Raw genomic sequence first — 60,948 nt, 5'->3', positions numbered from 1 at the left:
TCAAACTCTAAAAATACTTTACTGTGTTAATGACAAGATGTCAAATACCACAGGCTGAAAGGCAGCCCCAAACCATGACAGAGCCTCCACTTAAAAAAAAAAAAAGGCTATAGACACCCACTGTTGTACCTCCTCCATACATTTCCACAATGGTTTGAATGAAAAATTTTACATTTGGATTTATCACACCATAAGACCCTTTGCCACCGATTTTCAGGAGTTCTTGTGTAACTTGTCACACCTCAGCCTTTTCACTTCATTTTCCTTCCTTAAGAATGGCTTCTTGCCAGCAACCCTTCCACTGAGACTATTTTTAAAGGTCTTGGTGAGCAGTAGATGAACAAAACTGAAGGTTTAAATGCATCTCACAGGTCCTGCGTCACGTCATTTGTTGTTTTTTTCCCCCCGTTTTGCATGAACATGATTAAAAATTACTAGATTTCTGATTCCTTGCAAGCAAAATATGAAGACGTGTAGGGGTGGCCCAAGACTTTGGGACAGTACTCTACATAAAAATATGAACAAAAATCTTAGATGTCTTATTTTGATACATATGTCCTTAGTTTTATACTAAAGGAAACAATGTCAAGAATTCCACCTGCAAACAAAGCATAGCTTAACATAAGTTATGCTTCCATCCACATGCTCTTCCTTCTTTGTGACTTCCCAATATAAGGACAATTAATACGCACAAAACCAGAAGTACCAATTATTTTTAAAGATACAATTTAAAATTAGTCTTTTGTCAAGTTGTTTGTTATGTTTAGACAACACTAGTTTATCATTAAGTGAATTTTCTTTATACTTGAATGATTCATAGGTCAGAATTAGGTGGCTTAACAAAAGATATTCCTATAAAAATATCAGGTACAAGGACTGGACTGAAAATGAATAATAAAGCAGCAAATTTCAAAATAAAAAACGGTGATTGAAGACACACACACACACACACACACACTTGCAGGCACACTTGAGGTTAATGAGTTTAAAATAACGTTCAAATTGACAACAGATTTGTAAATCAACATTTTATGACAAGACGGTTTTACAAAAGTTTACAAAATATTTTAAGTCTATTTACAGGAAATAAATGCAGCTGAACAGAAGTATGTGACGTCTCATTTGGTCTATTTTAAAGAACACATTAAGTGTTCACATATAATTTATATATTCAACTCTTCATGGTGATGATGTCATTACAGATGGCTCTTATGTCTACTTTCTTTTGGGATGATTTCACTTTCTTGCACTTGGCTCCGGTCACCAAACTGACATGAGACAGGAAGAGATCAGCCGATGTGGCTCCACTCCACACCTCATGGATGTACAGTGACAGCAGAGACAACCCTGCTTCTGGAAACAAGAAAACAAGACATCAAACTCATTTACAAAACAACCTATTAAAACTTATTGTCACTTTGGGACTTTAAAGATACTGAAAAAGAAAATGTAAACATGTATTTACTATTTTCTTCTATATTTAAATGTATATTTTTACGTACGATGGATTCTACATCACGATTAAAATATGTTTGACAATATATATTATTACTGTAGGCTTTCTTTTTTTAGTTCATGCTTTGACAAATGTGGCAAATACAGAGTATCTAATCAATGTAGAGAATATACAGTTGAATTCATAACTTCATTTTGTTAAAAAACACCAAATATAGAATATTCAACCATTTCTTAGACCACCTGTCAAAAAAAAGAAAAGAATATTTAAGAAATCTCTAAAACGTGTTTAAAACTAAATATTATGCCATTTATTAGGCAAAATCCTTTGATCCTAACAGGAGTTGTCATTCTTGCTGGCATTGCAATCTCTTTTGTTACTAAATTAATAGTTTCCAGCTGTTCTCTTTGTTTGTGCAAACTATCTCTGAAGGATTCAAGTCTGGACTTTGACATGATCAGACCATCAGTCTGAATTCCTTTTTCTTAGTCAAATAGTTTCTGCACAGCTTTCAAGTATGCTTGGGGTCATTGTCCTGTTGGTATATGAGCCAAACAGTTTCTGTGCAAGAGTTTAAACTTAGATTCGTCTCTCCAAAGTACCTCTTTCCAGTTATCTACAGTCTACCATCTGTGTTCTTTGGCAAATCCGAGATGTTTCTGGATGTTTACAGGCCCCAATAATGTCTTTATACCAGCAGCTACTCTTCCTTTTAAGTCTTCTTTATTCAGTTGTCTGAATAAATTGTGGAGGTAATTGTGGAGACCTTCTCAGACTGATCTAGAAGCATTTATCTCTACTTGAAGATCAACACTGGTTTCCTTCTGTCTCTAGTACTTAAAATCTTAAGTTGATTCACATCCACTTCTGTAAGTTTTCATTTTCTGCTTCATTTTCTTCCTCTGGGCCTTTTCGTGAATACCAGTTCAGCAGTTGACTTCAGGGCATGCTCGACCTCACTGTGACAATAATTTCTGTATTTCCCTGTTTGTCTCAAAGACCATGCAGCACCACGAAGTGCAAACTTTTTCCTTTTCCTTTTCAGCGAGTTCTCAACATTTCACCGTTTTGAGCATGAGTGAGGAATTTCAAACATTTTTATTCCCACATTTGAGCTTCTCTGAGGAGTCAGAAATTAATCATTTAACCAGTAAAACTATTTTTTCTCTTCTGGAATGCAAGTAAGCAACTCTAATTTATCATCTTAATAAAAATATAAAAATGTGCTTTACTATTGTTCCTTCCCTTTTATAAACCAGTAATTTTGAAAAGCCATGGCTAATAACAATAATTGTATTTAAGTCCTAAAAATATCATTTCAGTTAAAGATATTTTGCATACTGGCAGATTAAAAATGACAAAATAAACGATTCTGGTAATTACCAAAAGTGTAAAAGCAGTATGCTTTTGCCAGGGCTTCCATCTTTTGTAAGTAATTATGTTTGTTAATGTAACTTTCCTGCAGCAGCAGCAGCAGCATTGTGACATCTAGGGACCGGGACAATAATCTCAATTTTAAATCCTTTCATACTATATATGTTAACACTACATCCCACTTGTTTAACTGAGATAACTCATCAGTTACAATTTCAGAATGAGGGCTTGGAAAAAGTAGCAGGCTCTTACCAAGTCTAGTCTGATCATGTGTGGCCTCTGGGATGCAAGCAGAGACAACTGCCTGATGCAGCTCTGGAAGGTTGCCTTGGATCTCTAGCAAGGAGATCATAATCTTGGTGAAAAGCTGTAAGGTTTCTGCTCTTGCTGAAATGCTGGAGTGACAGTGAGCTTCAAAGGCCTGATGGTAGAGCCGAAGGAGGTCCGCTTTCAAGCCAAGATCAAGCAGTACAACATCCACAATTTTTGTGTGTTTGATCACAGCCTTTTCAAGCCAGAGCAAGAATTCTTTTGCCCTGTTTTCATCATACGCGTCCTCCACCAAGCACCTCAGGGACCACTTTGTAACCAGGTGCGCAGTAATCCTGGCCAGCCAGCTGGGATCCAGCTTGTCTGTTGGCAGAGCTGGCTGGGGTTCACAGAGTTGGAAAGCAGGCTCCCAGTGAACAAAGATATTGGTGAGGTAAAGTTTACACTCTGTCAGAAGACTCTTATCTTCATTTTCGGTCTCTGTGTCTTCTGCCAACTTTTCTTTTCGCACATAAAGGGAGCTCTTAACTCGGGCCTTATCCTTTCTCATCCCTAAAGAGGAATATGGACAAAACGATATACAATGTGACAATGCAAAATAACAAAACTCTAAATTTTCCACTTCTTTATAAACATGACACTTGTTAAGCCTGATTTTTATTGCTGTTCTTTCGTCAGCCGTTCCTTTGCATTTACTTTTAACTCTAAGGCCAAGTTTCTGAGTTTGGCTGCAAATCAGGCACATTCATAAAACCATATAAATATCAAATATGAAGTATCTACTATTTAGAGATAGCAAGTAGTTATCAAAGCTACACAAAGTAAAGATATTACAAAGTATCTTAATCACAACTGCAAACATGGGTACAAAGTGGGTCATACCACATTTTTATACCAGTTAGTTTCATTCAAACACCTCATATATGTTTATCATGTTCATGCTGTTAAGTTTCAACTGGTAGTTTTTTTAATTAGCTGTTTAAATAAGGCTTGTTTAGGGTTGAAAAATGATCAGTATCTCCTTTTCCATTATGGGCTTGGAGGGTGTCCATCAAAGACTACCGTGGCAACTGTACAAGATTCTCTGTATGTTAGAATTTGTTAAAAGCACTCACCCATCACCTCCTTCACTTTGTGCTTTTCTGACAAGGCTTGTATTTGGGTAAGAAGTTCTGTATTGTGGGACGAGGAGGCCCAGCAGTGAAGCAGAGCGAGGGCTTCGGTGCAGGACAGAGGCTGTGGCTGGAGCGTGAGCCGGTCTGCCTGTTTGCTTACATGGAGAGCAGTCGCACGATGCTTCAGCACAGAGCAAAGAGTCTGTAGAAACAAGCTGAGCTGAGCAGCCTTCAAACCCAACCTGTCAGAAGGAGATGAAACAATGACATCTTTCATCAAAAGACAGTTAACATTTACTGGACATCTTAGGTTTCATCACTGCACGTGTGAATAAAAGTTTTGGGTAAAGTGCCCGAGGTGTGGACTTTCTAACAGCCCTGAATGATGGATGAGACACGTTACCCGAGATGTCTCGTGATAGTTGACGCCACACATAAGAATTCACTGATGAGTGGCGGAGGAAGACATTTCACAAAGCTCTGAGGTTTCTCCTCAGCAGATAAGGAGGTCTTTGCTTCATCCACCTGCTTCTCCTTCTGCCCGAGGGCCGTAAACCACAGCACATGAAACAGATCGATGATGGCGCACAGCAGCTGCCAATCCAGATTCCTGTCAATTAAAAACAGACATATGTAACAAATATGTAACTGATGAAAATCATCATTAAAATATCAAAATAAAAATTTAAATATCAAAATAAAGAACCAAAATTTAACAGCAAACCTTAATTTAAGGCTCACCTTTTTTCAACTATTTGCATTATCCAGGTTAGGAGCCCAGAGGTCTTGGTGAGGTTATGCGCCGCTTTGGTCACACGAGCAGCCTGACACAACACCCTGATGATCTGTGCCTAAAAAGTGAGAAATACATGTACGTGATATTCTTATTTTTCCTGTTTGTGTACATTTCAGAGAATCACGCACCTTATCCTCAAAAATGTGTTCGTTTTCAGAACTTTACGGTGGTACTTTCTGATCTCTTTCTTCATTATGTGAAGGATTTGGCTCTATAACCTACTAGTGTAATGAATAACTATCTTATTATTGGTGTTTTTCATTATACGCAGTAATAGCTGAGTAATGTGTAGTCCATTCTGCACAGAGTTGTTATAGTTTTTCTATTTTCTAGTGAGTTTTTATCTTGTTTTAAATTTTTTTTAAATTCATTTTAGCTTCAATAGGTTTCCAGAGTGGGTTTGCTTGTTTCAGGTTAGTTTTCAGTCCTCAGACGTCAAATGCTGATGGGGTATTGTCGTCACCTCACCCGGGACGAATAAGTGTGAATGCGATAACTTGAGAATGAGGTGAAGTATGAGTTCAAATCTCAGTGACCTCGACCTCAAATTCAGAGGTCAAGTTTTCTAAAAATTCTGTGAATGCGTTAACTCAAGAAGAAAGTCACCTAGGATTTTCATATTCATACAATAGGTGCATCTACTAGGAGGCTGAGGGGCAGCACTGGTAACCGCTAGTATTTTTATTATTTGAAAATGTTTAGTTTTACTTTAATTTTTATCAATTGTATCAGTTTCAGCGTTAGTTTAAGTCCTTTTCTTTATTAATATCACAGCAGTTATATGCTAACGGTAGCATTTAGTATGGCTATTACAATAAAAACAACTTTTTCACATCCATAGTCACAAAAATTGATCGAGGGCTCATGAGACAACTTAATTATATTAAGTAAATAACAAATTGTGCCAAACTAACATTAATACTAAAACTAAGGATATTTCTTCTATATTTTTATTTTAGTTTCAAACATTTCAAGTTCAAAAAGATTATTTCAGTAGTTTTTGTTTTTTAAATAATCTGGTTTTTATTTTTACTTTAGTAAACTATAATTGTGTGGATGCCTTAATAGGCATCCACACTATTGAGTTCCTGTTTCTCTTTATTCTTTATTATTCCGGGTGTTTCCGTACACTTTTCGCCGTGGATCTACTTCCACAATTTTTGTGCTATTTTCACCGTTCAAACTCTAAACTGTTCTGCTCTTTCTGCTAATGCCGGCTATGACTTTTGGTGTTTATTACTATTATACTTTTTAAAATATTACACTTTTTTCCTTTAATTTGTCCCATTGAAATGAATGGGAAACTTCCACAATTCTGCTAAAACTTTCTTGTCTTTGAAACTTAACTACTGCCTCATACTTTCACCTAGAAACTCCATTCAAACTTTAAAACGTTCTCAAATGATTGGGCTATTCCTGTGTGATTCAGCTTTTTCAGATCTTCTACCGTTTTCATCTTATCTCTCTTTAAGTCTTCAGTTGCAAAATTGTGATTTTTCAGAAAATACATGCGTTGCTATGGTTGCTATGCAATTAACTCAGAGGGGACAGTGAAACTGTTTGAATTTTCTCTTCATGTCCAAACAACTTCTTGCTACTCGCTCAATTTCCACTCAAGCCGCACAAATTATACATCAAAACGTAGGTATTTTTGCTGGCTTTCAGAAAATGTCACTATCATTGTTGTGGGACTCATAGATATTTTGCAAATCTCCTCAGAGTAACACAAAGTGTGAAAACTCTCCATATAAACTCAATGGAGAGTTTGTTCAAAATCACCGCTGGATTTCTGTAATGAGAGGCATTTTCAAATTGTCATATCTCCTTAACGAAGCAAAGTTAAGACATAAGGCTTGTCCCTGTATATCTTCAGACACTCCTGATGCTCACAATTCAAGAATTATTTTCTCACCTATTACCGTTCTGAGATGAGGTAGACTTGATTGAGGGGTGGAAATTTGTCCCTCTCTCAGATTTCATCAGATTTCAAATTCTGGAAATGAGGCACTTTTTTCTCTCATCATATCTTTTTAATGGATTTCCACAGAGCCCTGAAAATTTCCATGACTGTTCACCAAAGCCTGCTGTTTCTTACGGTGAAAGAATGATTTTGATGCTCCATATAGATTTAGAGTTACCAAAGGTTGTTTGAGAGCAAGTCAAGGCAGTTTTTGCTTCGCCTCTACTCAGTTACAGTGTATTACAAGTCATATATCTTTAACAATTTATATTTTATCTCTGAATTATGAAGACCTGAAGATTTCCCCATCTCTTCTGAATAAAACGATGCCTGAATGACCGTTCTAGCCTCTACGGTTAGGAAATTATGGCCATTTGTTCGAGGGGAATCCTGAATGTCAGAAATACACTGAAGAAAACTCACACCTCTCTCTGTGTCTGTGTGTGTAAGGGCTGACTACAGCAGGTGCAGCTAATTTAACTGACCTACATATACCAAGCCCAGACTCTCCACAGCTCCTGTTCCCTTTACTCTCTGTGTATGTGTGTCTGTGTATCAATATTTCTCCTATGTTTAAGTATTACTCCTCAATCATAGTATTTCTGCTAAAGCAAAGTACTTCTGCTACATCTTAGTACTTCTGCTAATTCATAGTATTTCTGCTAATTCATAGTATTTTTGCAAAATCATGGTATTTGTGCAAAATCATTGTTTTGAGGCCAAATCATAATTTTTCTGTTATTTTATAATATATGTGCTGAATATATTATATGTGCCAAATCATAGTATTTATCCCAAATTATAGTATTTATGCCAAATTACAGTATTTCTGCTAAAAAGCAGAAATAGTCCTTTTTAGCAGGAATTTCTGCCAAAGTGTTTATGTTAAAACATAGTCCATCCATCCATCCATTCGCTTCCGCTTATCCTTTTCAGGGTCGCGGGGGGCGCTGGAGCCTATCCCAGCTGTCATAGGGCGAGAGGCGGGGTACACCCTGGACAGGTCGCCAGTCTGTCGCAGGGCCAACACAGAGGGACAGACAACCATTCGTGCTCACATTCACTCACACATTCACACCTAGTGGCAATTTGGATTTTCCAATTAACCTATCCCCTCAAGCTGCATGTCTTTGGACGGTGGGAGGAAGCCGGAGTACCCGGAGAGAACCCACGCAAACACGGGGAGAACATGCAAACTCCACACCGATGTTGGAATTGAACTCAGGACCTTCTTGCTGTGCGGCAACAGTGATAACCACTGTGCCACCGTGCTGGTATTTCTGCTAAATCACAGTATTCCTGCCAAATCATAGTATTTGTACTGAAACATAGTACTTCTGCCCAATCATAGTATTTGTACTAAATTATAGTATTTATGCCAAATTACAGTATTTCTGCTAAAAAGCAGAAATAGTCCTTTTTAGCAGGAATTTCTGCCAAAGTATTTATGTTAAAACATAGTATTTCTGCTAAATCAGAGTATTCCTGCCAAATCATAGTATTTGTACTGAAACATAGTACTTCTGCCCAATCATAGTATTTCTACTAAATGATAGTACTTGTGCCAAATCATAGTATTTGTGCCAAAGCATCGTATTTGTATGGAGTCATAGTATTTCTTCTAAATCATAGTATTTCAATCAAATCTCAGTAGTTGTTGTTAAAACGCAGTATTATTGCCAAATCATAGTATTTGTACCCAATCATAGTATTTCTGCTAAATCATAGCATTTGTGCCAAATCATGGTATTTGTGCAAAAACATAGTATATCTCTTATGTTATAGTATTACTACTAAGGCATAGTATTTCTGCCAAATCATAGTATTTGTACTAAATCGTAGTACTTGTGCCAAATCATAGTATTTGTTGCACATCATAGTATTGGAACCAAAACATAGTATTTGTCCCAAAGCATCGTATTTGTATGGAGTAATAGTATTTCTTCTAAATCATAGTATTTCAATCAAATCTCAGTAGTTGTGTTAAAATGCAGTATTATTGCCAAATCATAGTATTTGTACCCAATCATAGTATTTTTGCCAAATCGTGGTATTTGTGCCCAATTAATAATTCTGTTATGTTATAGTATTACTACTAAGTCGTAGAATATCTGTTATGTTATAGTGTATCTGTGGAATATAGTATGTGTGCCAAATCGTAGTATTTATACCAAATCACAGTATTTGTGCTAAAACATAGTATTTCTGCCATATTGTGGTATTTGTGCAAGAACATTGAACTGTTATGTTATAGTATTACTACTAAGTCATAGTATTTCTGCGTTATTATAGTATTTGTGCTAAAACGTAGTATCTCTGCCAAGTCATAGAATTACTGCAATTTCATAGTTTTTTTAGGAAATCTGTTATGTTATAGTATTACTACTCAGTCATAGTATTTCTGCCAAATCATAGTATTTGTGTGAATTTGTATACTGTAATATCACTGTATTATGTAGTGGCTAAGTAGGGGCTGTTTACAGTGTAAATAGGTCATCTCTTGCTTTGGAGTGCCCTCTTGTGGCACCTTTTGGGTAGTGCCTTAGTAAACGTGAACCCTGTAAGAAGTGGTTTCAGACTGATTTGTAGTGGAGGAATTTGTTGCCAGTTTTCTTAATCTTTAATCTGTATGCATGTTGTAATGCATACCCTGTTCTTAATCATAGAAACCACACCATATCACCTCTCCACATCCTCCTACTGTATGCCATACCTCCCTGTACCATCCGTCTGACCGCCAATAAACTCCACCTGTGGTAATCTAATCCCTGGATGTCAGCCTCTCCTTCTGACCGAGGATAGTTACTATTGCAGCACCACCCAGCATTAAACTGACGTACACCATTCTGTACAATAGTATTTGTGCTAAAAAGTAGTATTTCTGCCAAATCATAGTATTACTGCTATTTCATACTATTTAAGCGAAATTACAGTGTTTCTGCAAAAACACTGCATTTCTGCTAAATCATAGTATTTCTGTAAACTTATAGTACTTGTACTCAATTATAGTATTTGTGACAAAGTGTAGTATTTGTACCAAAACATAGTATTACTGGTAAATCATAGTATTGAGCCAAATCATAGTATTTGTGCTAAAACATAGTATTTCTTCCAAATCATAGTATTTGTGCCAAAGCATAGTATTTCTTCCAAATCATAGTATAACTGCACAATAAAGGTTCTTGAGCCACATCAGTGTTTGTGCCAAATCTTAGTATTTCTTCTAAATCCTAGTAATTCTGCTCAATGATAGAATTTCTGCTATGCTGTAGTAATTTTTTCCTAGATTGTAGTACTTCTGCTAAGTCAAAGTATTTCATGTAAATCATAGTATTTCTACCAAGTCCCAGTGTTTCTGCTAAATCATAAATAATGTTTTAGCACAAATTGTAGGATTTGGCAGAATATTCTGTGTTCCAGCACAAATGCTATGATTTGGCAGGAAAAAAATATTATTTAGTATAAATACTAAGTTTTAGCAGAAATACTATGTTTAAACTTTAAAATATTCTGCTATTTCTGCTGATGTTTGTTATGACTTTTGACCATTGAAATGAATGGAACACATTATCAATGGCCTCACTGATTTTGCATGCTGGAATGAGCTGTGTTTTAGCTCAGTGAGATAAGCGTCCGTTCTCAGACTGGGAGACCTGGGTTCAAATCCCGCTTATGGCAACACTTCTTTCAGTCAACAGTTAAACTTTGTTAACTCTTTTCAACACAAATGTAAGCTTTTTCACCCCTTTTCAACACAATTTTCGTTTTTTTCACCACTTTTCAGCTCAAATACCAGCTTTTTCAGCTGTTTTCAGCAAAAACCTCTTTTCAGCAGAATTCTGCTCATTGAACTCTTTTCAGCACAAATTCTGCTCATTCAACTCTTTTCAGCAACATTTTCAGTTTTTTCTGCTGTTTTCAGAAAAAAACTCTTTTCAGCAAAATTCTTCTGATTGAACTCTTTTCAGAAGAAATTCTGCTGATTGAACTCTTTTCAGCAAAATTTTCAGAGTTTTCACCTCTTTTCTGCCCAAATTCTGCTTATTCACCTCTTCTGAAACATTTTCAGCCTTTCCACCTCTTATCAGCACAATTCTCAGCAGCTTCTGCTCATTTCAGCACAATTGTCAATCTCTCCACCTCTTTGTGAGTAGGACTTTGGCTCAGTGAGCTAAATAGCTGCCCTTAGACCAGGAGGGCCAGGTTCGAATCCTGCTCAGGGCACTGTTTTTTGCTTTTTCAGCTTTTTTAAGCCGACGTCTTCAACGTTAAGGCATCCACACAGCATTTTCGCAGGAAATGCAAATTTTTTCTAGTTTGTTTTCATTTCCAGTTTTACATTTTATGTTTAGCTGTAGTTAACTATAATAACTTTTGTTCTGCATGCAAACTAATTTTCTAATCTTTTCGAGCCCCAAAAACAACAGTTTCCTGAATCCACCGGGTACAGCATGATGTTTTCTTTCCTTCTCATCACACAAAATAAGTTCCTGGGTGTGCAGAGAGGCAAAAGCAACTGCATTAAGTTGGCCCCAGAGATCCACCTGAATAGTGAACTCCCCCAAAGCTGGCAGCAAAGGGGTCAGATTTTAAGTTTGCTAGAAATGACTGAAATCACAGCAGCTCATTTGCCCCCGATCTCACCATATTCTTAGCATCCTCCTCTATCACACCAACCCTGTACATGTCCTACTTTAGTACATCCATAAACCTTCTATTACAGAAGTAACTATGAAATAGATTCAAGGAGAAAGCACATGTCCTAAAGACACAGGATGTTTGACATCTAGAACATAGTGGGCAAACAGATGGATAAATTACTGTTTGAACGACGTGGTAATGTGGAAACATTTGAGTGTACCATGAGTCGTCTGAAATGGTTTTCAACCAAGAACCAATTAACCAGCAAATCCTAATCTTATTCTACGTAGAATCATATTATACACGTGTGAAACTGGTTGCTGTAGGGGTTGAATTTAAGAACACAGACATCAAGTCTTGCTTAGAAAGAAATTGATAGCATGGTAAATATTTTGACACAAATCTAAGCCCTTGGAGGAAACTATATCAGTGAGAGCATATTCACATAAATCAGCAAGAAAGACAAGCTCGCTGTCATGCCAAACCTTGAACAGTCACATATACAAAAATGCTGTCAGGAGAGAGATTAGTGAGACAAAACAAACCATAAAGGCCCTGGTTGGTCTGAAAATGTCAATATATCACCCAATAGTAATACAAAAGTTTGAAAGGCTCAATCTTCCTTTAGATTTAACTTTTTTAGGACATATTGTCTTGATCTAAAATGAACCTGCTTGCTGCTACTACTGCACATTCACCCAGTGTATATACTATATGTCTGTGTATATATATATATATATATATATATATATATATATATATATATATATATATATATATATATAATGTTCTTCCTCTACACCCCCCCCCCCAATTTTTGCACATGTCGAGGAGCGTGTCAGGCTACATTTCACTGTGTGTTATACTTGTATAACTATGCATGTGACAAATAAAGAACCTTGAACTTGAACTTGAAGGTTTCTTCAAAACTCAACTAGAAAAAATGGTGACAACTACAGACAGACAAGCGTGTACCTGGAAGTGTTCATCACACAGAGGGCTGCTGCTGAAGCCTAAAAGGATCTGAAAGATGCCTTGCTGGTTGCACAGGTCATAGCAGTGTCCATCTTTCATCCCTTGCTCCAGCACGCTTAGAATCCACTCACGTTCCACCTTGTGCTGCAGAAAGAAAGAAAACACAAACAGTCACGACTCCCACGTCTTTCAACCCTTCACAAAAACGGATAACAGTCTAAAAAAAGGCCTGAGCTAAGCAAACAAACCGATAAAGGTTGCTCATCCAAGAGGAGTTTATTTGGATAGTCATTTAAGTTCAAGGAAGCGTCACCAATCATGTTTAACACCAGACGGCACCAGAATACAAAAACAGTGTTTTCACCAGTTTCTTTACCTCCAAGTCAAAACTGTAGAAAAGCTTAAAAAACTCAGGGACTCTTCTGAAGTCCAAACTCTGGTGGGATAGCAGAAATCTGTTCAGCACCACGTACATGTGGTCCTCTGGGAAAAGCGAACAAACATGTGAAGGTCAAGGATTCTTTTGTTATTACAGGAAACGGTAGATAGAAAAACAAGTGCAAACCATGACTGTGATTCTTATTCAGGATAGATTAGCCTAAAACCTACTTTCAACCTAAAAAGCATCTCTTAGTAAATAATAAGAGTTATGTCAGCAGAAAGATATTCAAGTTTTCAGGGTTACACACCAGGTTTGAGCATCTGCTGAGCCACTTTGGTGATGTAAGTGGTCATGACAAATGGGAGTCTTTGATTCTGTTGCTGAATTCCATTTTTTACCATGTCCATCAAGTAGAGCAGCTGTGAGACAAAAACAAGCCCGTCAGTGTTTCCAAACACACAACATTTACACACACACACACACACACACATAAGATGTCTCTAATATTTACCTGTCTCTTTTCTCTGAACTGAGCACCCTCCAGATGTTGGTAGAAGCAGCTAAGCACGTGGTACGCTGCCGCCCTCACCTTTGGATCATAGCTACTCAGAGCCATTACAGTTACTCCAAGAGCGTGGCTGGATACAAACTTCAGGCAGTCAATAACACATTCTGTCAAAGAGGAGGAAATACGCAACAGATATAAGAAGTGATAATTAAAACTAATTATACTGAGTGACGACAACCAGTGAAATATGATACCTGGCCGCAATATGGCGCTGAACAGAGGCAACAGAAAACACGGATCATACAAATTCCCAAGGTCTTTCACTTTATTATTATTGTAGAGTGGCTCCGTGCTTTCCTGAGAGAGGGTAAGAACATGTACATTACACAAACATATAATGCAGTGTGTCATTTACCACTAATTGACGCTGATCAGGCATAACCTTATCTTTTGCTGCCAGCGCAGCCCTGACCCGTCTGGGCATGGACTCCACCAGACCCCTGAAGAATCTGGTGGAGTCCATGTTAGCAACAGATCATTTAAGCCCTGTAAGTTGCAAGGCGGGGCCCCATGAATCAGACTAGTTTGCCCAGCACATCTTACAGATGCTTGACTGGATTGAGATCTGGAGAATTCAGAGGACAAGTCAAGTTTCAATCTTGTTGTTGTGCTCCTCAAACTACTCCTGAACCAAAGCATTTGTGGTGCATTATCTTGCTGAAAGAGGCCTTTTTCCATGAAAAACTGTACATGGTCTGGAACAATACTTAGGTAGGTGCTACGTGCCAAAATAACATCTAAATGGATGGCAGGACCCAGGGTTTCCCAGCTACAGATTTCCCAAAGCATCAGGCTGCCTCCGGTGGCTTGCTTTTTTCCCCATAAGGCATCCTGGTGCTAGGTGTTCCCCAGGTAAGTGATGCAGCTAGCCATCCGAGGTCCAGTTGTGATGCTCATGTGCCCATTGTTGGTGCCCCCGACAGCATGCAGGGTCAACGTGGGCACTTTGACTGGTCTGCAGCTGTGCAGCCCAATACACACCAATCTATGATAAACTGGGCATTCTGATACCTTTCTATCAGAACCAGCATGAACTTTTTCAGGAGTTTGACCTATAGACGTTTATCTGCTGGAACGGAGAACAGGGACCAGGGATCAGAATTTGGCCCTTGCTAAAATCCTCAACTGCCAATTTTTCCTCTTTCCACCAAATCAACTCTAAGGACAAAATGTTCACTTATTCCCTCATTGATCCCACCCACTAACATACGGCATGATAAAAACATAATAAGTTTTATTCACTTCATCAGTCAGTGGTCATAATATTATGCCTGATCGGTGTAAATCTGAAAAGTAAATATGATGTTAAACATTAACCTGCGGGATGATTTTGCGCTGCTGTGGAAAGTGTGCAATAGTTTGCAACATCTTGTCAGGTTTGAGGAGAGCCAACAGGTCATCTGAGCTGGTCTGCTTCCACAGAGAAGCTCCCAGGCTTTTACTGGTCTTGTGGTGCTCCACTGCTGTTGGGCCCCACAACAATGACCTGCAGTTGAAAACTCACACTGAGTTTTTGTATTAAACAAGCACACTTCTAGCATTTAGAACATAAAAAGATGAATTCAACCTACTGGAACTTCAGCAGGCTGACTTGGTTTCTTTCATATTCCTGAAGAAGCAGCAACAATTTTTGATCTGCAAAACAGAAGAAGATATAAGAGGATAAGACAATAAAAACGCAAAAAAAGAAAAAAGAAAACAGGTTTTCTTGTTTTACCTGAAGTACTCAGCGTAGCTCCGTATGCTCCCAAAAGTACAACAAAATGATTGATGTTGCAGACACTCGGGCTTTTCTTCACCAGACAGAGTAGGAGGAATACCAACTCTTCTAAATTGACAACAAATGTGTGTTTTTGTGATTAAATTGTGATTTGGAATCTTTAAAAAAAAAAAATCTTTATTGCATTGTACCTTTAATCTGGCAGCTGATAGCCTCTTCAGAGTCCAGCATGGTGGGCAGGAACAGAGAATGGCTGGAGATCATTGTGTAAAGAGTGGGTAAAGGTATCAGGTCCTTTTGAACCTCAGTGCCACAATACATCACTTCCAACAGGCTGCTCAGAGTGTTCAGGAAGTGGTGATCTCTGTAGCGATATCTGAAAGATTTAAGAATATTTTACAGTCACTCAGCAAAAGTTATGAAACATTAAATAGCAAAATGGATTTAAATAGATAACCTACTTTAGTCCATTTTTGACAAAATTGTTCCACTCAGATGCAGTGATGTCTTCTTTGGATATCTGTATAAAGAAAGTAAGTTAGGAAATGCAAAAAGTTTAAAACTTACAAAATGTATGCGTGAAGTAAACCCACTAGCACTCGCTGTAGTCTTTTTAAGATGCTGTGCTCCTGCTCTAATGGGGAAGTAGCCTGATCTTTCGAGTGACTGTAAGAGGCAATGAGACACTTGATAGCTGCAGTGGCGACAGACTTCCTCCATTTTTCCTGTTCTTCTGGGCAATCAGCCAGCTTGTCACTGATAACATCTACTAGTTGCCATCTGAAAGAGCAAAGAATATTCATCAAGTAAGTTTTGACAGGATCATTTATTTATTTTTTGTAGTTTTGTAGTGCGACTATAAATTTCACCTTTCAAAACTGTCCACATTTTGAAGAGCACTGGGAAGACTGTTGATCAAATCCCCGATGTCCTTGCTGTTTGCAGAGAGCTTTATCAAACTGCCTAGAGTTTCCGTAAGCTGGGCTCCGGACTCTTCTGTCAGGTTTCCCAGAACACACTGGGAGAACTTGGCGAGTAACCCTTGCTTCAAGGCTTTCAAAATGTCTTTTTGCACTATGAAACAGCAGCAACCAAGCATACCTCAATTAGTATATATAGCAATACGAGATAAAAGAGTAACAATTATTTGTTTCAGTACGTACCATCTTTGGGTCTGGCTGGGTCCTCTCTGCTTGCCACACGTAAGTACATATTAATCAGTGGAAGGAAGGCTTCCGATTGGTCAGAAAGCTTCTCCATGTTTTCAGGTTCAAGACACCACATCTCAAACCGGAGCCGGTGAGTGGAGCAGTTCTGCAGCAGGAGAGAGCTGATAGCCAGAGAGTCTGAGAGTGGTCTTTGGAGACAGTGCAACAGCACATCTGTGTGGAGGAGTTTTGCACTGCTTGGCTCACTGGATAGAAACTGGAGCAAGAATGCCTCCAGTGCAGGCTTGGAACAGGACAGCAGCAGGGTGCCCAGACCAAAGAGGTGTGCCTGTGTCAGAAATGTGCCATGGTCCTGGGAGGCCGTATATTTACACTCTGTGAGGATCTGTAGAGCTGCCTGACCGTAAATGCTGAGCTCAAAATTTGCCCCCTTACTGCTACTGGGGGAGATGAGGCTGTTGTGTGGGAGGAGAAGCAACTTGGAGACAACTTCCCTCAAATTACCGGAATCCATGTAGTTGTGCAGAGACAGGAGGCCCTGGAAAGTTCTGGAGTGTTTCTTTGCCGGTTTAGAGCCCTTCTCCACCAATTCCTGAAGAGCAGCTCTTTCTAAAGCTCCCATGTAGCTCCTCAGAAGCTCTAGATGATTTAGTTCTTGAAGAACAGGGGCACAGAGCTTCAGGAGGACCAGAATATTATCTGTCATCAGTGAACACAAGTGCTTAAGTCTGACAGGGTTTAGAGAGTGAGGAGGCATGGCAGATAGCTCCAGAGCCAGAAACCACTGCTCCAGATATGGATGCTTGAAGACGGAGCCAAGAGCTGAAAGAAGGATCTAAAGAGAGAGAGTTTCATTAAAAAAAATCCTTCCCTCCAAAAAAGGAGAATATTGCAAAGTCTGAAAAAACACAGTAAACGCATTATTTTTCTAACCTGCTGAATATTAACTTCAACCGTGGAGGACTGGTTAAGTTCCAGAAAGAGGTCTGGTCCTTCTTGGCATTTCTCTACAGCTAGTTCAGAGTTTTTTGCCTCCTGAAAGCCTTGGAGCTTGATCACCATCTTTTCGAGTATTTCCATGAAGGTCCTCAACACGGAAGCTCCTACGTCTTTAGAGAACTGTGAAGAGGGAAATGATGCACTGTTTGCATATTCAACAATGTGAGGAGGACGGGGCTTGTTTTGCGCACCTACCAGTCCAAAGTTTTCCACAGTTGATCTGATGTAGAGTAATATCTGCTTGATTGCAACTGGAAACTCTGCCAGAGAAAGGGAAGCTAAAGCTTCTTCTGCACTTTTCCTAAAGGTATCCTTAAGCAAAGTGTCTGGACCTTGGATGTAGGCAGCTTTCATCAGTGCAGTGTATGATGTTTGATCTGATAATCCTTTTGCATGGCATTCAGAAGACCGGAACTAACAAAATAAACAAGAGTATTAGTCCAAGTACTATGTCTAACCATGTCTGATTAGGCAATCTCGTTGTATCACTAAAAACCCACCAATTCTTCACGGCACTGCTGTGGTAGCCACTTGGAGTAATACTGATGAAAACATACAATGGCTGAATGAGGAGAGGTAAAGCATTCAGAGGAGACAAACTCTTTATCATACTGCAGCAGAGCCAGACAGAGAGGGAGCGGCTCTCTCTGACAGTGCAGCACATCTGAGAGCACTGCAGCCAAGTATTCATATACCATCCCTAAGAGACACAAAGACAGATGGTTACAAACATCATAGATCACAGTACATTTACTTTTCAATCAAAGTGTCCATGAACAGAATGGGTAAATGTCTTTTTAAACATTAATTACAGGCTATGGGCCAGATTCACTAAACTGGGTTTTGGCATTAAAAACAACAACAACAAAAACCCACAATGTATTTACAAAGAGAGCGCAGTGATTGCCAATATTACTACAAGAGATGGGAACTCAGAGATTTTGTTGCAAATGTGTTTGTTGGAGATTCTTTCACAAAGTGCAAAATACAGGAATAGAATATTTAAATCAAGCAAATTAAGTTCCTAAAGTTTGCGACACACAGTTTAGTACTAATTACAGCGATATTTAATGCGGAGAAAACGTATTATTTTCCGAGCTTGATATTGAAATGAACTGACTGTGTCTGTGATTGCACTCACATGCAATTTTGTCCCGTTTAGTAAATCTGGCCCTATATTTAAAGTTGTACTTCTTATACTGCATAACAAATTTCATGCTTTAAAAGTTTTTTTGCAAATTTGTGATTTCACTCTTTGTCACAAGTGAGGCAGAAACCATTTACCACTATCTGCTGGCAGCTTGTTTCGGGCCTCCAGGGCAGCGGGTACCAGGGCACTGAAGGGGAAGGTTTGCATGATGAGATCTTCACTTACAGCTGGGCCGAACTCCTCCAACTCACCATCACTGGCCTCCATAATGATATCGAGCATGTCTATGACATCTGAGATGAAAAAGTAAAAAGCATAAACATTCACGGACATACTTGAGCCCTAAAGAATTCAGCGTTGATTCCACATTTAAATGCTGACCATCTATGTGAGAAACTGGGACACTGGCTGTGTCACCCTCCTGGCTACTCAGATTCGCTTGCAGATAACCTGCTTCCTGGACCAGGCTGGCCACTTTATCTGTGTATTCATAGGAGCTGCACACCAGTTTAACCAACACCTAGAGCAAGAGACAGATTTTAAGAGTTTATTATCAGGCATAAGGATTAAAACCTTTATTTTTTCCAACCTCCAATATGACGGTTATGTAGAAAAGTAGGAAGAAATAAAAACTGGAAGACTTACCCGCTCCAAGAACTGAATAACAGTTTCTTGCTGGTTTGGCTCTAGTCTGGCCAGCTGTTCAAGCCAGAGCTCAAGCTCAGTCCAGGTGTGCTCGAACACACCAGTGTCCTTTAGTACCTAAATACAACACAGGACACCAATTGCTTTAGCAGTGCTGCAGGAGGAAATTTGTCCACACGAATATAAACCTCTTAAAATAAAATCCTTAAAAGACTTTAGCTTAAGCTGCTCTGATTTCATTAACTTAAAAAAGTTCAATGGAGGATTGAACTGTACCCTACAAAAGATAAATATCTGCTAACATACATATAATCCCTCCAGGAATGATGCCCTCGTATATAAAAATATAACATGCTTACAGTTTGTTTGCCTAAGTGGACCAATCTTGAATAAATAAGCACTAATTCAAATATCTAAATATATACAGTATGTCTCATACAATGCAGACTGGAAGCACAGAGGAAAAGGCAAAATGCTCCTTACTTTTAGAACAAGCATCTGTGTGGAGGCTTTCAGGTGGCTGCTGCTGCTGCTCACAAACATCTTGAGAAGCAGGTAAAATACAGATTTCTCTCCAGATGATGAATCTTTATCTGCAGCACCCTGTAAACACAGAAAAACTATTTAGAATAGATGTGTTTTAAACCAAAAATAAAAATAAATCAGAGAATTTAACTTCCTTACCTGCATACGGAACCAGGAGAATTTGCTTGCGGGAAGATCCAAGGCCAACTGCAGTACGTGGTGCTGCAAAACTGGGGGGACTTCATCCTTTATTCCTTTCTCTGACACAATGCCTGGACAGATAAAAAAAACAGTGTCAAAAGCCATTTATTGGAAAAAATAAGCTTTAAAAAAGCAAAAGTTGGAGCTTAATAATGCCAAAAACATTACCCTTTAAAAGCTTGCTGAAGTCAAATTTGCACTGGCTAACCAGATGCGGCACCACTTTCTGGTAAAGGCATAGGACCTGAAGAATCAGAGCCTTCAGCAAAATGACCTCAGCTGTATCTTCAGCTGTTTCAAAATAAAGCACACAAGACAATCAACTCAGATCCTTTTGGGTTTTTAAAAAAAAATAGGATTACTTGGAATAAACAATAATCATGTACTGTGAATGCTACTACCAGGCACTTTGCATTTAGTCAGTTTAGCATCCCCTTCGCTTTTATCCTTTTTTTCTTCAGAGCCAGCTTTTTCCTTCTTGCTAAGTGACTGCCACTTTTCAATTATGCTTGTCATGTCAGGCAAAATCTGGAACAGAGCATGAACAATGATTCGAGCCTTTAAAGGTGGATCATTTGCTTTTATTAAGGCACTTTCCTGAACCTACCTTGCCGAGCATCTCCCTGTACTGCTGCACTAAATCCTCCATCATCTCAGCAGTGTATAGGTCTGAGCTGCACCACACAGACTTATCCAAAAGATACTCTATGTTCTTACTAGCTCTTTTCAAGATAAAATTGACCACCGACAGGGTTGTAAGGTGTGCTCCTGTATTGGCAAGCTGTCAAATCAGAGAAGACACATTTAAGTAAAAAAAAAAGTTTTCAGTCTTTACTGCAGTAATAAGTTTATTTTATGAGGCTCAGTCACTTACAATAAGGCCCTGTGTGAAGAAGCTCTTGTTGCAGACTGGAGGAAGAGATATCACCATCACCATGGAGAGCAAGCGAGGCAGAGGGATGACCTCCTGAGTTTGAAAGACTGTGGATATCTCTGGCTGGGCCTCGTAGATCTGATATAGAAATGTAAAGGTGACTATTACCATCTAAAAACTGATAAGATATTATTTTAACACTTTTACCACCAACAGTTACCTTTTTAAGAAGCTTCACATTGTCTTGCCAAGTAGTTTTGAGGCGCGGAGCATATGCATACTGAGTCTCCTTGAAGTATCTGGACAAAATATCGGGGGTAGCTTTCAGCACATTCACCACCAGATCTGCCACCAGTTCATCCTCAGTCGCCTGTTTCAGCCCCACCAAAAACTGGAGCAAAACAATGTTACCAGGCCTGCAAAGAAGTAAAATCCAGTGATCCACATGAGAAGTTCTCAGAAAAGGACAATGTGAAATTGGAATGTTAATGACTTACCTGCCAGCTGTGCCAAAGCTGACATCATGAAAGCTGATACCATGCTTACGGGAGCAACACAGATCAAGAAGGAAACTGTGAGCGAGTTCCCGGATGACTGTCATCCCAGAAAGCTCAGTGTTTTCCGACATCTTAAAAATATCATGTAATTAAATAAAAACGTTACTTGGACATGTTAAAGTAAACTGACCTGACACAATCTTTGTTTCTTTTGACACAAAACAGCAAAACAACAAGCGACCTACTCTGTCATCATCCACGGTTGCATCTGCAATCCCATTCCATTTATACAGCGACGCGATGCTGGCCAACACAGCAGGTGTGAAGAAACGTACTTTCTGTGTTTTACTGATGGCTTTGTTTAGAACAACCTACAGAAAGGAATACATCTTATTACTAAATCCATGATCTGATCTCAAATGTCCTGGACTAGTACTTACTTTAGTTTTCAATGTGGACAAAATCAGGTTGACTGTGGACATCCGGTCCTCCTTCAGACCTGTATTCAGGATCACTGGCAGGAGTTCTAACACACCAAATGAACATGTTACTCACAGACAGTCCACTGCATAAATTATAATTTATATCTAAATATTACCTTTGATTTCTAATATTTGTCCGACTGTTGCGTTATCACCAGACACCACGAAAGAGAGCACAAACTGGATAAAAGCCTGGTGGACATCAGGTCTACCCTGTAAAATTATAATATCCAGAAAAGATTTATCTACAGAATACGACTAATCTGATGCACATCATAAACCCTGTGGACAAATACTGCATCGCACCTGCTTATCCTTCATCTTTGCCAATCCAGACAGAAATTTGTTAATGTGAAGGTGACTTAAGACCTCTCTGGCAGCTTCTGGACCCTGGGTGACCAAGGCGCACAGAAGACCGAGACACTGGCGGATAAACCTGTGTTCAAAGGGAAACAACATTGGTTTTGAGGCCAGAATGGTTTTAAACTGAGTGTCATTGTGCTCTACTGAAATCCACAAATCAACCTGTGGTTTGCTGAACGGAAAGACCCCTGCAGGAGTTTCATGTAGCTGAAAACGGTCTTCTTCACAATGGCATTGCCAACCATGTTGAAATGGGAGAGGTCACTGGCTGTCCTTAGAAGGATCGCCTCCAGGCTCCCAAAAATCAGCATCATCTGTACAGAAACACGATCAGAGTTTAACTCAGAAACCTCAGAAAGAGTGAGCCGGGCCAGAGCCGTCCGCTGAGAAACTAAAGCTTACCTCACTCTCTACGTGTTTTTCTCCTTCGAGCAATTTGAAGATCTCTGCACACTCCATGGAGATTTTAATATAACCTTCAACCACATCGTACAGGTCGGACCGTGGCAACTTCTTAGCGGTCAATATAAACTTCTCCAGTCCTGCAGACGAAAAAAGGAGGGGGGCAAAGGCGGGATGCCGATAAAACAATGCATAGTTGACTGAATGCATAACACAATATTATTACTTCAAGCTGATGATTTGTACATACTATCACTCACCCTTCATGGCTGTGGTCGGGTCCTTCAGCATGGCTTTAAAAACTGTCCCATTGAACTCCGGAATCGTTTCTTTTTTCCGCGGAGTGTCTGACTCAGCAGACTCGTCGTTGCGCCGCTTTTTACCCATTTTGTTATATACAAACAACAATTACCACTGACGTGAGTTTTTTTATGCACTATCCTGCCATGTAAGTGTTGTCACCCACGTTGCTCTGTAAACAGAACGCGGTACAACGGAATTGTCATCCGACCAGAAACGTTCGCTATTGAAATTTAGTTCCGCATTATCATGTAAGTTAAATAAAATGTATTTTGTCTCCTCCGTCTTTTACATAAAGCACATGCACATTTCATAAAATTTGCGACATTTTACATCCCTTAAACATGTAAAAAAAACCAGTTAGCTTATTCTTTTATACTGTCTGCCTTTAGCTTGACGGCTAGGTGTGAAAACTCTCTTAGAAGTATTTTTTAATATTCAGGATTTTAATATTCAAGAAGAGGGCGCCGGTCTACAACACTTTTGATCCAAATCTTTCACTTTTGCCTTAAGTCTCTCTCTCTCTCTCTCTCTCTCTCTCTCTCTCTCACACACACACACACACACACACACACACACACACACACACACACACAGAGAGAGATGGGGGGGGGGGGGGGGTGCTTAAATATTAAAGAATTTAAGAAAGCTAGAAAACTCTTCATACCACCAGGCACCTATTTAATCATGTAATTCACATTTTCTTACAGGCTACAAGTTTTAATCCGATCTGCAGAATTTTGCTCAAGCTTGAATTATTGAATGTTACAATAATGAAGCCTGTCACCAATCAATGATTAATCCCTCCCCAGATGTCATCTTGCACTGGGATCACACCAGCAATAGTTCTTAGACTACATCCATTTTTCAGACTTGGTCAAAAAACCACCTTCCAGGATGGTTCTGACTACAGTGGGTGTATTCAGGATGAGATTTCGTCATTGCACGAGAAACACAAACTCAAGATAGGCAGAAAGATAGAAACCCCTTTTTTTCTGCTCCGTTTAGTGCTCGCACATTCCACCATCCACATGTGTTTGTGGTTGTCAACACATAGCATTGCTAGCATGCAAAATCCAGTCATGAAAGTGGGCCGGTTGAATTCAAATAGTTGAAATGAAAGATTTGTGTAGTCTGGACTACAAAGAAGAAGTAGAGAGACCTACGAGGGATTGGCCCTCATGCTGTGTATGAGTTTTACATCCTTTTCATTTATGCATGTTTGCAAATCCCCATGCAGACTAGCTCTACCTGCTGCTTAAACTTGTGGGGTCCAAGAACTCTCCGGCTTTGCAAATGCTGCAAATCCCATGCAAGATACACAGTTTCCAACAGCCTTTATTCTAGTTTTTTATATTTAACTAAAGCATAATAAGTTAGGGAAAACACACATTTTGCTGAGCCATGCAGACATAGTTGTGGCTTAGATTTGTATCCTATTTAAAGTGTATCTGGTTTTTAACCACAGTGGTGCCTTTTCTCAGTTATTCTCTCAGCAAACTTTTGCAGACGCTGCCTAAACAGATCTAAAAGCTGACTTTGATGTGATAAGTAACCAGTGCTATAGGTTAAAATGAGCTATGTGGTCTGAATATCCTATTTTGTCACATGGTGTTTGGTTTGCAGCCTTCCCCTCTTGTTCAGCGTCTATTCTTCTTGATTTGCAAAGAGAACATCCAGCAGTTCAACTGGTGGTTGAGCTCAATTCTTTCTCAGAATATCTGACATCCTCATAACACAGGCAGCATTATACATCACACATGATATGTTTTACAACACTAGTCTGCATTTCCAAAACCACACATCTGTTTTTGATGATTGTTGAGAAAGACAGCTATTATTTTTTTGTGGAATGAATTTGAATGGGATAGTAATATTTCACAAACTGGAATTTCAGCATAACATCTTGTGTAACTTGTGTTCCCACGAATATGTTTAAGCTTAATTTTTTTATTCAATTGCATGGCCAACAGGGGTCACCTTTGCCTGGTTTAAGAATTTGAATTTATTTGCACCGAATAATGACTTGCAGAATGACTTGCAGCCTGTTATTTTCTGCAGTGTTACTCCATCTGATTTGATTCCAACTCACTGATGTACTCAAGTGAGACACCACAAAGATGGCACAGATGCTTTGTGATGAATGTGATATGACGTGTTACAGTACACTGTTTATTTTTTTAAACTGAATTATAGAGCTCTTACTTACTTGTGCCCTCAGTCAAGGAAACAGGCCCATTATTTTAAACTCAAATTGAACACCATTTAATTTTCAGTATTTACGAAACACCAGAAGTTGCTGGATCATCTTCCATCTTGCGCAAAACCTCGACCAAACCTCTCTTTTATAATTTGTTTATTTATTTTTTATGTATAAAGTAATGCTTACAGGCTGATGCAACTTGTCAAAAAAGTGATTGTCAGCTTTTTTGGAGCTACAGACTGAACAGAATGTTTAGTCAACAAATGCCTTCAAGACATTGCAAAAGAAATCAAAACATAACCTTAATAATTGAGCAAACATATTAAATAGTGACAGGTAATACAAACAGAATTAAAATGAAAAATGAGCTAAGTATTCTGCTGACACTGTTTTACAAAAAAACAAATTAATAAAAAACAATCAAACAAATCAAAAAAGAACTCTGAAACTTTTCCCACTGAGCATAAATTATGCAGCAAGATAAAGGTAACCCACCGGCCTCGGCAGTCAAAAAGAGTCTTTGAAATGTTGTTTTTTTTTTTCATGTGCAAATAAAGTTTGCATTAGTTTACAGCAGGGACTCGTAAGGAAGCACATAATGGTGAATGTCTCATTATAAAGTAAAGAGAATGTTGATGTTAGAAACAATATTTTAAAAATTAAATGTCAGAATAATGACATAAACTCTAAACATATTTAATTGCAGCCTCCATGGAAATGATCTTAATCACTTTGTGTTTTCTTAGATTTTTTTCCCTTCTCATTGCTCAGTCACATACTGGAACCTGTGGAAATGAGAAATCTTGTGGTTGCTGAGACTTTTTTAGGGTCAAAACAAACCTTTGTTGGCAGTAATTCTATTTCCTGTAAGTTTGAAGTAGCTTAAAGAAATATTTTAATAAGTTTTCCGGGATTATGGCACACTGTTGATAGATAGCAACCTAAAATTTGATAATATTATTCACACAGTACCATGTAGTGCTTAGTTTTTGCTCCACTGCCACCAGGACTGCTGTCCATTGATGGAGAGGCTTTGGAAAAGGGCATCTACGTAAGACATTAATGAAGAGAGAACTTAAAACTGATCCCAAGTGTTGGATTTCTTTTTGCTCTTGTTGAATATCAGTGTTAATATTCACAAAAAGTTTAGAATATGATGACAGTAAGAAAATACAGATGCTTTTTACATCAAAAAGGGTACATATGTGGACCTCATGGGATGGTGTATGATGCACAATTTGTTGTTCCGTTCTGTTGAGATCTGTTGCTAAAGTGCTCTTATAGTGGAACCAGGCTATAGTGGAGGGAGGAAGCAGGAGTGGCACAGCTTCCCTCTCCACAAATGTTCTGTTTATTTTTGAATTTTTGGCCTGAGTGCACCGTTTCCTAAAATACTATCTCTGTGAATCCAAATGGTGGGTGTACAAAGCCTGACATGACTTTGACAGGGATAGTTGGGCCTTTATAGCCTTGGGATGTTAGAGCAGGATGTTTTAGCCATGTGTGATCATGTCAGGACAGACGCCTTCTTAAAAGAGGAAAAAGGGGTAATTTACGATATTGGTCTTTTGCCACCATGTGTTGCACCACTCAGTAGTGATAGAAAAAAAACATGCAGAAACTGAGCAAAGCACAACTTTGCTGAAAATAATATCAGAGATGGTTTCGTAGGGTTTTAAGCTTTATTATGAAGTTTCAGAGATTTCCATTTCTTTCACATAAAAGCTCACTTAAAGACTACTTTACTCCTCCAAGGTTATAGACTATACTTGTGTTGATTTCCTCTATTACGATGCCAGTAGCACAATTGGATCTGGATAGAGATACTGGGTGGTTTCCAAAGAGCTCTTTTCCACAGCTGAAGCCACTTTACCATGCCTGTTTTCACCACAGCGAACCACAGGCCTTTCTGTGAGGTTGCAGCACTTCCGCTGTGTGCCTCGCAGAGCTTCTCGGGCCCTCCTCACAATAACACTGCAGCCAACGCAGTTAAAGGATCAAAGATCACCTCACGCTTAACAAACAGCTAGACACTCAGCCTATCAGAAACATCTGGGAGTGGTTGGCTGCAGCTGCTGGTGCATGCCCACACCTCTGAAACAATCAGGACGGGTGCCAGATGTGGAGAGCATCTCACGTAAGGTTCAGATGTTTCTGTTCCTCGGAGTCACTCACCACAGGGAGAAACAGGATGCTTTCTGATGTCCTATTAAATTTAGACTGTGCTGCACCCAGATTGGGTTTGGTGCCTTGGGATATGCCACCGGCTTGTGGGTTGTCACTGTTCAGCAAGCTGATTGAAAACAGTGCTGTGTGCATAAAGCTTATAGAAAACACTGGGGAAAATGTTGTTTTTTCCAAATGGGTGAGTGTGAACCACTAAATATCACATATTCTGTCCCTGCTGGTGATAGAGAGGCAAGAATGTTGGAATCTTCTTCATATATTTTACATAATAAGCACCTATAAATATGTTCTATAAATATGTTGCCTCAATGTGGTGCTTGTTCAAGCACTTTTACATTTACCATCACACTTCATAACCTATAACCTCCCATCCCTGCACCTGTTGCACTGGGCTTTTTACTGTGATAATGCTGTGGGAAAGAAATATTTAGAAGACCAAACAAAAACATGAAGAGTCTTATATTTGTTAAGATGTAAAGTAGAAAACAAGCTGGAAAAAATGAATATTGAATGTCTACTTTACTGCAGAAAAGATGCCTTGTTATATAATAAATGTGCCAGCTAATGAAGCCCACAAATTGTGTTTATTTCTGCAGAGATTTTAGACTTTGGAAGCTGGTGTTCATCTTTCATATTTATGTTCATATTTTGTGGCAATGTTTGACTGAGCTAATCACTGAGATTATTGCTCAAACCAGTGATATTGCCAAACTTGATATTGCTTTTGAAAACTCATCTGAACAAACTTTTCACACAGACTGCAAAATCTAATGAGAAACAATATTAAGGCAAGAAGCTTTCTGTCAGGGCTTATGCATAATGCACCAGACTCCAGTGCGTGCACGTAAAGTTAATGCTAGATGGACATGAAGATATCCATAGAGTGACTGCAGTGGATATAGCAGATATGATGTTAATACCAGATCTGAGCTGGTGTGGAGAGAGTCTTCCTCTCCTGGAGGTTCCCTGTGGTGATTAGGAAAACACTTTGGTAGATATTATACACTGTTATTTTCCCCTCTTCTGTCTGTGCCTGATCTTTCACTGAAGCAAAGTTCAGTAAAGTACCCTCACGGTGACCCTTTTATCTTCCATTTTAATGAATGAAATTATTTTGTCCTGAACATCAAAGTAAAAAAGTTTTTTTTTTTTTTTTTTTACTGCCTTCTGTTTTCTGTATAGCACTACTTTGTAAGACTCATCAGCATTTATCAGTACTCTTGATATGCAATTGTTTTAGCCCCCCTATTTTTAATTTCTGCATTGCTTTTGCTGTTATTCCGCTATTGGTCTGTTCTCCTGCTTAGTGGTCTTAAAGGTGGCTTAATGTTAAAGTCTTGCCTTTACCTAAACACATCAAATAACAGAAGATGTCAGTGTAAAGTTTCAGCCTTGTTAAATTCTGCCTTCATGTTCAAGGACATCCTTATTCCAGCTCTAAGGGAGTAGAATAGTGCATTACAGTGCGAGCAGGTACCTGAGGAGAGTTAATAGGGGTTTCTTGCACATCAGTAAGTAGATGTGCCATAACAGTTCTGCCTGATAGAAATAAATCTCTCAGAGGTTTTTTTTCTGTGAGCACAAGATATTTTAATTATTAATCAATCTTTTGGCACAGCAGAGATCACAGGGAAAGTTATCATTTGAATGTAAGCCGTGCTTACAAAAACATTACTTCAGAGTTGTTCCTTCTTGCCGTGTTAATTAAAATTTCAGGCTTGAGGTTAAATGTCATTAATGATATGATCAAGTTTTTATAATAGCTTGTGGTAAGTTTTAAATGGCAAAGTTAGTATAATTCTGGAATTATACTAACTATATATATATATAAAAAAAAACACCCAGCACGCCCCTGCGGGCGGTTTATCCTTCAAGCTCGGGTCCTCTACCAGAGGCCTGGGAGCTTGAGGGTCCTGCGCAGTATCTTAGCTGTTCCCAGGACTGCGCTCTTCTGGACAGAGATCTCCGATGTTGTTCCCGGGATCTGCTGGAGCCACTCGCCTAGCTTGGGAGTCACCGCAGCTAGTGCTCCGATTACCACGGGGACCACCGTTACCTTCACCCTCCACATCCTCTCGAGCTCTTCTCTGAGCCCTTGGTATTTCTCCAGCTTCTCGTGTTCCTTCTTCCTGATATTGCTGTCATTCGGAACCGCTACATCGATCACTACGGCCGTCTTCTTCTGTTTGTCTACCACCACTATGTCCGGTTGGTTAGCCATATATATATATATATATATATGTATATATATATCTCTTGCCCACCGATGCCTTCTTGTTCCAGTAGCCCACTTTTCGTCAGGGTGCCCTGGTTCCTCAACACCTGACGCGGACCTTGTTGATCCAAAGGCGTGTAGTCTAACCACTACACTATCCAGCTGCTATCCAGAACAAGATCCGGGCCATCAACACGTACGCCCTGCCCGTGATCAGGTACCCTGCTGGGGTAATAGGCTGGCCAAAGGAGGAGATAGAAGCCACAGACATAAAGACAAGAAAGCTCCTTACCATGCATGGAGGGTTTCACCCCAAATCCAGCACCCTGAGGCTGTACGCTAAGCGGAAGGAAGGGGGCCGGGGACTGGTGAGTGTCAGCACCACAGTCCAGGATGAGACAACGAACATCCAAGAATACATTGGGAAGATGGCCCCAACTGACCGAGTGCTCAGTGAATACCTCAGGCAGCAGAAACCCAAGAAAGAGGAGGGAGACGAGGAACCATCATGGAAGGACAGGCCCCTGCACGGTATGTACCACCGGCAGATAGAGGAGGTGGCTGATATCCAGAAATCCTACCAGTGGCTGGACAAAGCTGGACTGAAAGACAGCACAGAGGCACTAATCATGGCAGCACAAGAACAAGCTCTGAGTACAAGATCCATAGAGGCTGGGGTCTATCACACCAGGCAAGACCCCAGGTGCAGGCTGTGTAAAGATGCCCCAGAGACAATCCAGCACATAACAGCAGGGTGCAAGATGCTAGCAGGCAAGGCATACATGGAACGCCATAACCAAGTGGCCGGCATAGTGTACAGGAACATCTGTGCCGAGTATAACCTGGAAGTCCCGAGGTCAAAATGGGAGATGCCCCCAAGGGTGGTGGAGAATGACCCAGCTAAGATCCTGTGGGACTTCCAGATACAGACGGACAAAATGGTGGTGGCTAACCAACCGGACATAGTGGTGGTAGACAAACAGAAGAAGACGGCCGTAGTGATCGATGTAGCGGTTCCGAATGACAGCAATATCAGGAAGAAGGAACACGAGAAGCTGGAGAAATACCAAGGGCTCAGAGAAGAGCTCGAGAGGATGTGGAGGGTGAAGGTAGCGGTGGTCCCCGTGGTAATCGGAGCACTAGCTGCGGTGACTCCCAAGCTAGGCGAGTGGCTCCAGCAGATCCCGGGAACAACATCGGAGATCTCTGTCCAGAAGAGCGCAGTCCTGGGAACAGCTAAGATACTGCGCAGGACCCTCAAGCTCCCAGGCCTCTGGTAGAGGACCCGAGCTTGAAGGATAAACCGCCCGCAGGGGCGTGCTGGGTGGTTTTTTTGTTGTTTTTTTTATATATATATACTTTCAGCTTAATTTAAAGAAAACAGCATTAAAAAGTAACTATTCGCTGGGACCTGGTCTATGACCTTAACTCCTCAACATGCAGAAGATATGGGCTGTCTCTCACTTCTTTCATACCACTGTGATCACACCCCTGGTTTATCTGTTGCGACAGTGCTACCATTCGTTATAAGGCTGTAGGCTTTGGCTGTAGTTTCCTGAACTGATGAGTTTGAGAATAACACGTTTCCCTGAGCTTCGTGAAAACGATTTGGGTTTAAAACCTCAGCGAATCATCAAAGCACAAAAACAGGATGTGGTTATATTCGATATCTGAGGTTATAAAATCATTTCGTTCAGTATTAAAGTGATTATACTGGTATAAATTCTGATTTGCAACCTTGACTGTGTATTTTTAGTTGTGGGCTCTGCAGCTGCTTTATAAAGTGCTACTGATTATAGTGTTTGTACAGACCAAAGCACATATGGCTTTGACAGTAACATAGCAGCTCTCTTCTTAAACATCTGTGCATGACTAACGCTAAAACATGGCATACTGATGTATCCTCCCATGGGCTGTTTAAATATAAGATTTACTCCACGCCACCTTTGTACATTTGTCCATTCCTCTTCTTGAGCGTGCCATGGATTTCTATAGCTTTACTATTTAGCATTGTTCCTAAACTCATGTCAGGCATATATTATGTTTCCCAAGATGATCTTATTTTACACTGCAGGCTATGCTGCATGCTATTGCAGTTTGCAGGATGATTTAAAGTCATAGATTATAGCTGACCAGTTACCCGGACCTTCGAAAATGGATGTACTGTACATGGTCGCAGCTGTGTTATTGCTCTTTGATGTCACTTTATTTCTGACATTCTCAAAGTCTAAAATTAAGGTAAAATTCCTACATTTGGCAGCTGAACCTGCCCATGGCAAAATATAATGCTTGAGTTCAAGGATTTCCCCCCGTGACAAATACTCTAGAGAAACTGATATCCCCAGAGAGTAATTTGTTTTATGTTACATATCAAACATATGCATTGATTACTACAGATCATTAAAGATAAAATTCCAGCATAAGGTTTTGGCACATAATTTTCAATCACGCCATAAATATTTATATTTGGAGGATATTTGCTTTTCTAAATGTTAAGGAAAGTAACCAGAGAAGCATTTTTGCAAAGTTGCAGACAAATACTTCCCTGCAAACAAACATGAAAAAAAAAAAAACTTTATTCAGCTGGAATCCAGAAGCCTATCAGAAGCCTAAAATACTACATCTGAAACAAGGCAAACATGAGGCAGAACCACCAAGACTACAAACAATCAGACAAGGAACACTGACCAACTAGGTCTTTAAATATACAAAAGGTAACAAGGGAAGAAAATACACACAACTGAAACTAATTAAGGCAACGACACACAAGCAAAACTAGAAGACACAAGAGAACGTAAAAATTAAATAAAAACGGAATATAACAGGAAGTTAATAACAGGCAGAGTAACAGCAAGATAAAAGAAGACACAGGCGTTGCAGCATAAATTGAATCTCAAGGGATTGAATATAAAACCACAACTCTAACCAGCTAGTTTTCAAAAAGTTGAAAACAAAAAAATTAGCTGCAAATATTATAATAAAGAAGTCAAACAGGGAATATCGGCTACATAAAAAAAAATCAAAATATTCATGTGTAAACTTAAAACTCAGGCGAAAAAACCCATAAGCACCCATAAGAGGATAAATATAGTTCACCGTGATGGATTTCAAACAGAATCAGATGCTTTCCATTATAGTTGCTAATAGCTAATGTGAAATGTCCATTTCTTAATTATCCAGAGAGCTGCGTAATTCCAGTGCACTTATGCAGACAAATGGCCAGTTACACTCGACTGTCTATTTCGTAGTCCTATTGGGGTTTCTCCTCATAGCCTAATGGTGATGATAATAGGTCTCCCATCTTTGGCTCTGCACCTGGCAGTGAGTCTACGGATGCCAAGATCTTCATAAGCATCTATTTTAATTATGCAGGAAAACAGCCACTGTCATTACAAAAATAAAGGAAATGACCACGGACATTACCGCACGGCAACCGTGCTTTCTTATTTGCAACCCCACAAAATTACAAGAACACCTAAAATATCCATATTACTGTTGGCAAGATTAATCTCTAGTTTTTCAAACATAAAGAGCCAGGAAAAAAATCTCAATCTTTAGTTTTATGTTTCGAATTGGTTGATGCACTACTTTCAGAAAGCTGTTTTGTATTTGCATCTCCATGAGTAACTGTTTACAATTTGCAACCATCCAGCTCTGTTTCTTGTTATGTAAATGTTTGCTCATGAGCATGACCATATGGATCATGTGACCCTTAGACAAATTGTTGGTGAAGCTGCCAGCCTCGAGGGCTGATGCCTTAACCCCGACTGCATAACCGGGAAAAACAACATTCTTTACACATATGTCCTTTTTGAAAGCGTAACCACTGATTATATCTTTAATGAGAAAAATCGTGCTCAAGCCATCAGGAACATAGCATTTTTCAGAGGTACTTTGGCAAGTTGTGAAATGAGATGACTTTTGCCCCAGCTGCCATAAAAATAGGAATATATTTAGTATTGATAGGAGGGTGTGGGTCATTCATGTTTCCTGTGGAACCAACCGAAAGCCTCGCATGTGCCAAAGTAAATGATTACATCCACTGACTCATGGAAAAGGAAAATAGTTTCCACGGTTATATATTATTTGAGTTTATCCTGTCACTCCATCTATTTGATGGTTTTAATGAACACTCTTTTTTTAAGTAATGTTCTGACAATATTGTGAAAACATGCAGTTATAGCAGAGTTGAGTAAGGCTGCCATGGTGAAACGATGAAGGAATTTGCCCAGGTTGCTCTGTGCTGACCCTGACAGCGATTGTTCACTTCAGTGCCACTCATTGCAATGGCGTCCTTCAAAATGACAAACCAAGTAGAGTCAACAACATTACTTTCTCAACTGACAGCATTGTGAAGTGCAGAGTAATGGGATTAGAGGCTTTTTTCCCTCACTAGGACTTTTTTTTTTTGCCTCAAAGAAATTTTTGCTTGAGCAATTTAATTGTTTCGAGAATTCCAGGGCATCTCTCTCAAAGCTGTGCATTCCTTTCCTCCACAACACAATGCATTCCTGGATAATAAAAGTGATCTCCATCAGAATCAGTTAGACTCCCTACAATGTCTCAGGAATTTTGTCCTGCAGGAGAACGACATGTTGGACTCTGTGATGGATAGTGTATTAATTAGAAAGCATTCATTACCGAATTGGGTGGCACTGTTATAAGCCAGACTGCTGTTAAGAAGACTGAAAATAAGTCCTCACACTATATATACAGCATGTAAAGTGTAATTTCCAAATGCCATTACAGCTGCATCCTCCTTTTTTGCAGACATGCTGAATTAATGCTTAATTAATTAATTAGAACTAATGCCTGGCAGAGCTTTTTAAAATTGTTAAGATTCACTGTTGCAGTTACAAGAAGATATCATTTCTGCATTGCCTGAGGGAAAATGCCAGTTTTATCAATTTACCCTCTAATTCAGTATATTTCTCCTCACCCTGAGGCTGTTTTCAAAGACTTCAAATAGAAATTAATTCTCATTAGCTTTATTTCTTTGTACAGTTCATTAAACCGGTTATTTGTCAAGAACCAGGACAACAGAGACAAGTCTATTTACCATGTTTAACAGTGATTAAACTCACCAGATTAAACCAAAGGAGTAAAATACCATGACATGAATAAATGATATTTTGTAAGAGTCATTACACACCATAGTCACAAATATTCAAGACCATAGGAATACTTAAAACACATTAAAAAGGATCTGAAACACTGGAAATTATTTACTGTCAGACCTCATTTTTCTTTGAGAGTTAAGATAGCCTCTTGGCCTCAAAACCTTCACTTTATCTTAAATTAGATTTTTGTCTTAACAAGAAACAAAGATAATCTGAGTTCAATCAGTTAGGATTGGCGACAGGTATAAACAACAATACTAAACCAGAAGCATAGGTGGGTTTTTTTGTAGCAGTGGTAAGGTTTTTAAAAGTTTGTCTGCTAGGATAAAATAAGATAACAACAGGCTTTGTTGCAAAAGTTGTTGTGGTTAGTGACTTTTTTCTTAAGCTCTTAAATCCACACATACAATTCAGTCAGGCTCTTTGTCAGCAGAGCTCTGTTTTGTATTTATGTATTCTCACATTCACACCTTGTATTTTCTAAGGAAAATACAACTTTCCTAGAAACAGCACAGACTATTGAGGAACAGGATGACCCCGACAGAATTATACGCTGCCTCCTGGATGAGACTGTACTTTTTTGGAGTTAACACACCAATTATACTATCTTTGCCTTTTTTGTTGGTTACAACGTGGTCAATGAGACTGTAGTTAACAATTCAGAAGGAAAAACTAATTTAACCACTAAGATGGTCGTTTTTATAAACAGCTATGCTCAGACACAAAATAATAAAGTTTTTAAGCTGGCATCACAGGGAGATTTGACCCAGTAACAGCAAAGTGAAAGTAGGATCACCTCTGCAGGCTGCTCTTTCAAATATATACTGTACACAGGGCTATATCAATCCCTTTCATGTTTGCATCTGTTGGGGAAAAAAAGGAACCAGATATTAGTTCTGAGTAAAGCAAACGCAACATTAAGTTTTACAGATGCTTACTCACGTTGTTCAGTAATCACAGTGAAGAACTTGAGAGTAAATCTCTTTCTTTGTAAGCCCTTCATTTCTGTGTCAGAGCATCACAAGGATTTTTGGTTTCATGAACAATTTATTATGGCAATTTGTGGAGACATGAAATCTATAAAATATCTTCACTATTAACCAGAAGATGACAAAGAGGTAGGTATTCCCGGAACTTTATCAACCAAATGAAAACCACATGCTCATTCAATATGCAGTATCCTGTGGAAAGGATCACACAGTGTAAGTCTAGCGTAGAATATGCACTATATCACTAAGGGTAATAAATGCATGCACTATACAAAAAAAGAAAACACACCAAACAGCATGAAACGTTAGATACTCTATGACTTGATCTCGAACTGTGCAGGTTTCATATGAACTTTTCCCATCCGTAACTTAAAAGGTGACATTTAACACGCTAGAGCTCATATTTCCTGAAATGCACAGCAGTCTGGAGGAAATGGTTCACTACTGCTTCTGGTTAGTGTTTCGTCTCAACGTAAGTCATTAGGCCTCTGCTTAAATATGTGCCCAACCCCCCCACCCTCAACATTTTGTACTATTCACCTTGCAGACATAACTTCCATTGTGTTTTGATCCAGATGGGGTTCCGGTAGAGCAGCATTGTGAAGTCTGTGTCCTGGATTTTGTTCTGGATTACAGAATATTTACATTTAAGCATCACAAATGAATCCATTACTTTTAAAGAATGAAATGAACGCGAGCATGCTCAGATAATCCACGCCTCAGTGGCTTAACAAGTTCAGTATTTGATGTGTATATATCTTTTCCTCAGCTTTTTGTTCTGTGGAATGCTACAAAAACTATTAAATTAATCATCTTGTTATTCCCCCTATTTCATTTTTTAACCAAAAACTTCATTAGGTCATCCCCATTTTTGTTATTTTGTTTTCCAAGACTTGACAAACAACAAGAAATTGTTGCTGCAAATTAAACGCATTCAAAGCCTTTTTTGTTACCCAGGGCACACTTGCAAATGCCACGATATAAACTTTATGAGAGCAAATAAATAAATTAAAAAAAATCACAAATCAGCCATCAATGATGTGTGGGGCCAATTGCTACACAAAAGAAACTGAGAATTAAATGAAAAGATCTCACAAAAATCATATTTCATCAAAACACTGAGAATTACAGGGTAGGGAGATACAAGGACATCTGAGTCTTATTATGGTTTTAATGTAGCAGCTGAAAAATTGCTTGTGGTGCAACACCATGATGTTTTATTTCACAAATACATGTATTTTGTTATTTTTTTTACATTTTGTGTATCCGGTTAGAAGCAGTTACTGATATGATTTCCTGAGAAAGAGTGGCATGTCACACACTTACCTTTAATCTTGATTAAACTCAATCTATTTATTATTTCTTTCATGGTCTTTCTGCAAGGGTAAAGGAGCCAAGTTGTGGTACTCCCTCTAATCCACGGTCAAATGTCACTAAAATAAGCAGCACAGAAAAATTACTAAGACCACAACGTCTTGATGTGGACAGCATCTAACCTCAAAGTAGAATTGCAGATTTGTCCACCATTACGGCACCTTGTTTTTTTATTCATGGCCTTATATGACTCATGAGGGCAGTCAAGTCAGTTAAAGCCAAGTAGGAACTGACAATCTCATGCATGTGAACGGACTTGAAAAACTGAAGTGTGAGGTGAGCATAGGTAAAATTAATGCAGACTGAGCCTTTAAAACGACGTAAACTTAGGCTGCACTTTTGTATGGAACTCCAGCACCGACGCTGGATGGAAAACAGATGCTCCGCTCGTGTTTTGATTTATCCACAGTACAATACCTAATCTGCTTATTGTTGTTTGCAAAACCATAAACAAATCCATCAGTTTGACATCTGTGCTCCTAGTTTCTGTACATCTTTTCATCTTTAATAATTTATCAAATTTGGAATAGGCAAGCCAAGTGATGCCAAGTGAACATTTTGTCATTAGTATGCGAACAGGATATTTGACAATCCATTGCTTTGTCACTGGGCAGAAAAGGATACTTGCAATAAAAATGAATCTTGATAAGGTAAAGGATTTTACTTTGTTTAATATAATGCTGCACGAGGAACTGCGAAGATAGTGAGATGGTGTCAGTAACAACTTGAATTGATATGAAACAGCCCTACATGTTATCTACGAAAGGAAATAAAACATAAACAAAACACTTTATTTTCTTTCCAGCTCTGCTAAACATTTATCTACACTGCTATCTAAGAACACCAATACGTATTACGTCTGCTGGATTCTTTTAATGCATACTGCAAATATTATTTTGTGCATACTATTTAACTCCCACTTGTATCTGTCTTTTGATGCTTTGCACTCAAAATTACATCCAGGGCATAAAGAACAGAGCCAAGCTCCATGTCATTTTAAGTTGTTCTGTCTGGCTGGCATTAAAATAGGGACAGGTAGTGTAGATAATATGGATGATTGTCCCTGTGGAAGTAAAACCATCTGAGCATGCCGATTAGTGTGAACATATGCATATCTGTGTGAGTTGCCTCCCTTGCTGTACTGTCACAGTCATAATGAGAAGCTGCCAGCACTGGAACTCATTCCACTGGGTGAAAAAGCAGTTCAGAGAGAGAAAGTGGGGAGACATAACGAGGTTGGCTGGAGGAAAGAAAGTTTTAGCCGCAATAAAAAAATGATCACGGTTAGAGTGATCAAGCTTTTTTTGTTTATTCTTTTTGATAATCTCTCTTTTTCTTTATCAGTGCAAACAGAACAAAGCAACTAGTTCATTACTATTCATAAAGCCTCCTTTATACTGTCACTTCACAGGTATATCATGAATAAAATGTCTTTATTTTGTCTTGCCAGGGGTAATTCAGTTTTCAAATTCATTTCTTTAATGACAAAGAAGAAAAATGAATAAACATTGGGGCATTCATCCCATTTCCATCAGATGTTTCTCAGTAAAACTACAGACACAAAAGGACTCTCTGCCCCTCTCATGTTTATAAGCTCTAAATGCAAAGTGACAAGGGTTTAATAACTTTCAGAGCTTTTAGTGATTGACAAGAAAGTGAAGCAGGGTTATGGCTCCAGCACCATGAGAGATAAAAGTGTAGCTTCCCCTTGGGGGTTGACTGAAGATGTAAGCTATGTTCCTTTAAAGAGTCACAACATATGAGGAAAAGTTACAGGCATTGTATCCTTTTTAGACTTAGATGGAAAATACCCCCAGGAGGTTTCTTGATTTCCAACATCTGAAGGAAAGTGTTGTCTGTATGATGGCTAGATCTCCTTATGATCCAGTGGCTGTGTCGAGGTTGTTTTGTTAGGTAGCTCAGGTGGATATAATTCATAATCACTAAAGCCAGGCCCGATTTACATTATACATTTCAAGCCTCACTGTGCCTGGAAGCACAAGTAAATGAATATGATGAATGTAAGGGTTTATATCTTATACTGATTGAAAGTTTACTTCAGCAGTGGGATGATTAAAATGAGTTTGTATGTTGTATTATTTGGCTAAATTATTCAGCTGTTTTAACAAATATACGTGTAAAAAATCAGTGGATTTATAAAAGTACTGTGCTGACATATACATGTCACCACAGCAGAGATTTCTGTGCGATTTCTTTTACAGTTTAACTCTTCAGAAGAGCAGAGCACAGCGAGCTTTGTATCTGATTTACACTTCCCTTTCGCATAGGATGGTGGCACCAAAGTTCAGCAATAACCTGACCTGCCTCTGCAGTCGGTGTGGCTCCTTGTGGTAATCACAGCAGCAGCAGAAAGAGGAGAGAAGCAGGAGGCTGCACTCCGTCACGTGTTGAAGAAATTCGATTTTGGAGACGGACGTTCACCGCTCGGCCCCCACATCGTTTGGTTTCACTTAGCGTGCTGCAGCAGTGTGTGTGAGCCCAGACAGGCGGGCAGTGGATGCCGATAAGACGAAAGGAAAGTTTTTACAAAGAGACCAAGTTTGCTTCTTTCTTTTTAATCATTTCGTCTGATAAGAAATCGAAGAGACCTGAATAGGAATTTAGCAAAGAAACAAAGTGTGCCGCGGGGATAATGCCTTTTTTCCTGGGATGGATGTAACTCTGTACTTCGTCTTCATAAGGGAACAGTGAGAGGAATTTGTACATCTGGAAGCGCAAGTTATCATCTTTAAACACCGGAAAGGAACAAATGAATGTGAGTATCCATCAAAGCTGGACTGCACAGACCTTCCAGCGCCACAAGTAACCAGCCTGATGTTGAAGTTATTCATCAGTGTTTATCTCTAAGCACACTTTACCCCCTTTCACTTATACATTGTTAACAACGCGTTACTAATCACGTTGCTTTAGAAAAGGATTTTAGTGGAGGGATGTATGCAAAGCAATTGCCTGTTACTTACTGTTTTAGCAGACCAATGCATCAGCGCGCTCCGTTGCATTTATGCAGACTCGCCTCTAGCATTAAAAAGTTTTAATTAATTAAAAACAAATGCTAGAAAGTAAATTTTAAAGCAGCTCGTGTACGTGTCATTTTAATCGAGTATTTCTACAATCAGTCAATATGCAATGTGGCTAATTTAGGCTACTTAATCTTCTTTCATGCAAAGGTTGATCATATGGATGGATCATTTGGCAGTTTTTCAACTCTATAGCAGTAAGTTCAAAAAACAAAATACTACGTAGACTTTGAGCGGGTAGACTTTGAAGAGCTGACAAAACATTTAACAGTTTGTTAAATCGCACCTTGTTAAAGTCCCCCTGAGATCAAGACATTCCTCTGAAATTGGGAAACCTATATGCAGTTATTGTATAGTCCTCCGAGTGCTGCTGTAGCCGCACGGCTGGTCCTATAGCTGCTCAGTGATTACTCACATCATTACCCACAAAAGGTTTTCATATCTTTTAATTATAAAGCCAATTAAGTCACTGGGATCCATCGCCATGCAGTTGTCTGTGTGATGGTTGCCATGGTGCAGCCCAGGTTTTGTTTCTTTTTTCTTTTTTCTATTTTTCCACTACCAGTCATCAGTTTGAAAAACCCTAACACTTGTATGATTTTATGAGGCTCATTCACCAGAGCCGAGTCTGTTTCATTCATTTTTGTGCATGGTTAGTTGTGAGGCTGTTTGTTTGTATGATAGGGTCATTTCTAACACTTTCTCTGTTCCAGCACATCTTTGCAGTGCGTGCCATGAGACAAAATCTAAACTTGCAGAAAAAACAAGCGAAAGATGCACCACTTGTGGATAAAACCACAGCTTGGACCTCTGTGGCGTTTATAGGAGTCCAAGAATTATGTCATATTCCCTTTGGTGCACTGAATGAAGCAATCCTTTCACTAGTCTTGTCTCTGTGGCGTGCGTATGATGTTGCTGATGCTATCTGCACTATAGTGTGCAGATTCCTGAAAAAAGAAAAGAAAAGCACATATGTTTCATGCAATCTAACCATAAAGTTTCTCACTGCCTTGCACATTCTGAAAATTGCCTGACTGTGGTTTTGCTCATCTTTTTGCAGTTCAATCATCGCTCAAACAAGCTGAGTGTAAATCAGCTATTGCGTCTGAGGGCACTTTGCCAGAAAGCTGTCGCCTCCAAAGTTCATTTCAGCATTTATGACCAGTCCCTGTCATTTTAAAAAAAAGTTGCATCAATGCGAAAGCAAGAATGTCAATCTGGACACCCGCAGATTTAAAAACTCCCAATGAGACCTGCCCTTTTTATAATCAGAAAATGTGAGTCAGGAAAACTTTTACCTTAGTTTGTAGTACTGTTGCTGCTCCTTGCACCCTTGCTACTGTAACACGATACACATCTGTTTTTAATGATGCAATCACTAGCACTGCCAGTGCAATGTCAGGCAGTGTCATCTTCAAAGATATTAGGTGTGTGTGTTTTTTATCCTGAATATCTTACACAAACAGCTGAACCAACCCATGCTGCTCTTGTTGTGGGAAAGAGATGATCCCTTTTGTCATGGACCCTCAGAACCTTGAACTGAAGGGTTCACAGTGAAAAAAATGTAGCTTGTGGGTTTTCCCAATGTGATGTTTGTTATTGTCAGGAAGGGCCTGTCATGGTTTTTCAAGGGCTTTTTAAGACTACATGCCCAACGACTGAAGTATCAAAGAGTAATGCAAGGTACAGAAATGTGGCACTTAGTCTGGCAAACATTCAGAGCATTGTAGTTTGCTTTGAGCTAAGCTTGCCATCCTCATGTCCAGTCAATCTGCATTTCTGTCTGTGGTTTCCATTATGGCTCCATCGAGCCCCAAGCAGGCTGGCGTGTTCTTGAAACCACAGACGTTTTCTGTGAGTAACTAGACTCATGACTTGGAATTAGAAGCTCATTTTACGCAGTCTGTCACTATAGCTGTCCCTCTTGGTTTGTTAGTGTTACATAGGTTTTTTGGTTGCGTTAATGAAGTAGAAGCCTGCTTTATTTTGGGGGTAATTTGCTAAACTTTTGTTTGATGGAGGGCGATTTTTAACCAATAATGTATTTCCAGTTAGCACATCATTTACTCACAAGAAGCTATCTCCGATGTTGTCTGTGATTAAGACATTTGCTTGAGGCCAGTGTTTGACAGTTGTTCAGTTAAGATAAGATAAGATAAGATAAGATAGAACTTTATTAATCCCTCGGGTGGGTTCCTCTGGGAAATTCGACTTCCAAAAAAAGCACAGCAACGACCAAAGTTACAGTTACAATTAGTTAGTGGCAATTGAGAGGCATTCTCTATTCAAAACATATGTATAAATTCTCAGATGAAATGATATGACTTGGCAGGATGATCTGTGGTAAATCCACCGTTTTAATTCTCCTTTTTTTAAAGTGTCTTTTACTTTGCATTGCTAAGAATTATATTTTCATGAGAGTGTTGGCATTCTTCTATGTAATGTTGGTTATGGCTCATGGAGGGAGGCAGCAGTAGTGTTTGTTTAGATACTGTTTGTTGTAGTAGTTGCCAAACCAAAGGCCTACTTGTCTTCATAGCAGCAGAGAAAGACAAATAGACCTCATACTTCACCCAAAACTGTAAAGCCAGATATAAATAAGCCCAAGTATTTTCAGCTATTAGACGTTAATATCCAATACATTTTGCCAAACACGATTTAGACTACAGTGGAGGGGGAAAAAGTGCTGCCCTGATGTTCCCAGCATTCAAGGCTGCCAAGGATTTTGATGCAGATTTCAGTCATGCTACCAAAGTGTTCACAATGATATCTAGTTTATTCCAACAGAGATTTTCATTCTCTATGTAAATCCCACGAACCACCGATTCGGTCGTTCGACTTGGTTTAAAGGATTCAAAAGAAACTGGGTCAATGCTACAGTTTCAGCTAACACTGAGGTGTGCGTGATATATTACACACACACGCCAGTTTTAGAGAAAAAAAAATAGTGAAGCTCGTGCAAAGTAAACATTTTAGTGTCTTTGTTCAGAGAACATGGGATTAATCCACCAGCGGTTGCGTCATCTTTGCAAAAGCCATTAACAGTATTTAACTACCAGAAGAAGAGAGTCACGTTCTAAGACAATTATGCAAGAAAAATGCTTGAATCCAAACCACAATCGGATTGGCTTACTTAATGCAACAGCTTTTAACCATCAGCAGCCTCTTTGAAGAGTTTTCTTTCCCAAAGCTTGACACATGTGACTTCTCACTGGCAATTTAGGAACAGGTATGAAACTCAGTGATACCTGCGTGGGTGGGCAACAGCAGTTATATATTAGGCTAACATCTTAGCTTTAGTCTGCATAGATTTCTCTTTAATCTCACACTGAATCTTTTGAAACCACGTGCCCTGCTTTACCTGGTATTGTTCAATTAGCTTACCCAACTGTGTGTATGTTATATCCATTAGGCTGCGCTGCTCTGCAGAGGTCCTCCACTGTAGCTCAACCAGAAACTGCATTATTTCAGTTGTGGTATTTGGTCAGGGAGTCTGGCCTTGAAAAGCTATCCTTTGTGCACTGGAGGGAGCTTTGTAAAAGTTCATCCCCAGTGTTTTAGTAAAGTAAATCAGTACTGAGGCTTTAAAGTTCAAGTGCTGTCAAGATTTTCAGCCTGTCATGGATGTGCTTATGTTTTTTGCCAAGAACAGCACTCAGAAAACAACCCAAACTGTACTATGTAATGGTGAATTTGTAGCGCTCGCCTTTTATGGTTTTGTCATTTGCAATTATTATGGTCTCTGTTAAAGCAATAAGAATTAGAGATTAATGGAGCAAATTGGCTCAGAATTCCTTTTTATGCCTAAACCATTGAATCATCTTGGACCGGTAACACAGCAGATGCAAACAGGACACATTCTCATGCCATATTTCAAAACAAGATGTGATACAAGGTTTCTCGCTACTCACACTAAATTCAAAGCAATTTATGACGTTAAAAGTTAGCATCTTCAGTGTTGTGGGCTCTGAATCACGGCAGACTGAAATTAGCCCTGGAATCTTGTGTGCTCATGGCCAACTTCCAGCAGACCTCAATTACAATGCTGCAGAGCCAGAAAAAGGGAAAGAGGTAGACTGCATGGAGCCCTTCAATTCTGCAGTACTGCTCTGTCACTCAAATACACTGTTACCACTGTGGCTAAGACAGATCGCCACACAGCATTCAGGAAGGCATTTAGTCCACACACACACACACACGCACAGACACATGCTCACACACAGATGCGCAGATGTCTTTGAATGTTTCCTTGCAGGTATCAATTAATCCACTGGGGGGAGCCTTAAAGAGCTTTTTACAGAGAGCCAGCCATTCAAATATTGATGCACTTCTGTATATATTTTCTTTAAATTAAAGCAAAATGTACTTAACCAGGAAGTTAAAGTCATTATGAATTAGACCTATTACACAGAACCACAGACAATTGGAAGCCTGTCTTTTTATGTAATGAAAACGACACAATAATTTTCTTTGAGCCAGACACTTGGTGGTTTTGGATTATTCTGCAGATGGTGACAGTCTTGTTGAAACATTTCCACATTGCTCCACAGTGTCTCTCAGTCTCAATTACATTTCCTCTGCAGTGGTGTGGATCCTTTGCCAGAGTGTGCCTATTGTTTATGCAAGAAATCCTAATACCCTTGCTGCTTTTAAATATCAGTGTTTCAATATTTTTTCCCCTTGATTTAACACTCACACTCTTACTTCTCATAAACTCAATATGTTTGCCTAAGGAGAGTTATTTGAAAGGGTTCTTGGGGGGGATTGTTTTAAAATTCCTCATTCCACGAAAGATAAATGTGGTGGTAAATATTAAATCCAGGACTTCACCTCCCAGACTTATACAAAGGCGAACAGCTATGGCAAACACACGGGGTAGCCTGGCCAAACTGATTCTCGCACCCTTTTAATTAAAGCTGCAGAGCAACAGCTAAAGACTCCCTGTCTGAAGTGGTATGCTGTGGCCTGTGGCTTTGATGTTTCTTTAGCAAAGGGGGGCTCTCTGGTATATGGGAGAAACAAGGTGTCGACTTATTAGGTGAAAAAGAAGTGAAGGAAAATGTTATGTGCTTGGCCAGTTGTATATAGTGTGGGTAGGAGCAAAGTCAATAAAACATATGGGAAAGTGTTTAAGGCATGTAGGCTACCTAGGTGTCTTAAACTACCTTACTATAAAAATATTACACCTTTACTTAGTTTCTGCTGTTCTGACTTTTTTTTAATAATATTTTGATATTGCTCAGCCTTTCCTCTCTGTGTGTCTCTAGGTTTAAAACGAAGGGGCCAAAATGAAGACTGCTGCCAAGGGTTTTGGGAAGTCTGTAATGGATTCTTTGCATCGTGAGGGTTGGTGGAGCCAAAGGATAGTGCTAATGGTATATGTGGTCTTGGAGCTTATAGCAGTCCACTCACCTGTGGTCTTGGGAACCCTTGAGCTACAGCTAGATGAGGAGCAACCAGCAGGTACAATTGTAGGTGACATCAGTGCAGGACTCCCCCCTGGCGTAACAGCATCCTTGTACTTCATTTCAGACCATGAGGGCACAGGAGTAGGGAGTGATTTGGATATAGATGAAAGCACAGGCATTATTAAAACTGCCAAAGTTCTGGATAGAGAATTAAGGGATAGGTACAACTTCATTGCAGTCACCATGACAGGTGTGACAGTAGAGGTGACCATCAAGGTGAATGATATAAATGACCACGCTCCAAAGTTCCCCAGAAAGCAAGCCACTTTTAAAATTCCTGAACAGACAGCTATCGGCACTAGGTTTCCTCTCGAGCCAGCTGTTGATAGTGATAAAGGGCAGCTTACGACACAGGGTTACCTTATCAAGGATGGAAATGTTGGCCAGGCGTTCACCTTGGAAACCAGGAGAGGAAGCAATGAAGTTCTCTATCTGGATTTGGTGGTCAATACCATTCTAGACAGAGAGAAAAGATCCACCTATACTTTATCTTTGGAGGCTTTTGATGGCGGGTCCCCCAAAAGAACTGATCAGATGACGTTAGATATTACTGTGCAAGATATTAATGACAACGCTCCTGTTTTTAACCAGAGCCGCTACCATGCTATAATATCTGAAAACCTTCAACCAGGAAGTAACATCCTGCAGGTGTTTGCCACAGATGTTGATGAGGGCGATAATGGGATGGTGCTATATGAAATTAACAGGAGACAAAGCGACCCAGATCGCTACTTTGTCATAGATTCTCGCACTGGCATCATCACCCTCAACAAACCACTGGACTTCGAGATGAGGAGGGTCCACGAGCTGGTGGTTCAGGCGCAAGACAACGCAACTCACCCAGAAGTGACCAATGCCTTTGTCACCATTCATGTCAGAGACTACAATGACAACCAGCCTACAATGACCATCATCTTTCTCAGTGAGGACGGATCTCCCAGAATCTCAGAAGGGGCACAGCCAGGCCAGTACGTAGCCCGCATCTCAGTCACTGACCCAGACTACGGAGAGTATGCTAATGTCAATGTGTCACTAGAGGGAGGTGATGGAAAGTTTGCCCTGACCACTAAGGATAGCATAATCTATTTGATTTGTGTGGATCAGATTCTGGACCGCGAGGAAAGAGACACCTATGAGCTGAGGGTGATGGCGACAGATTCCGGCATGCCTCCGCTCAGGGCTGAATCCTCCTTCACTATCCAAGTGATTGACATCAATGACAATCCTCCTCTCTTTGACCAACCAGTGTACAGGCAGGTCATTCCTGAAGTGGTGTTTCCAGGTAGCTTTGTGTTACAGGTAACAGCTAGAGATAAAGACCAGGGGCCAAATGGGGACATAAGCTACAGCATCCTACAAGATGGAAGTGCTTATTACAGCTGGTTCAGTATAGACTCCATTACTGGCATTATTACCACTCTCTCCCAGCTGGATTATGAAAAGAACCCTAGTCCCAGTATAACTGTGGTGGCCACTGATGGAGGAAAGCCATCTCTTTCATCCACTGCAGTTGTAAACATCTTTCTTCAGGATATAAATGACAACGAGCCTGTTTTTGAGAGAAACTTCTACAATGTGTCTGTCGAGGAGAACACAGCACCGGGGACCTGCATTCTCGAGGTAGGATTTTTTAATGTTTTAATTCAGTAAAAGGTTATGAATTGATTGATTTGATCAACACTCCCACGCTTTAACACTTTGCTTATGTAAGGGTCTGCATTGGACTTTGGTGCAACTGTGGAGAGCGACAAATGGAAAGTTATTAGATAAATAAAATAGAAGTTTGTCAGAGTAACTCCTTTTTTCCTCATCGAGGGTTATTATTTAATGCTAAAGCTGTTTAAATTGGACAGCCTTAGTGAGGATTTACCTGCAAATTTAGGCCAACATGATCTGCTCCTTGGCTGTCCTCTCCTTCACCTCTCAAAAGGTTTCCAGGGTAACAGAGGCAGTGCAAAGTCCTCCGTCAGCCGAGGCACAAAGGAGTTTTTCACATATTCACAGACAGAGACAAATTCAGGGCTTTATCCAAAGAAATAGATGTCACTTCAGTCTCAAAAGGCACCTTAATTAGGGTTGTTGAGCGTGAGAAAAAAATGGCCATAAGCGACAAGATGAATTAAAGTTCAGACAAATTAGATCACCCCATGTAAATGCAGTGTTTTTTTCTGGTAAAAAATAATTTCCACTAGTCATTTATTAATAAAAAGACTGCAATTACAAAGAGAAAATGAGGCATATCAGGTGTCATTCAAGCCATTTCTCACATCAGCAAGCTGGAGTTTCTTTTTACGAGGATAGAGATTCTGTTTTGCAAGTGTGTACAGCAGTACTGCATGGATCAAGGAGTTGGAAATAGAGTGCAGCCCAGATGGACGGCCTAGCAGATGAGATCTTGGCCCAGGATTTTGCTGTGGATGAGGGAGGGGTGAAAGGAGACACAATGTCATACTGTGGCACTTAAATGTAGTTAAGGCACTACAAGGACTTTTTGTGGGTAGTTTATAAATCAAAAAGACCGCAAGTGTAATGAGAAAGAGGAATGTTCTGAAATTGATTTTGAAAATTGGAAAGTCGACCAAAGAGTAATTAAAAAATGTATGTTTTGGACTGTGAAACTCTAAGATCACTGTTTCCAGTGTGAGCTGGAGTTCATGTTTGATTAAAAAAGTTTAAGGAAAAAACGATTTCATGTTTTCTTTCGAACCAGCGATTTTCAGAGTTCTGTCTTTACTCTCCATTGGCTGCTTACTACCTGCCCTCAGACAGTTCCTAAGAGTATGACATGCTTGATCTGTGGGTCCTACTGAGTCCAAGTATGAAGTAGTTCTTCAAAGCCTCTGCTCTCTGGCCTCTCTTGGGCTTCACTGGTTGTTGCAGACGTGTGTTTGGCGGCCCATGTGAGAACAGACTGCTCTTACTTAGGGTGCCAGTTCTACATCCAAACATCTCAGCAAGACATCTGATGACTGCCTTTTCTCTTTGTAGATAAAATTCTCAGTGTACCCATCTTTCACAGACAAAGCCACCCCCCAAAAAAAACCTATAGTATGGACATTATGATTATCACGTTACCTTTTCGCTCTCCTCTTCCCATCTGTGGGTGTTTCAGGGCTATTCTCATGTGGCGTGATTATTTTTTGTCACTTTCACTATACATCAGATGCTTTTACAGATGGCTTTATAATTAGATGTGTGTGTGTGTGTGGGGGGGGGATAAATAAAAAATAAGGGCTTAATCCTATTAACAGGCATCACTCTTGTAATTCAATATATGAGATCTGCTGCAAAGAAAATAGGTCACCCTGGAGAGGGGAAATCAAATTCGACATGAAAAACAGCACTTGAAAACTATGAGCTGCATTATGGAATGTGTTTCATGAGGCGTTACTAATTCCATTCTCCTTTATTAGTTTTCCAACTGTGTCCAATTTACAAGTTTTCTGGATGGTGTCGAGGTTCAATATAACTCTACAACACATATCCGAATCCATATCCGGAACCACAATACCAACGCAACTTTCTACAGTCCACACTTCATTTTATAAATTATGCTCTCTTGCCTCATATTATATCTCCGTTCCAGATTGCAAGCATGCATTCACTCAAGAGGAACTGTTACATTTCATTGTACAAATGTATTTTTTTAATGCAAATGTGTGAAGACCTTGTTGAATAATAAGAAAGTAATAAGACGAAAAAAGTTATTACTTCTGCGTCATTTTATCACATCTGTTAATCAGAGGCTTTTGATTGAGGAAGAAGAATATAATATAAGTAATATAAGTCGTTGTTAAACATAATGAGGCACATGGTTGTCTTGGCTTTTACATATGTAATAAGTAATGAAAGTTTTCAGTTGATTGTGTCACAATCCTGCACTGGGGAATAATTTACGCCTCATATCATTGCGGCTCTTGGCTCATTTGGAGGGTCTCTGCTAAGAATTGCCCCTCTGTCTGTTTTCGGGTTGTTCTGGCTCCAGCAGAAAGGCGAGAGGGGGTCTCCGAGCAGCTGAGGGGGAAATGAACCCTGACAAGCGCTTGCATGAGTAGCGGAGGTGACATAAGCAGGGGGGCTTCCTTGTCTGTCTGCTTGTCCGGCAGACGCTAAATTCTTATCTGATCTCACTTCATTTCTCATTACCTAGGTGTGAAGATAGGCCAGAACTAATTTTTAAAGCCACCTCCCCCACGTTCATGACTGAATGGACCGCTTTTATTGCTGCAAACCCCTTAGCAACATGAGACGAAGACTGCTTTCTGTGAGACTTTCTTGAAGCTGTATTCAAACTTTTGCATTTATCTGCTGTTTTGGTGCCTAATTTGCTTCCGTTTCTGAAAATCTCTTTCCTTCAAAAAACATTAATCTATGAGTATTATTCTTTGCCTATGATTTCTCGTGGGCAGACCTACTATGAGCCTTTTTTTTAAGTTTAGATACCACATAAAGCAGCATTCAAACATATCTATTATTTCACATTGAATGCTTTAAAGAAAACCTAGTTGAAAGGGGTACCTCAGTGAAGTGGCACTATGAATCAGTACTCCATTCCTGGCAGCATAAAAGAAACCACTCTGTGAGGGAAAAATACCCATAAAACGTATGAATGATTGAGCTTCTTTCTAGTGTTTTTTTCACACTCACAGTTTCCGTAGTTTTCTTTCTACTACAATGACCACCTACCTTCTAATGACTAAGCAGGTTCTAATAACAGTGATACAAATCCAGTGTCCTCAGCTCTTTATTAGCTGTTAAATAAGTGCTTTGTTGTGTAGTGAAGACTCAGGTATTCAGTGATAAACTGTGGATGGTGCTTTTGGTTTAGGTTCCTCCCTGGAACGCCTACATTGATGAATTAGACCTTGCTTTTTATAGTCTTTTTAGTATAGCATACTTTTGACTTCATATTAAAAACTGAATGAAAATTTAATATCTGACAGTAAATCTATGAAGTTGGCTAATGCAAGTGGCACGTGAACCTCAGTATTTCGTATTTTGAAATTGCAGCTCTCTCCTTCTCCATAAAAAGTTTCTCCTCTCACTGTTTCAGCAGCTACCGCTGAACGGCGACCACATTTTCAGCCCATAAAAATTCAAAACATAAAAATGGCTCATTTTGAATTTCACCCAAACTGAACTTTACAAAACGAAAATGCAAAATGTAATGATTTGGTGACTGAACGTTACACCTGCTCAATCACACATTTTTCATAACAACTACCTTGTCAACTAAAGCTCTTCCAAAAACATTCAAATGACACTGCAGCATTTTGAAAATAAGTGAGGTAAACTATGAAAATGAGGGGAACTGCCAGTTTCATATGGATATTTTGGTATACAAACCATGTAATCAGTTTTCACCAGACATTTTCCTGGAGATGGTTTTTGTCAAGCGAAATACTCACTTGTCTGTTTTAATACCAGCCTGGCTTTTTCTTCCTCTGAGACTGGTTTAGCTTGAGGCAAGCTGACTCTGTTTTTGGTCTCCCTTTTCTGTTTCTTTTTCCTCCTGCTAACTACCGAGCTTCATTGTGGCTCTGTGGTATAACAGTATTTTCAGGGAATGGTAAAATTGCAGGAAACTGGATGTGCTACTTAATGTGTTCGTGAATGTAATACTTCCTCGAACACTTACTCCTGGGCCTAGCAGGGGCAATGAAGCGAACATAAACACTGATGTACATCTGGATAGAGTGTGGGTGTTCAGGTCAAAGTTGCTCTGCTCGAGACAGCTGAACGCATTTTATTGTGCTTAGCCGTCCATCATCAAATCTGCCGCCTCTTTCTGTCCAACAGCACAGGAAGAGGAGAAGGTTGTGGTGAAAATTTAATGTTATATGGTTGAATACAGAAGCTGGGAGGAAATACTGTTCATTAGTGTAAAACCAAAGCTGTGGGTGTGCGCATGTCGAACTGTGAAACAACATGAAAGGAACCCTGCATTTAAGGATTAAAGTGCAACTACTACATTTAACTATACTGTAGAGCTGCAAAGATTTAATTTATTATTTATTCATAACTATTAATAATTATTAGGAGAAATTTTCATTGTAAATGCAGGAAAATATGCCCATCATAATATATCATGGTTTCCCAAATGTCTAATGTCCAAACAAACGGGCAGCAGCCAGTGATATTTTGCAAAACACAGTCCAAATTTGTTGCTGGTTGCTGTCCATTATGTGAGTGCTGAGTGGTAAGTGTATGCAATGTTTACAAGACCTCAGTGCTGTGATGCAACCACATGGAGTGCTGGCTGTAAAGCAGAAGTTGTGAGGTATGAAAGTTCACTGGAGGGGTTTCCTGCCCGCATCTGGCAAGGATGGAAGATGGGCTTATATATCCCCCTTGTGGGACACAAAATTTCATTAGTACAGTCTGTCACCCAGACTGTCTGCTGCAGGTGAGACAGACCTCTCAGCACTGCTTCCAAGTTTCTGTGAAAGACTGTGTGAGCACAGTGAAAGTAGAGAGCGCGAGAGACGCAAAGAAAACAGCCGAGAGTCTCCAGAGGGACACTTGGCCTCTGGCAGCTGTAACAAAGCTCATTCTCAGCAGCTGGATTCAGCTGTTGATCCCTTTTCTAACATCTATCCTCTGACTCTGAGGAGTGGGATATCACTCTTCCTGTCTGAGTCTCTGTGTTTGTCTCTGTCCTTGTTCTTTCTGCCATGATCAGACTTCTTATCTCTTCCTTTCTCCCTTTCCCACACTTATGTGTCCTCTTTGTGATCCAATTACACCTCTTCCCTTCCCCTTGTTTCCCTGTGGAGTGGTGACATGTGGATCAGAGCAGGTGAGAGCAGCACATCTGCTTGCCTGGGGATGCTTGAGCACCCCTGGAGTGACACAAACAGGCAGCTTCGTAGGTCTCAGTCTGAGCAGACCCAGGCTTATCTGGTTGGATCGTTCAAGAAAGAATGGTTGGAAATTATCAACAGAGTGAAGTCAGACTGCAGGTGTGTGGCCTTTAAGGGTGTCTACATGGCCACGTTGTTACAGTGTTGTATTCAGGCACAAGAGGAAGACTTTTGTTTAACCTTTGTAAATAGAGACGATTATTCACTTTGCCATTCGTCTCTTTTGAGACGAATGAGTGGGAAGGGGGGTAGACCTCGAGGCTGACTGTGCTAACGGCTGCCAGGCCTTCTGTTCTCACAGTCCGTGGTCCCCCTGCACATGTGCAAGGCAGTTGGCATCGCTAAACAAGCTGGGCATCAGGAAGCATCATCTGCTTGCGATATTCACACTGTTCCAAAGCAAATCTGTGCTAAATCATCCATCCAGTCCCCTGCTGTCCATCAAAAGCCACCAGACCGGAAAGTAGACACTGAGTGACAGTTTGCCAGGTAACAAAAATCAGTAATCAGAAGACTACATTCTATACAAACAGCCACAAATCAATTTTGGCAGGATGATGAGGGTCATGTGTTGTAATGAAAGAAAGCAGCTGCCAACATGTTGAATTTTTCATTCACGACATGCATGCATATACTATATATACACAGCCCTAAAATATCTTAACCGCTGAGCAATGTCTCTAAATCCAGAAGTTAACTGTTACAAAGAATGCATCGCTTTTGTCTGCCAGCAACCTCAGCCCCCTTTTTGCTCCAGCCTTTCTGCTGCACTGACTGCCAGTTGAAATAACGATTGAGAAGAATGTTACTGAGCCCACAAAGTCATGGAAGGAGTGGCGCATTCAGTGCCTGCTCTTAGTCCGATCAGTTTGCTTTACAACCGTGTCTGATTGGGGCTAGAAAAATGTATGAACACAGAGATTAGGCAATACGTAAGTTGCCCAAGTGAGAAATAGTGGATGTTGGATAGTGTTTCAGGAAATTCAGGTGGCAAAAAATAGGTAATCTTTGTGGAACCTGTGTTGACACTGTTAGCACTGTAAAAACAGAATGTTTTTCAGATAATGATCATTCAGGACATTATGAAAACTGACTGAATACATAGTGATTTCTACCTGAAATGTGACATTTTGCACAGTTTATTTTACTTTTGCCAGCTAAGAAATAATTTTTTACTTTAAATGCTTGTAATTTTATCTCATTGTCAAAGTAATATATTGTTAATAATATCACTAGACATCTTACATATTCATACAATACCCAGTAATAATAGATGAGTAGAGCAGAAACAGAAAACTTTTCAGGATCAAAGAATTTGTTATTTCTTGTACTCAGCCCAGTTCCACTGAGCTGTTGTTGTTTTTAAGCCTTGTAAGACAGAGCAAGAGAAAGAGAATGACAAACCACACGGAAAAGGAGGTTTGTGTGGAGAGACGCTCCACTTTTACATTGTGGTTTACCCACATTGTCTGTCTTGGCTTCAGACAGAAAGGCACCCTGGCCTGCTAAAACCAGACTCCCAATCTATGTGTACTGATGCTGCATGGTGGTCCAACCTCACAGTGCTGTTTGCATATCTTGATGCTTTGACCACATCTATCAGAAATGCCACTTGTGTTGTAAGGGAGGACATCTGTTGTGCCATTTTTATTGTATAGAAATGCGTCCACCCTGTAGATTAGTTGTAATGAGACAACTGCTGAGCCTAACATAGATTTCCTGAGTACTAGGTGATTTAAAGATTTAGCGGGGGAGCTAATTACCGCGGGGTTGCGTACCTCCTTAGGAAGGCTAATTTGATTCTGGTGCTGCAGAATTTATGTTGTGAGTTGGGTGCTGCTTCTTTTAGCTGCTGTGTTGAAAGGCCAGATCTTTGTTTTGATTGTTGTGTATAGCCTGGTGCTGCGGGGAGCCTGCATGGAGCAAAGGGAGCAGTGGGACCGTCTGCTGTAATTAGGCAGAGCTGGTTGCAGGATTCAAGATGTGTGATGTGGTATCATAGCAGACGAACAAAAAGCCAGGAAAGGGGTGTGTGTGTGTCTATGTGCATGTATCGGTGTAGACAAGGTTCGACAGTGGAAGAAATTCTCTAATCAGTGGTCTGGGTTCCTCCCAGGCTGCATCACAAATGAATCTTATGGGATCCAAAACATCGACGTGGGCGAAAGAAACTGATGGAGCTGATATGAATTTGGCAATCCATGGTGAAACTAGAACAATGCACATCAACACTGAACACCACCCTTCTCTTCCAGTGCTGGCTGAATGCTGGACATGCAGCCAGTCAGATCCAACTGGGGCAAAAACCATGCTGAGTTTCAGCACTGTGGAATCTGAAGTGAAAAGTACCTTACGTTTTTGTGTTTAAATGAGAATGGCTTAAGCACACTATACAGAGTCAGTCTTTCAGCCTTGCTGGAAAAGCTGATCACCCACAGAGGATGTCCTAAAAAAATACTCCATGGTTAAGTACCCAGAAAAAGTGTGTATTGTCTGCAGATTCGCTGCGTCTGAGAAGTCAGCTCGGGAGTGAAATAAATGCAGATGGTGGAATGGCCAGCATAATGGAGAAACAATTTGTTGATAATTTCAGCAAGTCAATGCATCACTGCCAAGGCTGAAGGCATCCAGACATCTGGTTTAAGAAGCTGCGTCCAGTCAAACCTGGCGATGTCTTTATAGAAGATCGATGGAAATCATACACGATACGCTTCATCAGATTTTAGTTGCAACAAAAACCTCTAATCTCACTCTGACATTTCTTTCATGAGCCCACAGTTTTCTGTAACATCTCTAAGCATTTGTTGCTCCTTTGTCAAATCCCCTAGCGCAACTGTGATAAGAACAAAACACCTTTTTACGTGATGGTTGTAGAGTGGCTAGAGTACATCCTCACTTTCATGTGGCAGGCAGTGATACTTGCATGCAATCTCACTGAAAAGGACTCTGGGGTGTGCAGATGTGAACGATCTTGGTTTGCAAACCGGTGCAGATCTTTGGTTTGATGCCCGGAGTGAACTACAGTATCACCTGCTGCCAATTTTTACCATCAACAACTTATTGCTTACAGGCCCTGATTAGCCCAGACAGCGGATATCGTGATTAATGTAGCAATTTGCCATTTGTATGTGAAGTCATGCCATGCTGGGATAACACTATTCATCTAAAGATCTGCTCTGGACTGGGTAGTTTATTTCTTCATATGTCCCATTAATCGTTTTCCAGTACAACCAAAACATTCTCCTGCTGGTCATTGCTCGCGGGTGTTTAGTTAATTGAGGAAGGAGGAGTGAATTGCTCGAGTCACATTTTTGCTGACATTTTCTCAGTTCATCAGGAACACAGCTGTCACACTTTCAGTTACTACCCTGCAGCGCTAAAGTTGTGATCATCCGATTCTCTTGACAGATCAGCCAACACTCAGAATGCAGGACACATGCAGTTTCATCATTACTGTTATAACAAAGGCTTTGATTAAAAATAAATACTGTTTTCAACCTGGGGGAAGCAGCTGAGTGATGTTTAAAGATGACAACTCAAAAGTCTCCTGGGGTGTATCCAGATAGATTTGTGGTCTCCGAAGTAAACAGAATGTTTGATAAGCCTGTGACGATATAGGATTCCTTACTTATTGCACAGAAGCATATGGAGTACCCTCATGCAGCAATGCTCCTGTGTTTTGCTGTAATGTAAAAACTCTTGGTTAATGTACTTGATGCATACATAATGAGAGTGTAAACAAGTGTGAGGATACTGTAATGCTCACAGAAGTTCAGGGTACTGTATTGGAAATGTCCTTCATCAGTTTGCCTGAGAGAAGTTAAAATATTACAGGAAGACTGAGTTTAAACATTGTAACTGAACCCATGTGCAAGCTGCCGTCATTTCATTTATGCTACTATGTGTGATTTAAGCGTTTGAGGCTGAGATGCAGACATTTAATGCACTGTCATAATGCTTTGGCAGAGACATTTTTGTGAGCAATTATGTACTGAGTGTATTCATGACTGTGCATGGGAAAAAGAGAAAATAATCAGGCATCCTTTCTGCCTTTAAATCTTAGCCAGCTTCAGTCAGTGCTCTTCCCCTGTCACCATTCCCGTCGTCACTGCTACTGCTCCATTTTTTATTTATGGGCTTCCCTTTTGCTTTTTTACCTCGAGCATACTAATTCTACAATGTAATAAGCTTAGTGGTTTCTTTGCAGTTTTCATTCTTATTACCATGGAGTCATCTTTCAAAGATTGTCTCCTGCAATATAAAAAGAACTGCATGGAAATCTGCTCGTGTACAGGAAAGCTTTCATTGTTCCACCTTTGCTAAATTTTCCAATAGTGTAACCAGTTCAGCTTTTCTGCTTATTTTTCTCTGTTTTTCTGTAGTCTTTTCACGTTTCACCATTACTAGATTTGCAGATAAAGCTTTTTGCTGTGTTGTTTTTTTCCTGATTGTGTATTTCTAAAAGGCGGCTTTTTCAATTTTTGGGGGAAAACTCCTTTGAGACTCTCCCCCCTCCTGCCGTTCTGTAAATGACTTGTAAACAGGCTGTTTAAGTGTGAAGTCACCCTCTGCCCCGCTTCCGTTCTTTATTCATCACACTGACACACATACAGAGAACTATGGTGAATGTTTTTCCTAAAATGCTTGGGGGAAGGGCACCACTTCTGCTGTGGGACTGGGCCAAATTCTGACACAGGCTACAAAAAGTAGCTTTGAAGGAGACATACCAGAGACAAAATTATATATATATATATATATATATATATATATATATATATATATATATATATATATATATATATATATATATATATATATATATATGTTCTTTTTAGTCAAATGACTTTAAAATTGTTAACTATACATGATTTCAAGCTTTAAAATAATATAATATTCTAATAATGAAATCTCAAGCTGCCCATTTAGGCTTTCTTTTTTGAAATATATTTAATGATCTGTGGCTATTAATTATGTATAAAGTCTGGGCTTTTTGATGCTGCATAAAAAAAAACTGAGCGAAAAATAGAACTAACTGGGGAAAATGAAACAAATGGGAAACTCGGAAGGAGCAAAGAGTGAGAAAGAAAGCAGACGCTGAGAGGGAAAAAGTGCAGATTTACCTCATGCAGTGTGCGTGCAAAAGTGTATATGAAGCTCAAGTGGTGGTTTGTTACCATGGCAATATTGGGAAACAAGAGTGGGTGGAGAGTAGCGTAAACAAGAAACCCCATCGATTTCATGGGCAAATCATCATCCCAAAGTTCCTGTTTTTCCGCTGTAACTGCAGTGGAGTATTTACGTGCGAGGACAGTCCCGAAATTATTTGTGGAGAGGTGAACTCATGAAACCTTGAAAGCTCAGCTACTCTGCAGCTTGTGAAAACATTTTTTTTTTAAGGTAGTGGCCTCTGTTTAGAGTTAAGCTGTCCTTTTTTTTCCCAGAGTTCATCACTGTTTCTCTTTGGGCTGTCTCACTGTCTCAGCTATCTCACAACATTATCAACATATCCTAGAGGTCTGGGGAACATGTAGCAGAGTCTAAGGATGTTTGTTTGGAGATAGAGAACATCACGATCCCTTGGCTAGAGAAGGTACATTTATCCTGATGTATAAACACATAGTATAAACTGAGCTATCAGATGAATCTATATTGTATATCAACTGAGGTTTTCATTTGGAGGGGAAATCATGGGGGTAGCACGGGACTGAATGTGTTTATTCAACATGTTTCGCCCTCCACAACCTCCCCATCCTCCCATGTTGTCAGTGGTTGGGCCTCTGCATCTGTCATGAAGGACACACATGGGGAAGAGTTCACAGGGCCCCCACTCTTCCAAACCTCATTTCTGCTCAGACGACTTTGTCCCTGTTTTTTGTCTCACGACAGGGACTTTCCTTTACTGTCTCCCTCCCGGCGCTCCTGCATTCTGATAACAAGGGGGAACTCAATGAAGTGCCAGTGCGATTAGATTCAATTTGTCCTTCTTTTTTCTTCTTCTATCAGCCTAAAAAACACTTCCCTCCAGAAACAGGTTCATCCCACATCTACAACCTCCTTGCTGCCACAAGCGGAAAGTCTGTTGGTAATATTCAGCCATTATCTCGCACTGTTTAGAACTGTGATGAAGCAGTCACAAATCTCTTATCTCAGATGGGACAAAGCCTTCATGGGCACTGAGGACAACAGTGTAAACACTGAAGGAGGGAGAGTGTTTCATTGGAATGATGGGCGTCTGTCTGAGCAAACAGGATGTATTTGTTTCAGGTCTCTATTTTGGGAAAATATTTTAAAAGCTTGTTCTTGCCTTGTTATTTGAATTCAAGACATGGATGCATACGTGCGTCTCACTGACTAATGACAACTTTATCCTATTTGTCTAAATAGAAATCTGGTGTTCGAGGACTCTGCTTGACAGAGAAATTCATTAGCATTTTATTCTACTGGGTGAAGCACCCAATTAATATCTCAGATGTGTTTGCAAAGATCCTGAGACTTTGTGATAGGCAGGAAAAAACAAGTGCCAGTGTGTTCTTTTCACATTCTGACAAAATGCATCTGCAAAAGCATGAACAAAATCTTTAGGTAAGGGAGAAGATTATCATGTTGATAATTTAGATTATTATTTGCTCTTTTTAGTTTATCTGCATTTGTTAGAAGTGACTCAATGACATAATAAGAAGTGTAAGAAGATCCTAAAAAAAAGAAAAAAATGAGAGAGAATTTGCCTGCAGAGGCTAAGTCGCGACTAGCTGCTAGGTTCCCAGATTAAAAAAGGTGTGTCAGGATGAAGCCAAAGCACACAGGCTCAAATTATATTTGGCTTGGATGTACTGCACAAAATGCCTAAATCACAGAAGAACTATACAGAAGGGCCAGCGGGATGTGAAACTCAGTTGACCTAATTCTTTATTGGCTTGTTAATGTTATTATACGACAGGACAAATCCTTAATGATGGAAGCGTATTCAAAAACAAAAAGTGATGATCCTAACATACACTTTGGCGCCATTATAGAGTGAAGACAGCTATATAGAGTTCTCTGTAACTTATGTTGAGGTGCTTTCACAAGAACATCAAAAGTAAAGAAATGATAAAAGGAGAACATTAAAAACTGAAAACCTCTTAAATAAAAGAATGTAAAGCTCAGCAAGGTTGGTTTAGAAAATCTACATATATTTGTTTTATTTGGCATTTTAACATTCACACACACGCACACAAACAAATACACTGTTAGAAAAAACATCTTAAAAAAACAGTAATATTCCAGCAGCTGGGGCGCCAAAATAATACCAGAAAATATCAGAAAATCACTTTCTCATAAAAATACGGTTATTTTCAGTAATGACAATACAGTTTGTTGCCCTAATTTTACATGGGATTTTGCCTTTTCCAAGTGCTTTTAAACATTAAATTAGGAACATTTTAATCTGATTAAACAATGAAATTACCTATAAACAAGGTCAATGAATGTGGCAATATGAATAATAATACTTAAATGTACAGAAATATACAGTTAGTTTAAATAATATTGGCTTGCATGCCCTGGGACAGACTGACAGAGGCAAGGCTGCCATATTGCACCATCGACCCCTCTGGTCATCACCAGTAGGTTAAGTGTCTTGACCAAGGACATAACGACCGAGAGAGTCCGAGCCGGGGCTCGAACCGGCAATCTTCTGATTACAAGGCGAACTGCCAACTCCTGAGCCACGATCGCCCTAAATAGAAATAATAATAATTATCATTTGATGTAAAAAAAAGTTTATAAGAATCATTTTATATATTTTTCCATAGCATTACATTTGAATTTAGCAGTTCAATCTTTCAAATAACGGACAAATATTTGTGAAATCATGATACATTTGTGAATGTATTTTAACAATCTAAATATGCATATGTGCAGACAAATACATTTAAAAAACAAGAAAATTATGTTTTATTACATTACAGTGATTTTATGTTAATTTACATTTGAAATGTGAAATCACAGTCTATTTATGTAAATTTCATGATATTCTAGAAGAACAGAACAAAACTGTAAAATACACAGTAAAATACTTTCATATTAGGATTTTTTTCTTGCAGTGTACAATAAGAAGCTTAAAAAAACAATTAAACATATATATTTATTTCACATATTCTACAGCATCCTGTTTCTGTCTTCTCATATTCTCAGTCACAGTTTTTCAGTGTCTGTATGGTGTGGCTTGGATTTTGCCTGAGGACACGTGAAGAATGATCTCTTTTTGGAGTATTATCACTGGAGTACATAAAGAAAAATACTTTCAAATACTGTGTCGGTGGATATTTTGTCTAGCTGTGGCACTGTCTGTAGAGTTCGTGTTGACACTTCTAGGCCTTTGTAAACCGTTTTAGCCAGTTAAGTCATTTGTTATTCTCTTGAGAGCCTTCTCTCGTCTTTAAGAGCAGCTCCTGCACAAGTCCTTTGTTGAAATTCCCACTTTCTAAAAAACTTTGCTGATTTATTATAAACAACAGTGAAGTGGTTCAGTCTTTGCCTTGAAGTGAGTAAACATCTCAGTCACAGGTCTTTGCATTTTGCAGGCTCATATCGAACTGTTTTACTCTTTAACCATAAATCTACATTGTTTAAATTTGTGCTGACAC

At 39.5% G+C, this 60,948-nt stretch overlaps 2 protein-coding genes across 2 annotated transcripts in view; one reads left to right on the top strand and one right to left on the bottom strand.

Moving 5' to 3' along the window:
• Window positions 1-548: 548 nt before the first annotated feature.
• Window positions 549-23,063, bottom strand: urb1 (URB1 ribosome biogenesis homolog). Its single transcript, XM_085379377.1, has 39 exons — window positions 22,825-23,063; window positions 22,565-22,704; window positions 22,325-22,476; window positions 22,106-22,235; window positions 21,916-22,012; window positions 21,758-21,843; window positions 21,563-21,688; window positions 21,318-21,448; window positions 21,041-21,236; window positions 20,821-20,958; window positions 20,554-20,727; window positions 20,348-20,474; window positions 20,115-20,237; window positions 19,905-20,017; window positions 19,704-19,823; window positions 19,221-19,337; window positions 18,957-19,095; window positions 18,710-18,868; window positions 17,926-18,125; window positions 17,621-17,839; window positions 17,360-17,545; window positions 16,421-17,261; window positions 16,127-16,331; window positions 15,851-16,037; window positions 15,719-15,777; window positions 15,449-15,633; window positions 15,255-15,365; window positions 15,109-15,172; window positions 14,855-15,023; window positions 13,732-13,834; window positions 13,481-13,641; window positions 13,277-13,388; window positions 12,964-13,070; window positions 12,588-12,731; window positions 4,957-5,066; window positions 4,619-4,825; window positions 4,216-4,457; window positions 3,083-3,652; window positions 549-1,353 (listed from the first exon to the last, which is right to left on the bottom strand). Exons 1-39 carry the CDS (start codon window positions 22,949-22,951, stop codon window positions 1,172-1,174), a joined length of 6,759 nt encoding a protein of 2,252 aa, XP_085235503.1. The 5' UTR covers window positions 22,952-23,063; the 3' UTR covers window positions 549-1,171.
• Window positions 23,064-39,353: 16,290 nt separating this feature from the next.
• Window positions 39,354-60,948, top strand: part of LOC146654473 (protocadherin-16-like) — a 77,000-nt gene continuing 55,405 nt past the window's right edge. Inside the window, exons 1-2 of the mRNA XM_085379592.1 lie at window positions 39,354-39,728; window positions 45,258-47,078. Of these exons, the coding sequence (XP_085235718.1) occupies window positions 45,279-47,078 (1,800 nt within the window). The 5' untranslated portion in view covers window positions 39,354-39,728; window positions 45,258-45,278. The remainder of the gene's footprint in view (window positions 39,729-45,257; window positions 47,079-60,948) is intronic.

The sequence above is a fragment of the Rhamphochromis longiceps genome, linkage group LG14 (genome assembly GCF_057381845.1).
Source record: "Rhamphochromis longiceps isolate RC_006_pf linkage group LG14, R_longiceps_female_GT1.1, whole genome shotgun sequence".
Lineage (NCBI taxonomy): Eukaryota > Metazoa > Chordata > Actinopteri > Cichliformes > Cichlidae > Rhamphochromis > Rhamphochromis longiceps.
This window is presented reverse-complemented; position numbering and strand designations above follow the sequence as displayed.

Coding starts and splice junctions, on each gene's coding strand:
- urb1 (XM_085379377.1), bottom strand. CDS start 22,951: ATGGGTAAAAAGCGGCGCAACGACGAGTCTGCTGAGTCAGACACTCCG. Junction 21,689..21,757: donor TGTCCACATTGAAAACTAAA/GTAAGTACTAGT, acceptor TCCTTTCTGTAG/GTTGTTCTAAACAAAGCCAT. Junction 13,071..13,276: donor TCAGCAGATGCTCAAACCTG/GTGTGTAACCCT, acceptor CGCTTTTCCCAG/AGGACCACATGTACGTGGTG.